Here is a 72,089-nt window from a genome sequence, read left to right as displayed (position 1 = left end):
ATGATGCCATCGTAAAGAACCAATACCTTAGAATCAAGACCTGGCCCTGTTGACAGAAACTCTCAGCCATCACACCTTCCCCACCGAGATTGAGACAACATAGAAAACTGTGAGGAGTGGGTTATCTGCTGAGAGTGGATTAAGCAATAGGTTACCGACATGGCTCTAGAGCCGAGAATCTCACATGTGTGACAGGGTTTTGTCCTTATGGGTATCCATCTGTGTAATTAATTTCCCAAAGCACAACATTACTTGAATTCTGTGCCTCTTCCAACTAGGAGTCAACTATGGGAAAGAACTGAAGTGCCTCTTTAGCTTCCTAATGACTGTCGATCTCTCCAGGAGTAGAGGCCTCATCAAGTCCCTCAGATTGGCTGAGAGCTTTGAACCAGTGACTTGGTGGTAAGCACCCCAGTGGATTACCAAACACGAGACTGCAATTGCATGTCCGTAGAGCACAGTAGGGATTATTAGGTCACACTGGCCGTGCTTCAAGGATTGACTTTTGGAAAGAGCCCTGTACATTCTCTTCTCAAGTGCTCTGATGAGAGAAACATCACCAATTAGGGTTCTTAAAACAACCAACATTAATGGTCCCTCTGTTTAGGTAGCTGGAATCCAAATCTAGGGCATCACCTGCAGGAGAAGACTCTCCCTGTGTGCTCTAGGGTGTCTTCCTTTTCTCTTTGCAACATCTCTGCGCTGGACCTCCCTTGGCGAGCACTGTGTGTTTGGGTCTCAGCCTTAACTAGGGCCTAAGAAGTTCGCCAGGCGGGAACCGCAGGTCCAGAGAAGCTCCCTGGTCTAGGTCTCCTTTCTTCTGCTATTCAGTTAAACACTTATCAAAAGTACGGTCCCGGCTTTCCTCTGGTTGCTCTATGCTTCATATGCATTGGGCTGCCTCTGGTTTTAAGTTGTTCCAGGTCTGGGTGTATGAGGTCAGAGGAAGCATGAGGTAGCATTTGATAGCTTTTTTTTTCTGACCCACCCGCTTCTCTCATTCCTTTAACTTTAGAATTAGTCCATTGATCTTGGGTGAGGTTATTGATATGTATATTCCAGAAATTTTGCCTTATGTTTGCACATGTTGTGTGAGAGTGTGTAAGTGTATTGTGTTAAGCTTCTTTGTTCTTCGTGTATAACATTTTTGCGTGGGGTGTGGCTCTCCATGTGTGTGTTGGTGCTAGTTAGGAAATGATCGCTTCAGACTTGTGTGTGGTTGTCACTGATATTTTTCTCACAGTATATCATTGAGTGCTTTTTGTGGTGGTGGTGTTGTATTTTGATTTCATTTCTTCTTGATTGTGAATTTTATTTCTCCCTCTTATTAGATCAATATATGTTCCAGGAAACAGAACGATAGTCTCATTACAGAGAAAAGTACCAATCACATATGAGGGGAAATACAAGAATTCCCAGACTAGAAGTGCAATTCTTTGCCCCATGGCTTTGCTGGGTTGGAATGGGCTTGACGGCCAAGAGTGAGGTTGGGGACAGTGACCCATCTATGTGTTAAGAGATCAGGCTTCGTCCATCACAATTAGCCTTTGTAATAATCACTTACAACGGAATCCTGTCCGTAGTCCCCTCTACCTTTCCTTTCTCAGAACAGTCGTGATCCTCAGCAGTTTCTCATTAAAAACCCATGGTTTGCTGAGAGATCTCAATTAATTCACTGCAGCACATAGGATTTTAAAGGATTAAGGGTTTTGACTAGGATCCTTAATCATTTCACAGTGATAGAAGCACCACCACCCTGAAGTAATTGTCTTATTATGGTGTGTGAAGCCCAAATTCAGGGCACCTACCTGAGGAGAATGCTCTGTCTTCTTTTGGGTGTGGGACCGTTTCCCAGTATACTGACAGCATATGAGAGTGTGAACTGACCCTGAAATCTGACTGTATTTTAGCATCTGGCTTTGCCTGGGTCTAGGTAGATCACTGGGAAGAGATTGCCAATCCAGAGTCACACCCTGATCCACACCCCTTTCCTGGCTGCAGACAGCTATGTATTCCATCAGCAGGGTGTGCTGTCCTTGAATCCCATGAGAGATGAAAGTTTATTTTAGCCACACCTCAGAGAAACTCGCTTCCTTTCTATTTCCTTGGGGTTGTGAAGGGATGAGTGCTTGGATATGCCAGACACAGCTGCCCCGCGGAACTCCTGACCTCCTCATCTCCTTTCTTTCTGCAGGGAGATCAGGCTTCTCTCTGCTCACTTCCCTAAAATCACTTGGGAGTTAGAAGTTTCAGGATTGACTCCTCAAGAAACTCCCCCGACATCCACGTGACATAAATTGAGGAGATGCTAAGGAGTACTATCCCACCCTGATCCTTCTACTAAGCAATGTCTTCACACCGGATTCCATTATAACAGATCTATTCATGGAAGCCACATTATTTCACAAAACAATAACACAAACCAAACTCAGGTGCGAAGGCAATGAGGACAGAAAGATATAGGGAACGACAAGTCTCCCCGTGTCTCTATACCCTGTTTATGCTGAGTAGAGCAACTGAATGCACTCGGATGAACACATCCTGGAATGCATGCAGCTCCTGCAAAACAGAAAGGCTGATGTTCAAACCGTGATCTTCTGGTTTGGATCCCAATAGATAAACCATTGATACAGTGCAGCATCCCATGATGTGCAAGACCCCTCCATGGTTTCTGAGGGCGTAATTAGTGCCTGGAGCATGGAACATGTACTTCTCTGTGGAGCACCTGGTGGGAGTGCCCTGTAGATCCGTTCCAGGATCCCACGTTGTCTCATAAAAAATAAAATACACCAAACTCAGCGAGATTGCATCTGTTCCCCCTCCTTGCCAACCTGCAGGACACATCAAGCCGGATCCCTAGTTGCCTCCCGGCTGAACTTGACCGGTTCTCAATTGATGAGTCTCGACCCCTTTAGTGGTTGTACGATCCTTTCACAGGGGTTCCCTAAGACTATTGGAAAACACATATTTCTGAAGGTCTTAGCAACAGAGACACCGCTCCTCTATTCGTCCCCTGGGTTGTCTGTCCACATGCACATACACCCACATACTAGTGCCAGGTGTGAAGACAGTTACCCATGCTACACCATGCTTCAAGACCAAATGTCATCTATTTGTAATTAGAAATAATTATTTCACATAGCATGATTACGTATTGTTTTGTGATTAATGGCTATCCTTTAATTATGTTCCATTTGTGAAATGAAATTTCTATGTGTCTGATGTTTACATTATGATTCATACAGTAACAAAATTACCATTATGATGTAGTAAGAAACATTATTTTATGGTTGGGCGTCATCCCAGTAGAAGGAACTGTTTTATATGATCGCGATATTTGGAAGGTAGAGAACCAATGTTATGCATCATAGGCTCCCGGGCTTATTGTTATCACTCCATGCCCCCTTCCCAGGAACACAGAAAGAATATGCATACTCTTGCTGACAACTGAAAACTTATTTCCCGTAGCTTATGATGCAGGTTAAAGTATCACAAAATCTTTCTCCCATTATACAAGGAATAATTGCGAACTATGTAAGGATTCAACAAACATAAATTCATTCTTTCCTACTATCCCTTGGTAGAAAGATAAACTTAGGGGACTGCCTGCAGGTCAGTGGTTCTCAACCTTCTTGATGCCATGACCCTTTAACAGAGTTCCTCGTGTTGTGGTGACACCAACCATCAAATTATTTTCATTGTTACTAACTTAATGTAATCCGCTACTGTTCTGCATCATAATGTGAATATCTGATAGTCGGGATGTATTTTCATTGTTACAAATTGAACACAATGAAGCAGAGTGATTAATCACAAACAATATGTAATTATGTTCTGTGAAATGTTTACGTGTTTTCCGATGGTCTGAGGCCACCCCTGTGAAAGGATTGTTTGACCCCCACAGGGGTCGCGCCCCACAGGTTGAGAACCGCTTCTGTAGGGGATCACATTATCTCTCTGTTGATTTGGATCAAAGTCTTTGTCACCATTCCACATTTGGTGACCTGACATTTCACCTCCTGCTCCCTCAGGAAATGTGTTGAGTCCAAAATATTTCCAGAGTCTAAGACGTCTCACATGAACCGTCAGGTCCAAATAAGAACCAGACGAGTCCAGGCAGAGCAGTGGCAGCTGCAAAACACCACCACACCGTGCACACACTCTTGTTGCACCAGTTTGAAGAAATCCTCCAAAAGAGCAAGTTAAGGTCTTTAGAAAGCATCCAGCTGACCAAGGTGTTTACTAATGGGTGACTATTTAGTCCCCTGAGCCTCTGTGTCTCTGCAGACAAAAGTGTTGCACACTGACTATTTGTGACTTTGCTGCTAAAAAGCATTGAGGGATAACTCAGTTAATTGGGATCTCTTTGAGGCTCTCTTGAATCTTGCATATCCCTGTGATTGTCTTTGAACCTAGCGCTTTTATTATTCTAAGGTTAAGAAACTGTGACTGGTTACATTACATTTGCATAGATAAGAGGTTAGGAATGTTTAAGTGCTTTGATGTTTGCTTTGTAACTAAGTCCCTGTGTAAGAAGAGTATATATACCAAGCTTCCAATATACTGGAGACTTCAGTCCATTGGATTGGAGTCCTCCCTATCCCATGCTTTATACATAACTCTTTCTTTTCCTTTCATCTGCACGCCTTAGTTCGAACCCAGCTTGATGTGGGATAGCTGGTCTAATCCCCCTGCAAATGTCCAGCCCCCAATAGAGTTCAGCTGCCTCCAACAGAGAAACGGTGTGCATCATCACCAATTAGGGATAGCGATGAGAAGATGGGGCATTCCAAAGCACTTCGTCGTTGCACGGTTACGTGGATGAAAAATCATTTGTGATCACAATAAGGAATTAGTGGATGATTTCTAATCAGCGCAGGTGTGCCAAAAGGACAAGCTTATCTATCTTGAAAGAAATGTGACCAGATTGCTGCTTACAGGCTTGGATGATGGGATTTCAATTGACATACTTTGGACAGGTTTTGGGGAGGGATCATTCCCTGGAGAAGCACAGGGAGACTAAAGAAGTCCCTTGACGTGATGAATTGATGGAGTGGCGGCAACAAGGGCCTGAAACTTACAGTCGTGAGGATGGAACAGGAGTGTGCAGTCTTCCCTTCTGTCGTGCATGGGGTCCCTGCGCATCAGAGGTGACTCAGTGACACAGAACAACAGCGACGTCAGCCATCATTGAATTCACACTGTTCTCTGTGAGATAACAGGGCTGTTCGCATCCCTCCATGGTGATTACAGGGCAGTCATGGGGAGTGTAATTTACCTGTGATCAGCGCAAATGGGCTGTGTGCTTTCCCTGTCAGCTCTAGTCTACTACAAAGCAGGTGTGCACAACTGAAGCTGTGATGCGATTCCATCATATAGCACAGGGTTATATTATTTACAATCAATGGATTGAATGGAAGTTGTGGAACGTAATGGGCACTGATTTAGAAGCTTACTTCTTCGGACGTAAAGCTTTAAGAACCCAGACATTGTTCTTTTGAGGTCCAGGCACCCACGAATTACTACGTTATACTATGCTATTGCACTTGTATCTTCAGAGATCTCTTCTCTTGAGGAAGTGGAGCATCAAGCAGGAAGATGTCCTAAAAGCTGACTGTTCTTAGAATGGGGCAAGAATTAAGTGCAAACTCACTCACCATTCATGCATCTAAATTTTATATATATATATGATTCACTTAGAAAAATCATTGTCATTTTACGTTACAGAACGTTATCAGTCATCCGCCTGGGCATCACTTCCATTACCTTAAAGACATTGTTGTCTTAGAGAGACTATATTTGGCAGTGTAGAACTGTCCCTGTGAGTCTCCAAGGGATCTACGGCATAGATATATTTAATTGTATATATACGGTAACATATATATATACTATAACTTTATTGGTAGAGCTCTTACACCTCTTATAAGAATCCATACATCAATTGTATCAAGCACATTTGTACAAATGTCACCACCAACATTTTCAAAACATCGTTTCCGACTTGAGCCCGTCCTATCAACTCCTCTTTATTCCCCTCCTTTCCCCACTCTCCCACCCTCCAGAGTTAATGATAAATAATAAATTATTTACATATCTTACACTGTCTGCTCTCTCCCTTCACCCATTTGTTTTTAGTTTCCTTCACTCGGGGGTGGGGCGGGGGTTCTATATCCATCCTTGTGATCGGTTGCCCATCCCCTCCACTTCTGCCCACACCTCAACTCTACCCTCATAGTATCGCAACACCCATGATTGCTTCTGAAGTTTTATCTGTCCTGGATTCCTTATGCTGAGAACTCTCATCTCTCCCAGTGTCTTAGTAAGAGTACTCAGTCCCATATTTCTCTGGTGGAGAAAGGTCTGGATTTGAACTGTCAGCCTTCTAGATAACAGCCCACATATAAGTCGTTACACCATTAGCGCTCTAAAATATATATACTTACCTCACTACCAAACTACAGAATATCCTGTAACATCCAAGTAGACATAGAGAAATCCCCACCGAAAGTAGATGGGATATGCACAAAAGATAAGACAGACAGCTGCTGCAAGAACCGTGCGTGCAGAAAGATACAGTCCAAACTTTATATCCCATTCATGCTGAGTACAGCAACCAAGTGCACTCTGATGAATGCACCCTGGAATGCACTCAGCCCATGCAACGTAGGAAGACATGTGTTCAAGCCGTGATCTCCTGGTTTGTATATCGATACAAGCACTGGCAACAGCCACCTCTTCCATCATAGGCAACCACGCATCTCTGATATCTGAGGTCATAAATGTTGTTTGAAGCAGATAAATTCGTCCTTCCCTGTGGAGGACCTGGTCGGATAATTCCATAGATCTTGTGCTTATCTGCCCAGAACTTCCTTCACAGCACCACGTGCGATAAGGCACTATGCAACTATGCAATAGGACTCCCCAAATGACATCAGGGAATAACTGAAGTATCCCTTAGGAGCACTGGGAGGGAAGAGGGTGAGTGGGTTGGAAAGGGGGAACTGATTACAAGGATCCACATGTGACCTCCTCCCTTAGGGATGGACAACAGAAAATGGGGTGAAGGGAGACGCCGGATATGGCAAGATATGAAAAAATAATAATTTATAAACTACCAAGGGCTCAAGAGGGAGGGGAGAGCGTGGTGGGAGGGGAAAAAAGAGGACTTGATGCAAAGGGCCTGAGTGGAAAACAAATGCTTTGAAAATGATTAAGGCAAAGAATGTACAGATGTGCTTTATACAACTGATGTATGAATACGATGGATGGTGATAAGAGTTGTATGAGTCCCTAATAAAATGTCTTAAAAATAACAAATAAATAAATACAACTGCAGTGTTTCTCTTCATTGCTAAAAAAAATAAGGAAGGAAAGAGAACGAAAGAGAGGAAGGAACAAGAAACTGTGTCACATCCACACAATGGATCCTGCGCTTTCCTGAACACGGTGGATAAAAGGATGAAACCCCGCGAGACATGGGAGGACCTGGAACCCGTTAGGCTGAGTGAAGTCAGTCCATCACAGAAGGATAGGTATTGTGCGAATCCACCTGTATAAGGAAAGACACCAATTAAACAAATCTTAGAGGCCGATTCAAAACACGCTGGTAGAAAGTCTGCCTACGGTCCCTAATGCAGAGAGCACTGTCCTTATAAGCACTTCGTACCATCCAACTGGAAAGAGACCTCACCTCAGCGAGGGTCATCCTATGGGAAGGAGGAACAGGGTGAAGACCATCCACTTGATGCTGTACAGCATCGAGACAAGGCTGGGACAAAATCAGCAGGCCCTCCACAGGACTGAGAGGGGAACCTTACTGGGCAATCAGATTAAGACCAGGGCAGGGGGCATGTCCATTTCAGAGGAGGCACTGACCATTCTGTTGGTGGGTCAATGGAGAGGAGCATCCTCATACGGGGAAGGTGTGCTAAACAGTAATTATAGGAAATTAAGGGAGGAGTACACCCAGTTCTATGATCCTGAGTAGAAACGTTTGAGTAACATTCTATGAAAAGCTCATTGATCCATGCCACGGACTAAGGACTATGATGACCCCAGGTGCTGACCGTACAGGGAACATGGCTTCACAATAGAAGAACTCGGTGTGGAAGCCTGACTGAAGGCCGGGGAACATCTCAGTCAGACCTTGCTGTGGCTTCTGACTTAGGACTGAGATTCCTTGATGGGAGTGCTAGCAAACAATGGCCACCCCACACGGTGAAAATGGCCTGCTTTGGACTTTGGGTGGGACCCCTGGCTTCTTGGGTGTCCAATCAAATGGCTCCAGAACATCCATATATTTACTACTCAGCTCTCTCCTTGCATTCTTCTGACAGGTATGAATCTGATCGACAAGGTGCCACCCTTGTAAAGAACGTTACAGGAAATGCAACCCTGACTCAATGAAAACAGAGCTTGATCATTTCAGCATCCAATGCATGCAATGAAACCACGCACAGATTGTGGTTCACACCTGCACTGGGCTCACATACACTCTTCTCCATATTACCTCGCTATCTAAGCCAATGGATCAATTAATGCCTCTGTCAGCACAATTGCACAATACCCCAAGGGGATGACGGTTAATGTTTTCATTTTGCTTTGTTTGTTCGTTTTACACTGTGTGTTTTCTTTGTTTGTTTTCCACAAACAAATCAAAACAAGGCCCCCCAGTAAACCGGTCTGGTTTATAATCAGTGGACAAGCTGAAAGAGTGGAAGCATCGAGATAATATCTGACGCAACGGTTTATCAGTGACAGAGGATGGAGAGGGTGAAGGGAATAGGAGAGCAAGTAATGAAAGTAGGAGGGGGGCACAGAGTCGATTGTGAGGATGCATATGCAACCCTTTTTAAAGGCAACCAAACTATGGAGGTGTATGATATGCGATATTTATATCAATAAAACTATCCAGGCAGGCTAGGTTTTGCAATGTCAGAATGGAAATTGTGTCAAATATGAATAGGTAGTGATGTGATACAGGCTACATTCTTCCACTGACGTCTTCCCAAATATTCGTTTGTTTTTAAAAATCATTTTATTGGGAGCTTACACAACTCTTATCAAATTACCCCATAACCACAGTGTGGGTGTCAACCTTTGTGTTAGTGTTTATTCCTACAATAGTGTTCTCATACAGTATTTGTGCTTTTGAGATTGACTGAGCACAACACCAGAAGTTGTAAACGATGACTCACTTCGTGGGGTAAGTGGAGGCTGTGTCAGTCCCGAGGGGCAGTTGCTCCCTGTGGTGTAGGCTCCCTAGGTGTTGGAAGCACCCTGATTGTGGTTGCTCTGGCGTGTGCTATAGGGATTGAGATAGACAGATGTATATCCAACAGGACAAAACTATATGTAGACCTGAGATTGAGCATGATGATTCTGTGTCAGGTGACTAATGTTTAGCCTCCTCCTCCTACACTGCCTTTCACATGTTCCTTTATGTTCTTAAATGAATCCCTTGTCAACACATGCAGTCATGGAGAAGGGTTGAGGTGATGTGTCAGCATGTCCTAGCGTGCTCAGGGATTGGTCTGGTATAATGCACTGGTCTTGGTGGTGAGGTTGATATCACATGATGAAGTCCAGGTGGAGATGTACTGTGAGCCAGGGAACTCGGAGGTAATTTCCTCATGACCATGGTCTCCCCATGTTTAAGGATTCTATGAAACTCTATGGCTTTGAACTGGATCTGGTCATGATCATCTTTGAAAAACATGGGATATATCTAAGGGCCCCAGAGCAGGGAATATACAGGCTACCAGATCTAAGAAAGGGAGCAGACACCATGGAGAACACAAAAGATGAGTGGAACCTGTTAAAAGAAAATATGTGTACATTAAAATATTTCCTCAAAAGATTAAAACAAGAATCCACACACTGGGAAAATATATTTATTGATAAAATAATGGACAATAATGAAATCCCATGTAATAACCAAAACTATATCTCAATTAATAAAAATAAAAATTTAAAAATAAAGAACAACAAATGATTGAAGGGGTAGAGATAGTGGAACACTATCCATTGCTGGTGGGCATTTAAATATGTACAAACACATTTAGGAATCTGGTGATTCCTAAAAGAGCTGGCAATAGAAATAGCATACAACCCAGCAGTGCCATTTGGGGGCATACACCCCAAAAGATATAAGAGACCACTGAGGATCAGATGTATCTTGTCCTATGTTTGTTCCAGCAGTTAAAATCACAAAACCTAGGGATTAAAAGTCAATGTCAAAAAACCCAAAATTGTCATAACTGAACCAGTATGTCACAGCATGATCAATGGAGAAATATTTTAAATTGTCAAGGATTCTTCTCTTGCCTGGATCCACAATCAATGGTATGGAAACAGTATTCAAAATATCAAAAGACATTTTATCCTAAGGAAATCTGTTGCACAACACCTTCTTGAGGTGCAGAACAGCAAGATAGTCCTTTGAGAATTAAGGTATTCCTGACCAAGCCATGGTATTCTCCATGGTCTTCTACACATATGGAAGTTAGACACTGAAGAAGGAAGACCATAGTAAAACCGGTGCACTAGAATTCTGGCGCTGGAGAAGATCATTAAAGGTGCCATGGACAGCTAAAATGACAAACCAAAATGCCTTCATAAAAGTGTGGCCAGTGTGATCCTTAGATGCATGGAGCGCAAGACTTCTCCTGAACGTACTTTGAACATATTGTCAGGAAAACCAGTCCCCGCAGAAGGGCTTCCTGCTTGTCAGAGTGGAGGGTGGATAAAAAGAGGAAAGCCCTCATGGAGATAGATTGACACGGTGGCTGCATCTATGGGCTCAGGAATAGGAACAATTGTGAGGATGGAGACGACTGGTCCGTGTTGGTTCTGTTGTGAAGAGGGTTGCTACGGGTGGGGTGTGATCCTACAGTAACTCACACCAACATCAGTAGTTATGCTCAAGGTTTTTATTATCATGATCATTAAATATTTTGCGACTCTTATCACAATCCACACATCCAACCATTGTGTCAAGCACATTTGTGCATATGTTGCCAACATCATTTTCAAAACATTTTATTTCTACTTGAGCCGTTCATGTCAGCTCCTTATTTTTCCCTCCCTCCTTTTTGAACGCTTTGTTTGTTATAAATTATTATTTTCATGTCTTACATCATCCGCTGTCCCCCTTCACCCACTTTTCTGTTGTTTCTCCCCCTGGGAGGGAGTTACAAGTCGATCCGAGTGATCGATTCCCTTTTCCTCCCCACACTTACACCTTACCCTCTTGGCATCCCGACTCTCATTATTGGTCCTACGTCTTTATCGATCCTGGATTCCCTGTGTTTCCAGCTCTGATCTTTATGAGTGTACATCCTCTGGTCTGGCTGGATTTCTAAGGTAGAAATGGGATCATGATAGTCAGGGGGAGTGGGCAGAAGCCTTAAAGGACTAGAGGAAAGTTGTATGTTTCATTCATACTGCACCCTGAGTGTCTCAACTTCTCCCCGACACACCTTCTGTAAAGGCATGTCCAATTGTCTACAGATGGGCTTGGGGATTCCACACTGTGCTTCCTCCCCACCACCCGCTGCACCCCTATTGAAATTAGTATGATTTTGCTCTGGGTCTCAAATGCCTGTAAAATAATCCCATTGACACCTCATGATCACACAGGCTGGTGTCTTTCCATGTGGACATGTTTGCTTTTCAGCTAGATGGCTGACTGTGTATCTTCAAGCCTTTAAGTCTCCAAATGCTATATCTTTTGATAGACGTGCACCATCAGTTTTCTCCAACACATTTGCTTATGCACCCACTTTGTCTTCAGCGATCCTGTCGGGAAGGTGAGCATCACTGGGTGTTCTTAAGTTCGGCACTCTTGCAGCAGGAGAAATGAATAGCACGGGTGCATGGCTTTGGAACATGCGTTTATTTTCTAGTATTGCAAGTGGTAGGAGACAGAAATGTGGGGCAGGGCTCTCGGCACTTGTTTTCTCCCTGGAAAGGAGTCAGCGGAAAGTCATGTCGCTTTTTAGCATCGGGGACACCTGCAGTCCTGAAGAACTCCATGTGCCTGGGCATCCACGTCACCTAGATCCTGCATATGCCCACGGAAGGGGCCGTGGGTGACAGGGATGTATTTTGCTCCTGGCTTTGATTCGTGATATGGGTGAGCACATCTGCTACCTGCTGCTGAATCTCCTTTTCCATCACTTTCAGAAGATGGATGTGAAGCAATTAAGGCTTGACTTCAGGAAGGCTGATCACGTTAGATGCATCCTCTGACCGATACCTCCAACCTCCTTCGTCATCATGGCAAACATGACCTCAAGCTCAAGAACTCAATCCAAACCGCTCTAATTTAGGAAACACTAGTCTTTCCAAATACGACATTGGGATCCCGAGGTAGAAGTCAGGATTGAGAACAGATGGCAAAGGGTTGTGGCACTAGTTGTCCATACGGATGCAGATTGCATCGCACAGGGTGCGACAGTGCCTGTAAGCAAGGCGTATTCTTTGGGGTCCATGGAGCTGCAAGGTCAGCCTCAGCTGCTCCATCACCTCTGCAAGGGTATGCCAGGGCAGAGTTAACTGAGGGTCCATGTAGCAATTGAGGGGGACAGGAAGCTCTAGAAAGGCAAAGTTGCACCTTGGGAACGTGTGAAACAGCAGGGTCTGTAGGACAGCCATGGACAACAGGTTTCCGCAGAGTTTCAAGGTTCTGAGCTGAGAGCAGTGACCCAGAGCAGGCTGCAAGTAATCGCAGTCCGAGTCCGTGATGCCACAGTCCGCCAAATCCAGGTGGACCAGGGTGGCTGAGACTCTGTTCAGCAGAGCAGGGAGGAACTCGTAATTGGAGCCAGGCCTGCGTACACCACTCAAGTCAAGGGATTTCAGGTGGCTGGTGCAGGGACATGAGGACAGGTATGTCAAGTCCTGGTCCATAAGCAAGGAACGGCGTATGTGCAGGGTCTCCAAGGGCGCCTGCAAGCATCTGAGCAGCTGGTGGAGGTGGTTACCAAAGAAGTTCACAGAGTGCAGCATGAGGGTGTGGAGCTGATGCAGACTGAGGAGCTGAGTGGTGAATTGTTGAAGTAGCTTCTGCACCTCGTCCTCATCGTTCTCCCCGGGGACGATGCAATACAGGGTGCATTCAGAGAGGAGGAGTGTATGCAGTTGGACCATCTGGGCCAGGTAAGGAGCGAACCAGTTGAGGCTTTGCAGGTCCCAGCTACCAAGCAATCTCATCTCCTGGACAGAGTCTAGCTGCACTACATTGAGGATCTCCCCAAGAATGGGAAGCGGGGCAACATTCCGAACAAGCTCGAGCTTCCTGCAGCACAGGTGTGGCAGGTCCTTTGTCTGCTTGACCCTTTCGATGAGGAAGGTGAGCATTTCATTTGGGATGTCTGCCTGAAAGCACAGGTCAGTGAGCACCGTCATGCCAGCCAAGGCTGGATATTTCTCCACTGACCTACATTTGTCTTCTTTGAGGATCTGAGTCTTGGGATGGGTGGACTCTGGATCCTCTGATGACGTTACAGAGGCAGTAGACTGGCGTCCAGCCCACACTTTCCAGAAGTTGGTCCCAGTGTTCATTTGTAAATCCAGCACTTTCAGTTTGCATCTCCTGTGCTTAACCTTCTGGGAAAGCAGTATAGCAAGGCCATCAAGGGCAGCCTTTAAGATGTCAGGGGGAGACTGACAATCTTCCATCAGAGCCCCCAGAGGGAGCTTGAGGAAGGGCCACACCCCAACCATGGCCTTCACTGTCTCTCTGTAATCTCCGACAACAGCTGCCACGAACAGGGGAGGGAAGAGCTCTGTGGGCAGCCACTCCAGAGAGGCAATGGCTGAGGCCTCATTCTGCAACACGCTCTGGATGGCCAGGTCCAGGAGCCTGGGTGGGTTCCTGCTGCTCATGCTGATCAATCAGCTCCAAGAGCGATCCTGACCTGTGAATGAAGAGAAAGGGTCTGCTCAGTGTTCTGGGAGAGCCAATCTGGTTGTCCTAGCCCTCCACACTCTGGACTCCACTGTCATCCCCTTAGCCCCTCAGAGAGGAGCTGGCTGACCATGCTAATCTTTCCAGTAACTCACACTGGTAGAGGCTGGTCCACGTGGGCTTAGATTTCAAACTGGATTCTTCTTCTTCTGACTCAAGTTGACCCAGAGGCTGTGGAATCCAAGATGGGCAGTCAGGAGTCTGATGGCAGACAGTGACCTCAGCAGCTGGGGAGGTGAATGAAGCAAAAATAAGTAGGAAATTTGGGGGACACTACCTCAAGTTTCAAAGACTGAGAGTGAGACGAAAGGGCCCGACATTTCAGAGCTAGGGAACACTTATCCATGGGACTGGAGGTCTCATCCTTTCAGCTCAGGGGCTCTGACAACAGATGGTTTTGCCTCTCTGGATTCATCTGCATCGCTCATTCCCTAGATCATGAATGCAGAATATTCAAACATCACAACAGAGTGAAATCATCTGGAAATAGAAATTCCACTCAAAACTTACTTTCTGAGTAAGAAGCCGGATGTCCGCATTCACTTTTTAAAAATTTCTTTTAATGGAAGACAGATGTTTCTTTCCTTTTATTAAATACGTTTATTGGGGGCTCTTACATCTCTTATCGTAAGCCACACATGCATTCATTGTGTCAAGCACATTTGCAGGGATGCTAATATCATCGGTTTCAAAACATTTTCTTTATACTTGACCCTGTTTATATACAATGAGAGGGAAACCAATCCATGTACTTATATCTATATGTTAAGAATTAAGGTTGCCGATGGACATGGGGCCTAGATTCAAGTACTACCTCAACAAAAGTCACTTGGTCCTAATTATCTGCATTCTGTGATGCTCACCTTCCCGATACCATAACGTAAGATGAAATGTGGGCATAAGCAAAGGTGGGGAAAGCTGCCTGTCTATGAAAAGATATAGCATTTAGGTGTTAAGGGCTTAAAGTTAAATAAGCAGCCATCTAGCTGAAGTGGTTTTCTTGATTTGACTGTTATTGATAACTTATTGAAAATGAAATGTTCTGACTGAAGCCCTTACCTAAAAGACATTTTGTGGGAGTTCATTATCAGCAGGCAAAAGCAAAGCTGGGGCCATGAAGCTGAAGACTTGAATCAGATGCAGGAGAATGCAAATATAACCTCAGACACATTCCACTTGAATGTCAAGAGCATCTCAACAACAGATGTGATCAAGTGAATACGATCGACAGAAAACTGGACCAGCTATAGCATGACATCAATAGTATCATGTATGAAAGAAAAATCCTTCACAAAACAGAAAAGAATGAATGACCTAGCTGGACGCAAAGGAGACTCTGAATCCTGACATTGGTAGAAGCATCGCTAAAGCCAATGGAAGAAACCATCAAGAGCTGAGCATAACATGTAAAACAGAAGACAAATTACACTATTATAGTGAGATATGCTGCTCAAGGTGAAAATCACCAGTGACAATAGGAGGTCAAAGAGGTGGTAAGAGGAGGCCATTCCGTGCATGTAACAGATAAAGGAGAGGTGGGAAGGAGCTGAGACCCAGTTAAAGCTTTGTCTTACATAAAAGCAGGAAAAATAAAGGCAGAGCCAATTAAATACAGATTCGTTTGGGGTTTCCTCCTTTCGACAGAGAAACTAAACATAAATAGTCATTTCTGCCAAGATCTTTGTTAATAGCTTTGGAATAAAAAAGGGACTTTTTTTATCCATCACGTCATCATTGAGGAGGACAAAAGACTAAGCTTTCGCTCATTTACATGTCTTAGTTTACAGGAGACTTCCCTTAAGTCTACACTCTCATTCTGCCCCTGTGCTTCAGCATCATTTACCTGTCTTTCCCAGAGCAATCTGTTCCACCTTGCTTCCAGGACACCGTGAGATTCCGAGCTACTGATCTTCCCCGTGTCCTTTCAAGTTCAACATGAGTATTTGGTGGTCAGAAAATGAGTGTTGGTTCTCAAGAAGGCAGTGGGACTATTCCCTGCATTAGGACAGACTCGGGAGCATTCGCAGGCACTGGTTATGCAATGGGCTGCTGTGACCTGCATGGTCAGCAGTTTGAAACCACCAGCAGCTTCGCAGGAAAAACACTGGGCTTTCTTGTCCCATGAAGAGTTATCGCACCAGCAATTCTAAGGGGTTGCTGAAAGTCAGCAGTGACTCCATGGCAGTGTGCTTCAGTCTGAGAGGCTGTCAGAAAGTGCTCGACATGTAAGGTCAAACACAATGCAGACAGAGCTGAAGAACCTTCCTTAGAATTTTTTAAGCGCAAGGAACTGAAGAAGACCACAAGTGCTAGAAGCAAAACAAAACAAGACAGAACAGAACGAATCGAAAGTGCAAATTTCACAATCAAAATTCTATGGTTCCCAATTTTGAAAGATGCTGTTTTGGTTAGGAGCATTTGTGTCATTCCAGATGCACAGAAATCCTATAACCTACGAAGGAAGCACTGTTCTGTCCTGTCCTCCCAAGCCACCACTGTGAAACAAACTGCCACACAAATATTCGATGAAAAATGCAGGGGCCACAAAAACAAGATGAAGGAACACACAGAGTGGGTTTCCTAAAAGAAGGAGACAGTCAACCATGACAAGAAGTAGCGTATGAAACAGGGATTCTAGGACAAGACCCTTTCCCTCTGTCCATCCATGGATCTGGTCTCCCACGGAGAGGCCGCTGTGTTCTCCCATCTCCTTACACCAGCCCTCCAAGATCTGTGTCCCTCCCCATCAGCTCCTCGCAACCATTCAGGTAGTTTTCATGTAACTCTCATTCAACTCACAGTTGCAGACGCTGACAAGGCTCCAATTTCAGTCTTGGCCACGGTCCTTGTTGAAGTAGATCCGGTGCATGAAGAATCCAAGAAGGCAGGTCGAACGGCAGACTTCTTCGTCAAGAATGTTGAGCCTGAAAACTTCCAGAGAAGCCAGGAAAATGTTGGCAAGGTTCCGTCTCAAGTCCAGACACCTTCAGGTCAGGTGAAGGGTCCAGGTGCAGAACAAAGCTACAGAGCATTCAGAGAGTCCTTTTAAAGGATAAGACCACACCCACCAGGAAGCTATTGCTTCCCCCTCATTGGCTGTTGACAGTAGGTCTCATCATGGAAGTGATGGCATTTCGTGAGATCTCATCAGCCGGGCTGATGCCATCAGAACGGACCAACTCCTGAGAATCCAGACCCAGCCCTGTTCACACAAGTCCTCGGCCATCAGCCCTTATGCACGGGGAGGGAGAGGACACAGAAGATGGTGAGGGTTGTGTTGGAGGGTGAAAAAGGATTAAGTGGGTGTTTATAGAAATAGCTTTATTGGCCCGTTTCTCATACATGCAATATAGTTTTGTCATTATGGGTGCTCCTCTTTGTAGTGCATTTCCTGAAGCACAAACTTTCGTCCACTGTAGCTCATCCGACTTATGAACAAACTTATGAAAAGGAGTAGAAATGCCTCCTTGGCTTCCTACTGACTGTCAATCTCTCCAGGAGTAGATGGCTTCATTAAAGCACATGGACTGGCTGACAGATTTGAACCAGTGACCTGGTGGTGTGCTGACCAATGTTTGAAGGACTGACCTCTGCAGAAGGATCCCACACACTGTCTTAAATCTCAAGTGCTCTCAGAATACAAGCATCAACCTAAGAGTTTCCATGAGTAACTCTGTGTGGGAGTAGAAAGCCCCATCTTTCTCCCATATATAAAGTGTTCTTGTGTGCTTTTGCCCCATGGGATTCTTTCCCCTTTCTCTCAAGGGCTGTATGAGCTTTGTTGGTAAACAATGCTGCGTGTCTTTGAGGTGGCAGACTCTCATCTTTCTCCATTGTAGAAGCTAGTGGTTTTGGAAGCCTCCAACTATTGATTAATAGACAAGCACAGCCCACTACCTAGGCACAACTCCAAAACTGACATCCTTCCGTGCCCATTTCTGTTAGGTCGAGGGAACAGAGCCCAAAATTGAATGCACATATTTAATAGTGTTGCTCCAGGAGAAGTAAATACCACAAGAGGATAGCTTTACAAAGAGACATTTATTTTATCTTAGGCAAAATATGTTAGTGTCAGAAGCTTAGACATGGATATGAGAGGTTGGATGTTGATTGTCTTGTACTGGGATGGACTGGTAACTTTCAGCATCTGTGTGCATTCCATGGGGATTCCACGAGTGTTGGCATCCAGGTTCTTCTGAATCTATAAGTTTCCCCTGCAGGGACCCTGGGTTCCAAGGACATGCTCTGCTCCTGTCTGTTGGCCTCTCTTTTCATGTCTTGTAGATGAGAGATGTGAAGCCAGCAAGGAATGACTGGGCTAAGGGCGTAAATGTCAGATGCTTCTTGTAATCTTCAACTCCAATCACCACATTGTTAGAGCAAAGATAGCCTAATCCTCTTGAACCTAACTCCAAATAATATCATTTGCATAGTGAACATGAGGGTTTTCCAAGTGGTACAGTAAACCAGAAGCATAAGTTAGGATTAGTAAGGAAGGCAACCACATTAGCTTTCCACATGCATGATGATTTCATCCCAACTTCCCTTACTGGGAGAAAATCTAAAGTGAGGAATCTGTAGCCTGCAGGGTCGTCTTGGGATCCTCCATTGCCTCTAAAAGAGTATCCCAAGACAGAGAACTTTCCGTGTCCTCATAGCAATCCTGAGGCACAAGGAGCCTCAGAAGGGAGAACTTACACAGAGCTTGTGTGCTGAAGCAGGTCCTGCAGGACAGCCATGGAGACTGGGTTTCCACCCAACTCTAAGGTGGTGAGCGCGGAGTACTGGCACAGAGCAGGCTGCAAGGCAGTGAGCTCAGAGTCATCGATGTCACAGTCAGCTAAATTCAGGTGGTTCACGGTGTCTGAGACCCTCTCTAGCAGACTCGGGAGGAATTCAGGTCTTAAGGAATCCCTGAACATACCACTCATATGCGGGGACCTTAGTTGGCTGGTTCGGGGACAAAAGCACAGGCTGTCAGGCCAGAATCCAACGCAATGCAGTGCTTTTAAAGAGAGAAACTGTGAATGTGTAGGCCAACAATTGAGCAGCTGATAGACGTGCTCATTGAGGAAGAAGACTGCTTCCAGAACGAGGTGCTGGAGTAATGCAGACTGAGGATATGAGAGGCCACTTTTGCAAGACACTTCTCCACTTTGTCCATGGTACATGACACCAGGGGATCTGGACTTATGTGGGACTTACTTGGGAAACATGGAGTGTGCTCTGGTGACCCATCTGGGACAGGTAAGCAGTAAACCAGTTGAGCCTCTGCAGGTCCCTTCTGCAGTGGATTCCCACCTCTTGCACAGAATCCATCTGTACCCCATTTAAGATCTCCTCAATAATCAGAAGCTGTGACAGATCTCCTTCAAATGCTAACTCCTGACAGCAGAGGGGTGGCAGGGTCTTTCCACAGTTGACTCTTGTAATGAAAATAGTGAGCAATTCATCTGGTACTGATTCAAGAAGGCAAATGCTTGTGAGCAAATACATAGAGGCCAAACACTGAGGCTTCTCTCCTGCTACGGGATCCTTCCCTTTGAGTGTCACAGTCCTGGGCTGCGTTGTCACTGGACACAATGGATTGGGTTTCAGACCACACTCTCCAAAACTTGGTGTCAGTGTTCAGGCATATATCCACAACTCAGAGTTCACATCCCCTGCGTGGAATCATCTGGGAAGCAGGATATCAAAATATCCTGTTGAGAATGCCAAGACTTCATGAGAGCCCCTACGGGAGCAGGATAAAAAGCCAAGACCCTACCGTTGCCTTTGCTGCGTCTCTGTGTCCACCGACCACAGCTGCATGGCAGTGGTGGGAAGAGTTCGTGAGTAGCGACTCCAGGACAGCCATGGCTGAGACATCATTGTGCCACACACTCTGTATGGCCAGGTCCAGCAGCCTGGGTGGGTTCCTGCTGCTTATGCTGATCAATCTGCTCCAAGAGCAATCCTGACTTGTGAATGGTACGAGACGTCTTCTCAGACTTCTGGGAGAGCTACACTGGTTGTCCTTGCCCTCCAAAACTGGATCATGGCACCCAGAGCTCCTCAGAAGGGAGCTTTCTGGCTTTGTTACTCCTCTTATCAACTCACAGTGGGAGAGGCTCGCAAGATTCATGTGAGGCTTACATTTCAGTCTAGATACTTCCTCTGTCTACGTTGGCCCTAAGGTTTTCGAACCCAATATGGGCAGGCCGATGGTGGACCTCAGCAGCTGGTGAGGTGGATAAATCAAAGATCAGTAGGAAATGTGGTCATTGCATATTGAATCAAACCATCCCAAGGCTAAATCTACAGGAAAGGCAAACTCAAGAGGCATAATGGTGCGTTCATCAAACTGAACTTGGAGATCTGTATTGAACTACAACGCTCTGGGTGATGGGGTATGTATGGGAGTACAAGAAAGTCTTGTCAATACAATGATGAGTAAAATTTCCTCAAGAATCACTAATGAAGAAGCTGAAGTAGTTTTCCAATCTCTTCAGTATGAAATTGACCCAACATGTAGTCAAGCCACATAGATAATTATTGGTAATTGGAGTGAGAAATTAGGAAACAATGAGGTAGGGAAAACAGTTGGAAAATTTGGTCTTGGTGATAGAAGGATTCGGGAAATCACAAGGTAAATTTTGCAAGTATACTTTAGAGAAACATTGGTCACATTAAGGCAATCTTGTTGACTGATGAATAACCTGACTCCTTCCCCCATTTCATGTCAGAGAGTCCCAGTAGTCATTTATTTTAAAATATGCTCCTATGTAATCAAAATTAGAACATTTTAATTAATATCATTGTTCCCTTTAATGTTTTAGCCATGATGGTACTATTTTTATTTTTTTTAACCAGGATGTTGTTATCAATGCTATACCCTGCAATATTCACTAACTCTAAAGAATAACAGCATTAATTTTGCTGGCTGATTTGCTGCAGCTGGTGCCTTGTGTACTCTCGCTGGGTGGTCTGCAGACCAGCGGCACCATGTAAGGCCATAGCCAGCCCACCAGGGGGATGCTGCCCGGGATGTAGTGGATCTTCTTGTGGTAGAAGAGGAGCCCGTCCACCTCAAAAGGGAAGCCTGTGGCCAGCACCTCACACAACCTCTTGGGGTGCACTGGAACTTCTTGGCCACACAAAGTAAAAAGGATTGAGCTTTGTTTGCTCTCCCAGGTCGCCTTCCTCGGCTAACTTCGCATGTGTCCAGTAGAACCAGAAATCAGTGGGGCAGTCATAAACGGGATGTCCCTGCTAACACATCAGGTCCAGAACGTAGTAGGTCTGGTAAGCCTCGCTGTGAATGCAGTGCACAATGGTGTCCATGAGCTCTGTTTGCTGCCTCCTGGCAGGAGGGAAGGAAACCTGTCCACGCAGTAACCGCTCTTGGTGTAGGCGCTGGTGCAACCCCTGGAGGCCACGATGAGCGCTCTTTTTCCAATGGGGCACAAGACGGCTATCCACTCCTGCCCCAAGTCCGCGGGGACATCAATCAGCCACTCAGAGAGCATCAACTGATTGGCAAAGCACTAGGGGAGTTTCTCCTCAATGTCAACATCCATGTCTTCGTCATCTTTCCTGTGTTCCTCCTCCTCACTCTGCACTCCGGTCCAGTCATCTTCAGCCAGCATTCTGGCCTGGTTCACAGAGGCCAGTCGCTTGCATTTCTGCAGTTCAAATAACGACGGTGCAGCTCATCCTGCTCCAAGGAACTGCACTTGGGCTTGTACTGGGACAGGCAGGGGTGTGAGGCTGCACGGCCGTTCAAATCTCGGGACACAGAGAATCTGCTAGCCAGGGCTGGAATCAGCTCTTCCATCGTTCCATCAAACTCTTTGAACAAAATAAATGGCAGCTATGCAGGACTGACTTCTGCCTGTGCAATCCACGGAAATCAAATCCACTACAGAAGTTGGACAAGTGGTTCAGTACAAAAGAGACCCTAACACCAAAGATAAGTTAAGGACAAAGTGCCTTCATTTATGAAAGACACAAAGACGCAGACACATTAGGGAAGCCAACCCATGAAGTCTTGGTACCTCAGACCATTCAAAGACAGGATTTTACTTCACTAAGTCCTGGAATACAGGCAGCTGTACAAATTCATGAGTAATTGTAAGACCATTAATCACAATAAGAGGGGGATTATGGAAGCCAGAGGAGGACCAAGATTGGGACGCATAGTTTATGTTCTAAAGACTTTGGCACTTTCAAATGAAGCATTTGAGCAAGATGCTAGGGTAGGACTCCTGATTATGCAACCTACAGTCCTGTCCATCAAGGACACGCCCAGGAAAGCCCTAAAACACTGCTCCTCCCTGGACCATATTTAGAATCATGCAAGTAATGCAATTTCCAATGCACCCTACCTGAGTGCAGGATGAACTACTTCATTCTTACATGATCTCAAGGCATTTCCGGAAGTGGTTTTTGGTTTGTTTTGTTTTTGACATTGGAAAGTTATGTGTAACATCCAAAAAACTTAGTGCTGAGACATAAGCCCTAACTTAAGAGATTTTGGAGGAGGTCATTATGTGCAGTCAAAAATGAAGCTGGGGCCATGAAGCTGAAGAAATGAATCAACTACATGAGAGCACAAATATAACCTGAGATCCACCCCACATGAATGGCAAGGCCATCTCAAGAACAGATAGGATTGAGTGAACACTAGCAACAGGAAACTGGACCAGCTGTGTGATGACATCAATAACATCTTGTATGAAGAAAGAAAAGTCCTCCACAAGACACAAAAGGTAGAATGACCAAAGTGGACATCTAAGAGACTCTGAATCCTGCCATTGGTAGAAATATAACTAAAGCAAATGGAAGAAATGATGAAATAATGCTGAACAGAACATTTCAAAGAGCAACTTCAGGAGAAAAATTAAAATATTAACATGAAACATGATGCCCAAGGGGGAATACTTCAAGTTATAGTAGTGAGAACATCGAGAATGTCATTCGGTAGATGTGGCACAGAAAAGAGAGGTGGGAATAGGTTCACACCCCAAGAAAGCTTGGCCTGATTTTATCCAAAGAAACATAGTCAGACAGGCATTTTCTGCACAGCTTTCAGTTAATAGCTTTGTAATCAAGAGGGTCTTATTCATCCACCAGGTGAAAATTGAACACAGAAGTCTAAGCTATCTCTGGTTTACATGTCTAGGACATGTTTGTCTACCCTCCTTAAATTTTCTGTTTTTAGGGTTTGTGGTGGGGTTGTGAGAGGGTTGAATAGTAAGGCATCAACTTACTCTTCAGACACGAGAGTCTCGGCAGCAGTGCTGTGGGTCCACAAAAAAGACAGCGACTGAAACGCCTTGATAATTTAGAAGAGTTGTTATTCAGTTGTCACCCGACATCGAGAATCTAAAAACAATTCTAGGATTGAAGTCTTGAGTGGATATTTAAGTCCATCATTAAAAGCAAACACTCACTTAGAATCTGTCTATAATTATTAAGCAAGCACAAGGTTTGCACTAAAGTGCATTCTCTCAAACAAAGAGTAAAAGGAGCTTCTTGTCACTGTCAATGCAGATGAATGGAAACCACACAGGACAGAGTAAACCACCCCTGTGGGATTCCATGACTGTAATTCTGAATGGGAGAAGAAAGCCCCATCTTTTGCCGCTATTTAAAATACAGGTATCACTGAATGGGTCATTCCATTTCACCTCAGTGGACGGGATCAGCTACTTGGGGACCACTATTATATGTCTTTATGGGAGCAGGCTCTCATCACTCTGAACTGGAAACAGCGGTGGTTCTGAAACCTCCAACAGTTGATTAATAGATGAATAACTCCACACTGGAGCCCATCCCCCAAACTGACACTCTTCTTTACTTGCCACACTACTGAGATTCATGATCTCAGCAAGATGATATTTTTAAAGAAGCATTGCACAACAGCAAGCTATTAAGATGCATCAAGTCCCTGAATAGGTACTGAGGTGTGAAGGAGATAGAGGGTAAGCACAACACCCTGATTAGACTGGGTAGAGCAAATATATTTATATGTTCATAATGCAATATTGAATGTACTCAATTCACACAGGCCTCAAAGAAAGACAAGTTTGGAATGCCACACCTCAACCTCTAGGACCTTCCCCACTTAGCACCTCAGAACTATTTAGAGAATTTTCCTGTTACTCCCTATTTCAAATCACCATTGGAAAGGTTAAAAAGGCTCAGCTTTTAATCTTGACTCTTATCTTTGATCAAGTATTTCCATTGGGTGATGAATCCAAGATTGCAGGTCAAAGGACAAACTTCTTCCCAAGGGTGTTGAGACCAACAATTTCCATAGATACAGAGATAATGGCAGGATTCTCTCCCAAGTCTCCAAACCTTCAGGACAGAGGAAGGGTCCAGGTCCAGAACAAAGCTAGAGAGCTTTCAGAGTCATTTTAATTCAAAAACCACACCCACAAGATAGCTAGCTTCCCCATCATTGGCTGTACACAGTAGGTCTCAGTAGGGAAGTGATGGCAGTTTTGGTTATCTTATCCACCAGGCTGATGCCATCCTAACAGAACACACCCTTAGCGTCCAGACCCAACCCTGTTGAGATAAATTGTCAGCCATCAAACCTCACCCACTGTGACTGATAGAACATAGAACATTTTGAGGAGGTGTGTCAGCAGATGAGAGTGGATTAAGCAATTGGTTACAGAAATGGCTCTAGTCCACAGATTGTTACACATGCAAAATAATACCCTTATGAATATTCATTGGTGTAACTCATTTCCCATAGCACAAACACACTTGTACTCTGTCTCTTCCAACATAGAGCCAACTTATGGGAAAGAGTAAAAGTGCCTCCTTGGCTGTCTACAGACTGTTGATCTCTCCAGGGGTAGATGACCTCATCAGGCCCCACAGACTGCCTGGTAGGTTGGAATGAGTACCCTGGTTACCAAGCATGCCACATCAATTGCATTTATCTGGAGCACTGCAGGGATGATTGGATCACATTGGGCATGTTTAAAGGATTGACCTCTTGAGAAGAGCACAGTATATTCTCTTCTCAACGGCTCTTATGTCAGAAGCATTACCAATTATGGTTTATAAAACAAGGAAACATCATTGTCTTACTGTTTAGGTAGGTGGAATCCAACTTCAGGACCTCACCTGGAAGATAAGGTTCTCTCCCCGTGGGTTCTGAGGTACCTTCCTTATATCCTTGCAACATCTGTGGGATGCTAGATCCTGGCCAGAGTTTGTCTCCCATCTGCATCAGGAAGTGCTTCAAGTTTGGCTGCCTTCCAGCTAGTTGGGTTGCATCATTTGCATTTGGCAGGATGTGTGCTTGTTCTTCCAATCCTAAACTTCCACTCCAAACAGAGATGCTTACATACTTTCCACACTGATGAAATTCGTGACCTCAGCAAGTTGACACAGATCTTGTACCCTTGCACATAGGCAAGTTATAAAGACATATCAAGGACCCTCAATAGGTATGGAGGTGTGAAAGATGTAGGGCAGTGGTTCTCAACCGTCCTAATGCGCGACCCTTTAATAGAGTTCCTCATGTTGTGGTGACCAGCCCAACCATAAGATTATTTCCCTTGCTACTTGATAACTGTCATTTTGCTATTGATATGAATCGGACGACATTTACAAAAGGATCCTTTGAGACCCCCAAAGGGGTCAAGACACACAGGTTGAGAACCTATGAATTATAGAAGGTAAGCAATACACTCTAATTTTTTGTACTGTTTCTATTGAGCAGAGCAAGTAAATACATAGGTGAATAATACAACATAGAACACATTCACTTCACCCAAAAAGTAAACATGCCCGTGTTGTGTTTCACAGGCCCATTATTCAAGCAATAATTGCAATACATGTAAGGTTTTCACAAACATAAACCCATTCTTTCCTAATATCCCTTGTAGAAGGATAAACTTAGGGGAATCCCTGTAGGAGATGACTGTATCTCTTTGTCACCATTGTACACTTGGAGTCCTGGCTCTCCACCTCCTATGTGTTGAGCCCAAGATGTGTCCAGACAGTCTGAGACTTCTCACATGAACCATCTGGTCCAAACAAGGGGCAAATCAGTTCAGACTGAGCAGTTCCAGCTGCAAAACACTGCCACACTGTGGACACTGTCTTGTTGCACCCGTTTGAAGATATCCTCAAAAAGAGCAAGTTAAGGTGAAGCGTCAATAGACCCTGCTGCCTCCAACGCAGAAACTGTGCATGATAACAAAGTAGGGATAGCCATGAGAAGGGGCATTCCCAAATACTTCGTCATTGAATGGTTAAGTGGATCAAGAGAAAGTTGTGGCAACAAAACAAGGAAACAGTGCTCAATTTCTATTGAGGAAGGGTATGCCAAACGGACAAGTATATATGCTTTTATTTGTGTTTTTAATATTATAACATAATATTATCTATATATAAAGTATAACCAGATTGCTCCTTACAGATGTGGATGATGGGATGTCAAGCTACATATTTTGGACCTGTTTTGTGGAGAGATCAGTTCCTGGAAAAGGACAGAGAGACAAAAGCAGGCCATTGACGTGATGGATTCACAGAGCAGCTGCAACGAAGGCCTCACACTTACACACGGTTGTGAGGATGGCGCAGAGTGTGCAGTCTTTCCCTCTCTCCTGCGCGGGTCCCTGTGCTTCGGAGCCGACTGAATGACGCTGAAGAAAACAATGTCTGCCATAATCGAATTCACGTGGTTTCCTGTGAGATAACAGGACTGTTCACATCACGCTCTTTTTCAGCGGGAAATCTTGGAATGGGAAAGGCTAGATTAGCTGCTTCCTTGTCTTCTGATCCCAAGGAATTCAGTCGGGCGTGGCTAATCTGCAGATGATTTCAGTCTTTCTTTTTTATTCTCTGAAAGTGTCCTCCAGACTGTGTGCTCAGGATCTAGGCTCTAACAAATATAAGATGTTGGAGAAGATTCTTATCAACAGTCAAACTTTTTTAGGATTATTGGTTTTACCAGTTTCATTTTCACTGCATCGAAAATGTAATACGATTCAATAAGATCAAGGAAGAGCTGTACCTCTGCCTTCAAATTCAATTCTAGAACATTTTCTCCAGACCCTGTAGTAGTTGCTCTTGTACTTTTCTTGTTGGTTTCTCCAATTGAAGTAATTATATACAAAACAGAATACTCCCATTCCACAACTTCAGCGCCGGGCCCCTGGGTCACAGAATATGGGAGGTGGGGCACCAGGTCCTGCTGCTTGCTAGGTCCCAATTCTGGGAGCTCTGGCCCAGCTAGCATGGTTGGACTTGTAGTGGAGGTTCAGGGATGGGCCTCTGGCGCAAATGTCCTCAATCTCGGGATAGCTGCCTACCCGCTCCAAGCAGGGACGGGAATTGGCCCCCTCAGGCCCTGTGGTAGGCGGCTATCCTCACCGGCCCTTGTTAAAACTACCAGGCGTGGCAGCTGACACCTTGTGCTGTCCAGACTCCACAGGCTCAGCTCATAGATCTCTTACCTCTTAGCATTTGGCAGCTGGTTCAGAATGGCGGGAGGCCCGGCCCGGTGACTGCCCCTAGTCGATGCTTCTTTACTTCCTCCATCAGGGCCGCCACCTCCTTCTGGTCTCCCTCCTGCTTCTGCCTCTGCTGCTCCTCTGTCAGGCTGCTGCATCACGACCTCGAAATCCACGTGGGCCTGCCGCTGGTCCAGCCTCTGCAGGTTCTCCCGCACCTCCATCTCCAATTGGGAGTCCTCGGTGCGCCTCCCCATCACCTTCACGGGGTGCTCCGGCTCCTTTGGCACCCTCTCTTCCTGATGCGTCTCAGTCTGCAAGTTACAAGAGCCTCCAGCTGCAGGGCGTCGTCTGTGCTCTCGGGGTCTGTCTTCAAGGTCAACTCCTCCCCACAGTGCTTGCACTTGATGTAGAAGCAGGAGATGGTCAGGCCCGCGTAGTCCTCATGGTTCACCGTCTCTTTGCGCGCACTGACCTTCGTGCCCTTGTAGACATACTCTCCGCACGTCTTACATTTCATGTGGAAGGGGATCCTCAGTTGCACCTTATACAGCTGGTACTTGGGCATCATGACCTTGGGGATCTTCTTGGGGTGCAAGTCTGGTCGGCAGTATTTGCTCAAAACTCTTCACTCCTGACAATTCAGCCTCTTTCTCTGCTCACAAGCACTGGAGAACTCGGAAGGCTCGGGTTTTATTCTCAATTCCACAAGGCTCAGAGTACTTCCGGTGACGCACTTCCGGTGACGCAAAGGCGTTGGCGTATTCATTTTTTCAACTGCTTTATGTGGATTTAGGAATTCCCCGCTGAGATGGATTATGAACGGTGTAGGATGCAACAATTGGGGGGGGGGTTCCGCGGGAAGATATGGATGATAGTTTCCTGCATCGAAGAAGGCATAATACTGAATGGAAGAGTTATCTATGGAACTAGGTTTTGAAGGACAAGTAGGAGTTTTCCAAGTTAGAGAGGACAAATATATTTGGACCACAGTAACAAAAATCTAGAGATGATTAACCAGCAAGTGTTTCTTCCATTATGCACTGCCTGAGGTCTCTCTCTGTGATCGGAAGCTATTTGCTGAACTGTGGGGGCTTCTGTGTGTCTATGATTCTGGAAGCTATGTCACCAGCATTTGAAAATACAGCGATGAATTCCAAGTGAACGGGTTTCAGCTGATCTTAGAGACTAAGAACAGACAAGAAGGCAGGAGGAAATCCCTTCTGAGGGATTAGACACTGAAGAGTAGCAGACATTTGTCTGATATAGAGCCACGGATACGATGAGATGCTGCCACTGAAAAGTAGCTGAAGTGTGACTGGGGTGCGGTTGACGCTAATGAGGAGGATCGAGCAGTTTGCTGGGCTTTCAATTACTGAGGGTACTGGACTCCGCAGGAGGAGAATCACCTCAAGGGATGCTGAGTGGTGTTCAATCAGGAAAGGTGAGCATTATCCTATTCAGAATCTGAATTCTGATCAAATGTGTAATAAAGTTGATTACATGAGGAGCAATGTGGCCTGAGGATTGGGAGAAGACACACTATAAACCTATGAAATGGAGACCATACAAGCCAGCTCGATGGAAAAGGAAGAATCGCTTGCAGTACTTTCTGAGGCAGATTAAATAGTGCAGCTTTCACTACGGAGGATAATTCATGAAGAAAGCAAAAATTCCCATAACTAGATCAGAAACAGGATGATAAACAAGGGAAAGATTGAAGTTATCCAGAGTTCCAATTCACAGAAATCTATACTCAATGCTCAGAGACGCAACTGTTAAGAAATATGGTGATCTACTACATTGGTCTCTAGGCTATCTACCCACCACTGCTCTCTGACCACCTGTCGTCTCCATCACTTGCTCCACCTCCAACCCCTGTATTCATCAGTTTCCATCGCTCTTGTTCGGTGCTACGTAATCCTTTCTGAGTCATACGGAGCAATGGGCAACAGAAGGAAGCACTGGCTGGTCCTGCACCACCGTCAATGTGTTCTGAAGTTCAGTTCATTGTTTCACGCCATGTGGCAGCCTATCTGGTTGATGGTCTTCTTATCCACTGCCCCTCTACTTTACCAAGCGTGGTGTCTTTTTCCAGGGATGGCTCTCTGCAGATAACTTCGCAACAGAATGTAATATAAAGTATCTTCATTGCTGCGCCTAAGGAATATTCTCTTTGTCCGTCTTGCAAGTGAAATTTGTTGATTGGCCAACCACACTACTTTTGATATTCTTGGCCACCACAGTCATTTATGTGCATGCATATTTCTTTGGTTTGCCATATTCGATGTTCAACTTACCACCACTAGCTTTTCTATCTCTGCCTCTCTCCATGTCTAACGCTACATAATAGCACTAAACAACAAAACAAAAAAAATAGCACTAAACACATCAAAAGGGCAGAGATAAATTAGGTTCAAATATGCCTTTCTTTCAGTGGTTTATATTTGTGTAATCCATGTCAAACATAGTTTACAAAGGGAGAGGACAAGTACTTTTGTATAGAATATGCAGACACAGCCTCACGCAAAGGGGTCCTGGGAGGAGGAATTTCCTGGGAGCACAGCTCTGACCCCATTGGCAGTTCTTGGCAGGAAGCTGGACAGCCAAGCACTCCCGCATCCAGGTGTACTGCCAGCCTTGGCTTCAGCTCAGTGCCCATTACCTGCCCCCAGCTCTGAAACTGAGCCCCATGAGCTAAGACTAAGGAGAGGACCATGTCCCAGGCAGTGTGTGCACCATGTCCAGGAGGAGAAATATACACCACTGAACACCTAGCATATGGATTAGGTAGGGGCACCATGCTGGGGATGGGGAGACAGGCACCCCAAGAGGCCTGTGGGCTGAGCCCCTAGCCAGCCATGAGGGAGACACAGCTTCAGATATTCTTTTAAAAAACAAAAATAAATCATACAACAAAGAGGTTTGGAGGGCTGTCCCATTTATACACCACATTGTAAATATACAGGGTATATAGTACATGTGCTTCAGTCTGGAGTTTGCATGTCTGTCTGTACATCTGGTCACTCTTGGGGCTGGATCTCAGGAGCCTTTTTAAAAAATCATTCTACTGGGGGCTCTTACACTCTTATAACATTCCATACATCAATTGTACCAGGCATATTTCTGTATATGCTGCCTTCATCATTTCCAAAACATTTTATACTTAAGATCCTCTTTTTGCACCCCCTTCCAGCACTCACACCCTCAAGGAGATTTGAATTTGTCTTCCACAAAAATTTATTACAGAATATACCTTAACAAAATCTTGTTTTCAAATAGAAGGGATTTTTATGGTTATCTCTTATTTTAACAGTCACATGGAGAAGCTGGGGCATTAGTGAAGAGAAGGATTAGTGAACGGATTTAAGGAGATAAAAATAGAAATATTATTAATTAATCCTTAATGTTACTAACAAAAAGTGTGGAATTAAGTGACTAACAGTAATAAAATGTTAAGTAAATGGAGTGTAGTGATACATATTTCTGAGGGTCATGTGGTTCATTCATGGCCATTCTGTATATTTAACTATTGCATGGCTCTCTAGGCCATCTACCCACCTCTTTCTTCTCTAGCCAGCTCTGGCGTCTCTATCCACCTCTGTGCCCTCATTGGATTAGGGACCTCACTGACAACATTCTTCCCTTTCACCAGAGTATCATTGCTGAGAGCCTTACCTTTAAACATCTTTGCACTGTAGGAGTAGGGTCTACTCATTTAGGACTATGCCCATTAGACATTACTCCATGTGATTACTGTCATAGAAACAGCCAAGACCCATCTGTTTTGTTTACATTTTACTGTGGCATTCAAATTAACAACCATCTAAAAGCGGCACCAACTAAGTCCACATGGAAGAAGCACAGCTGTCTGTGAGACGTCCCAAGAGAATGGAGAACAAAATGCAAGTATGGAGAAGGGGAAGGTATCAGAACTGAGGTTGTGAGCCCCTCTTTGTAGAAGGCATTGGAAGAGAGAGCACCTGACGTCCAGCTGCAGAGCACCTGACGTCCAGCTGCAGAGCACCTAGTCAGGCTCTGCCTCTGGCAGATCTCCTCTGGCCACAGTTGAGGGAAGTGAAACGCGTCTCTGTCAGAAGGAGATTGCTGTAAACTTTCCTGTAGTCGATGGGATTGTGGTATTATGGAAGACCTGCTCAGGTGACCTCCCTCTGGGCTCCTCAGAAAGTTCTCTCGCTTTTTCCATGACAGAAATCTTCCCTCTCATTATTTTAATATTTAAGGTGGTCTTTTCGTTCATACCCTTTATTTATTTGAATTCAGTTGAATGCTTCCACGATGCTTCTGAATGTATCAGTTATCCCTTTCTACCCCCACCTACCCCTTGCCCTCCTTGTGTCCCTACTCTCATTATAGGTCCTGAAGGGGTTATCTGTCCTGGATTCCTTGTGTTTCCAGTTCCTGTCTGTGAATGAGGGGGAGAGCGGAGTGGAGACCCAAACCCATCTGTAGGCAAATGGACATCCCCTTACAGAATTATTGCAGGGAGGAAAGGAGCCAGTCAGGGTGCAGTGTAGCACCGATGAAACTTACACCTTTCCTCTAATTCTTTAATGATCCCCCGCCCCCTTCCACAATATCATGATCCCAAATCTACCTTACAAGTCTGACTAGACCAGAGTCTGTACACTGGTACAGATAACTGATCACAAGGATCTATATTTAACCCCCTCAAAGGGGGATGGACAAGAAAAAAGTGGGTGAAGGGAAACATCGGACACTTTAATACATGACAAATAATACTACTTTATAAGTGTCCATGAACAAGTGAGTGGTGGGGAGGGAGAGGAAAAAATGAGGAGCTGATACCAAGGGCTCAAGTAGAAAGCAAATGTTAAGAGAATGATGATGGCAAGAAATGTACAAAAATGCTTGACACAATGGATGGGTATATGGATTGTGATAAGAGTTGTATTAGCACCCAATAAACTTATTTTAAAAAGAAAAATAAAGAGTATTTCAATAAAGTATGGAACACAGGAAATTATCAAAAATTCAATCCAGGTCAGATGATCCCTTCAGGGCCAGTGGTGAGAGTGGCGATACCTGGAGGGTGGAGGGAAGGTGGGTACAAAGGGGGAACCGTTTATAAGGATCTACATATAACCTCCTCCCTTGGGGTTGAACAATAGAAAAGTTGGTGAAGGGAGCCGTCTGGGAGTGTAAGATATGACAAATTAATAACTATTTATGAATTAGAAGGGTTCATGAGAGAGGGGGAAGTGGTGAGGAAGGGGGGAAATTAGGAGCTGATAGTAAAGGCTCAAATCAAAAGCAACGGTTTTGAGAATGATGATGGCAACAAATGCACAAATGTGCTGGAAACAGTGGATGTATGCATTGTGATAAGAATTGTATGCACCCCCCAAAAATGATTAAAACACTAAGGGGAAACCACAACAGGGTCATGAATGAGACATGCATATTTTAGTAGAGATTACAAGATAGGTACTTGTAACCAATGCAGTCAGTGTATATCTGCTAGGGTCTGACTCCTGACCAGGGGTTAGCAAACTTGGGCTTGAGAGCCTTAAGAGTAGCGGTTCTCAACCTGTGGGTCTCGAGCCCTCTGGGGGTGGAACGAACCTTTCACAGGGGTCGGTTGCCAAAGGCCATTGGAAAACACGTTTCTGATGGTCTTAGAAGCCTAGACACCACTCCTCTATCCGTCTCCAGGTAAGTCCACCCACATGCAGATAAGTTCATATACCAGTACCCGGTATGAAGACTGTTCCCCATGCGACACCATGCTTCAAGACAACATTTCACTTATTAGTCATTAGAAATAAATATTTCACAATTTAGGGTTACATATTGTTTTTGTGGTTCATCAATATGCTTTAATTATGTGCAACTTGCAACCATGACAATGCCTCCGGCATATCAGATCATTACATTATGATTCACAAAAAGGGCAAAACTACAGTTATGAAGTAGCAACGAAAATAATTTTACAGGTGGAGGCGACCACCACATGAGAAGCTGAATTAAAGGGTTGACGCACTGCGAAAGTTGAGAACCACTGCTTAAGAGGATCTTTCAGTACATACATGTGTCTCTAAAATAAAATTGTAAATTAACTTATCATAGTTGTATTTGAAGGGTATTATTTCCATCATGGAGATTTCATTTGTTTGTAAGACTAGCTTCAAGACACTGGAATCCTTTTTATATTGTTGCTCTTCCAGCTCTAAAGTTTGCTAGCCTCTGCTTCCTGACTATGGAACCTTCATCAAGCCCATCAACGACACACCCAGATAAGAGACCCTAAGAGACCACTTTCCCCGAGGCTGCTGGAGAAAGAGGGAAGTAATCCAATTCTGATTCACTTTGCCTGAGGGGGAGATGATCTGCTTCTTTGGACATTGATCCCAAAGGAATTCCGGGAAGCTGAATTAGTGTGGGGACTCTGCACCTACATCTCTGGCTATAACTCTCAATAGCCGGGCACCATCAGCTTTCTTCACCACGTTTGCTTACGCACACGTCTGTCTTCAGTGATATCAACAGTAATTGTAATGACCACAGGATCATTATGATTTGGAATAAACTCCATGACCAGTGAGTTTGGTTTATTTCATATTTTTAATGGCAGACTTTGGCATCTAATGATCTCCTACATGGTCAGCCTAGGTGATAAATAAGCCAGGTGTGACACGATGCAGGGTGGGACACTAAGAACTTGATATCTTCAGAGCAAAGATTAGATTCTTGGGAGAGAATTTTCTGTGGAGGCGGCTACAGAATTTGTCATTTGACAAGAGGCGATCAGTTATAACAGCCAGCAGAGACAGAGAAATTCACGGCAACCGAGAGAGCTGACCTGGATACACGTGCTCCGGTGAACCTAAAAATCCAGCCCACTTCCAGACCCAGGTCCTAGACTCAAGGTAAGTTGATGGGAAGACACACGGCCTCTTCAAGGGAGGTCAGACCCATGGATATTGAACAGCTAAAAAGACCCATCCCCAGACACAATGGCTGCAAAGGTTTTCTCTTGGTACCACTGTTTCTTGGTCACATGCTTTCTCTTGAAATGGTTGATGGTCTAGCTCTCTTTGGTTTGGCGACTTTGTGTCCTTACATCTTCTACTTATGGTGCCTCCATCTTTCAACAACCACTTTTCTGCCAGCTTGTTGTACCCTGGTCCCTTGTGAGGATGGCACAGGACTGGGAAGTGTTTCCTTTTGTTGGGCAGAGTGTTGCTTTATGGGTCAGGAAGCACACAGTGGCTCATAAAATTAACATTTCAAACTTGTGACCGTGTATTTTTAGTTGTGTTTAATTTTTTTTCCTCCACTTCTACCAGCTAAAGGTCTTCAGTTTGTTCCGCTTAAAGAAATTCTCAGGGGCTTCTTCAGTTTCCCCATAGGGTGAGTGCTTATACCATACAGGCATTTTGACAATCCTCTTGAAATAAAACCTACTGGCAGGGGGTCAATGCTCACTCAAATAGACCACCTGTGGATTGCTGACACTGTAGCTGTTTATGGAAGTAGAAAGCTCAGTCTATCTCCTGGGAAGCTGCTGGTGGTTTCAAACTGCTGACTATGTGAACTAGTAGCCCAACATATAACGATTTCCATGTCAGGGCTCCTCAGTTTTTCCTAAGGCCTGGAATAATCATACTGCCTTCTTGAGAACACCACACTCACTTTCTGACCAACAAACTCTAGCATTGAATTTTCAGGGATACAGGTAAAAGCAGTAGCTCTGAATCTCCCTGGTAGTCCTGGAAACCAGTAGGAGCAGTTTTCTATGAGAAAGACAGGTAAATGAATGAAGGTACCCCAAAAACAAAGGGTAGACCTAAGAAGGTTCCCCTGTAGTCTAAGACATGTAAATGAGAGAGCTCAGTCTTTTGTCCTCAATTCTGACCTGATGGATCCAAAAAGTGCCCTCTTGATTACAAAGCTATTAGCAAAGATCTTGGCAGAAGTGTCTGTGTATGTTTAGTTTGTTGAAAAGAAAAAATCACAAACAGATATGTCTGTAAATGGCTTTGCCTACATTTTCCTTTGGTCTATGTCAGGCAAAGCTTTGTTGGGGTATCTGCCCTTTCCCACCTCTGTTTTCTGTAGTACATATATGGATTCAAATTCCCTTTGTCCTCATTTTATCGATTTGATGATTTTCCCCTTGGACAGCAAGCTTTTGCCATGATTCTTTGTCTTCTTAAGTTGCCCTTTGAAATGTTATGCTCAGTCTTGCTCCTTCATCATTTCTCGCATTTCCTTTAACGACGTCCCCACGAATGGCAGACTCTGAGTCTCTGATTTCCACCTTGATCGTTCTGTTCTGTCTGGTGAATGATTTTGCTTCCTTCATGCATGATGTCAGTGATGGCATCCTACAGCCGGCCCAGGTCCCTGTCCCTAGTGATCAATTAGTCAAATCTGCTTTTGAGATAATTTGGACATTAATGCATGATGCTTATAAGGTTATATTTTGCTGAAGTTGCATGTCAAGGCTGTGGGCCAGAATTCTCACAGGTATTTCTGTTATGTTGTGGGCATTCCCTCTAATTCCATCACCACTGTGATGAGATCTGTTGTGATCAGACAACCATGGAGAAGTAGTATCTGCGAGGCTGTGACTCACAAAGCTCTCTGACTCTTGGCTGGATCTCCATGTCTCTGGAACTGAGAGAGTAAGGAGCCTTATTACCCACTTCTCTAGGATTTGTCAGCTTCCACAGCTTTCAAGGAAGCAGCCTGCTACTTACCTGCCCATCTTGGATTCATCAACTGGTAGTCACTGGAGTCAGTAGAAGTGTCGATTCTGATATCCCAACTTATATTGAGGGCTTGCCGGCACTACATTTTTGAGTTGAAATGAGGACTACTGGGACGAGAGAGGCCCATAGAGTCTCTAGGAAATCAGGGGGGAGGACCTAGAGTTTGGAGTGTGGGACTCAGTAGCGTGGCTCTCACTGAGGCTTTGGCACAGGTCCGTATCAAACAACGTGTGAGCAGGAGTGGAGAGATTTGAGGCAGGCTTGACATCAGTTCACTCATAGACACAACGGGAAAAAAATCCCATACCTAAAAAAGTACACCGACCACCACCCACACCCATGGAGCCCTGATGGCTTAGCTGCTAAGCATTGGGCTGTTCACTGCAAGGTCAGTGGTTTGAAATCACCAGCACGCCTTGACTGAACTATGAGGCTTTATACTCCTGTAAAGACTGACAGGCTCAGGAGCCCAAAGGGGTTGTTCTACTCATCCTACAGGGTTGTGATGACTCAGAGTGGATATGAAGGTAGTGAATTGGGCTTGGAGTGTCTTACTTGTGTGTCAGACGGAGACTGGAGGATGAACCCCTGCAACGTCTGCTGAGTAAAGATGACTCTTTGTTACTGTGAAAGTCGGCAGCCTTGGAATCCCTAGTGATTTGGAAGAGACTCAAAGAGAGTGAACTTTGTGTGTTATTATTTTGGACGATGTAGTTCTGCTTTGTGTCCATTTCCAGCATAGTGAACTATGAAATGATAAGGCAATGTTTGGTAAAGGGACTAAAGGCAGAATTCAAACATTTAATGCCTTTAACAGTGCTGACAGAAGCCTGGGTGTTTTCCCTGTTGTTGATTCCAGCACATTTAAACATGAAATGAACTATCACTACGGGAATACAGTCCACAGAGACTTGGGGTAAAAATTACTATCTGGAGGATAGAACGAGGTGCATTCAGTGTGGCGTTTGGACCCCCAGTTCCTGCACTGTCGTCCTCATACACCTGGAAACATGATTGCTACAAGAAACGCGCCCACAGCACCGAATGATTCCAATGAGCGGCAACCCTTCCTGTGCATTGCCTCCAGGAACAGCTGCAAGGCAGAGTTAAATGATCCCCATATGTTTGTAAAGTTGAGTGTGAGGCTACAAGCAGATCCATCCAAAGTTGACGTAGTCACTAGGGGCACATGACTGATGGAGTTATTTTTAACAAGAAGTGTCGTCTCACAACACTGGACCAATTAATGTGTCTAATGTCTGCTCTGAAACTCTCTACTCTCAATGGACTTTATTAAACTTTGGGAATGATTTAACACTGTTCTCATATTTGAAGGGGAATAAATATGACTGTTTGTCTAAGGGGAATCTGTTTCATAAATCCCAGCAGACTTAATCATTTTTGCATATGTGAAGTTCACGGTGATGAGGCCATCTCTGGAACTATGGCTTCTCAACACTCCCTTTTCTACATGTCTTATGTTTTCTACAACACAGGTGTTGGTTGCTAGTGAGTATTGTGTGACTGGGTAGATTCTGTGTCAGGTTTATGGGCTAGAATTCTCAGAGAGTTTTCCTTATGATGTTGTAATTGGCCCTGATGTTGTCTGTTGTGGTGCAATCACCTCTGTGCTGAGATCACTCTGTATGCATGTGTGGACTCTCTCTCAAAACTGTCTACGTTGTTGGTCAGCTTGCACAGCCTGTGCGGGAGCAGTGTGCCACGTGAATTGCCCATCTTGGATTGATCAACTTGAGTCAAGAATAGCCATCATCTGGCATCTGAACTTCCATTTAGGCCTTGGCAAAGTCTACCTGGTGAGGTCAAAAAAGTATTGTATGCCTTCTCTACATACATGTTAAAAACTGCTCTGACAGAGGAGACCTCACCTGAGCTGGGGTCAGTGTTTCCAGAATGAGGGGGAAGGATGCATTTGTTGATGTACCGAACTGCGCACACAGGTGAATCCAAGTCACCAGAGAAGAATGATGTTTCCTAGAAACATTAGTCCCACAGGCTGGGTCATGGATCTCAGTGGTTTAGCAACACTCTCATGATGAAGTCGCCCCCGAACTTGCAGTTGGCTATAACAACATCGTTTTGTTGATGAAATCTCATATGCTACAATCCCCTCTGTGGTGGGATTCTATAGGAAACACAATCGATAGGGAATTCCCTGGTGCTGTGTTTGACTCAGCAGAAATGAGACCTTTCTGAGCGCATTCTTTGCTTTTCTTTCCATGGTTAGGATACTACAACTAGATTGGCATCACCTGACTGACAGCTTGGACCCCACAGGCCTTCTGACCTGGCATAAGATTGTGAAACGACAGTAGTCAGAAGAGCCCAAACTTACACCCAACCTAAAACCTTGAGACGCTTCAGCACCTTGGCTGTCTTCGAGTTGAGAGAAGTTCCTGGACACTTCTCTGGTCAACAAGGATTCACATTCCTGCTGGAGCACCTGAATCAGCATGAAGAGGTACAGCCCACCCAGTCTTGTGGACCTTGCAAGCCAGAGCTTCCTGAAGGACGAGGCCTCAGCCATTGCCAAGCTGCGCTGCCTGCCCAGTCCTCTCTTCCTGCCTCTGTTCAAAGCAGCTGTTACTGGAAGGCACCTTGCAACATTGAAGGTGATGGTGGCTACCTGGCCTTTCACACGCATGCCCCTGGGGACTCTGATAGGAGCTCAGAAGCTCCCCCAGGACATTTTAAAAGCTGTGTTGGATGGACTAGATGTCCTGCTTGCCCAGAAGGTTCACCTTGGGAGATGTCAGCTGAAAGTTTTAGATTTTTGCACACACGCGCACAGCAATTCCTGGAACCTGTGGTCTGATCCAGGTGCCCATGGTTCATCAGACGACTTACAGGCAGCTCAGCCCCCTAGAAAGAGGGCCAGAAGGTCTAAATCAATGTCTAACAGGCCTTCTGTGGAGTTGGTCCTAGACCTTTGCTTCTTCGAAGCCACTTTGGATAAAGTGCTCACATTCCTCCTAAAAAGGGTCAGTCAGAGACAGGGCCAGCTCCTTCTCTGTTGTAGGAAGCTGGACATTTTTAATATGTCAACTAGAATGGAAATTATTGAGAAGGTCCTGAAAATGACGCAGTTGAACCGTGTCCAGGAGGTGGCAGTGAATTGCACGTGGGAACTCTCTACCCTGGCCAGGCTAGCTCCTCTCCTGGGCCAGATGGTTCATCTGAGAAGACTGATTCTCTCTGGAATCGTCTTGAACTCCTGGAGGGAGGAGGATGAAGTGAAGAATCTAGTCTCCCTATTGGCTTCACAGTTACACCATCTACACCAGCTCCAGGAGCTGTATCTGGACCCTGCTCAGTTCCTGGTAGGTCACGTGGACCAGGTGTTTGCATGCTTGGAGGCCCCCTTGAAGACGCTCTGGATAACGGAGTGCTCACTTTCTGAGTCTGACTTCATAGATCTGTCCTTGTGTCTGAGCACCAAGTCCCTAAGATACCTGAATTTGAGTAGAATCAAGTTGACTGGCTTCAATCCTCAGTCGCTGCAAGTTCTGTTGGAGAGCGTCTCAGACACTCTCCAGATGCTGAACTTGGGTGGCTGTGGGATCACAGACTCCCAGCTCAAAGCCATCCTGCCTGCCCTTGGACACTGCTCCCAGCTCCAGTTCTTCAGGTTCTATGGAATCCCAGTCCCAGTGGCTACCCTGGAGGGTTTGCTGCGGCACACCCTCCCTCTGTGCAAGCTGCAACTCTTGCAGTTTTCTATCCCTCTTGAGTGTTACCTGGACCTCCAGGGCCCTCTCCAACAGGAGAAGCTTCCCGTGTATATGGCCAAGCTGAAACGGACACTCCAGGACTTGGGAAAGTGGAACAGCTTGCTGGTCTGCCAACGTGATACTGCTATAGACGATCATTCAATCACCTGCATTTTCCAGGACTGATGTGACTATCCTCTAATTCAAATGCATTTATGTAAAAATTGTAAAATTAAAAACATAGACTACACTGTGTAACTTTATTAAAACATGTTTACTTGGATATCATTAAAAATTAGTTCACAAACAAAAAAAAAAAACAAAACAAAAAAAAATTAGTTCACAATGCAAGGGTATCCTTAGCTGAAACAAGATGTGCTTCATGTCTTATTTTTATGTACATTATGATGATGGTGTTGAAGAATTCTCAGTCACCAGGACACTCAAATAACACACAAGGCATTTTTGCAAATCATTCTCTAGGGGAAAGCAATGCTATAGCTGCTGTTTTAAACATGGACACAGTCAAACCATAAAAATTTGAATCCAGTTCAGTAGCATGTTTCCTGAGCAGATTGCATGCACCGTTTTGTCCCTTGCCTGAACTTGTACTTGTTGAAAGCAGAGTGTTCTTTAGAAACGAGGCTGGTGCCGCTATGTTTTGAGCTCTTTGAAGGTGTGATCAGGAGAGTGGTCTCTGGGGAGGGACATCATACTTGGCAATCTGGAGAGGCAGTGAAACGAGGAAGGCCCTCAAGGGGATGGATTGACACAGGGGCTGCAGTGCTGTGCTAAAACAAAAAGTTTGTAAGAATGGCCCGAGTCTGGGACGTGTTTCCTTCTCGGTCTCTGGTACATAGATTCCAGATGTTTGTAATCCAACTCTAGAACCACTAAAAACAGGATTTATACTCTCAGAAACCCACGAGGACAGTTCTGCTCTGCCCTACAGGCTCACTAGGCCTGGGAAAGATCTGATTCCTTTAATCGGAATAAAAAATTTAATGATTACAGATATAAAAGTTTCAGAACTGCTAAAATAGTAGTGCATAATTTATCAAGGTGTCACGACGGTCAGGGGAGGGAGGAAAAAAGAGTAGCCAATATCAAGGGCTCAATACAAAGTATATGTTTAATCATTGTAAATGAGGGTGATTGCAGACTGCAGACCCAAAGCCCATTTGTAGGCAACTGAACACCCCTTCACAGAAAGGTTGTGGGGAGTAGACCAGTTACACAGAGCAGGGAATCAGCGATGAAACATACAACTTTCCTCTGCCAGGAATGTAAAGTTGAGAAAGATTTTATTCAGGTAGGGAAAGAACTCCTGGGAAGGAAGGGAGAGCATGGAAGGACGGGCATCTTCAGCCCCCGGGCAGATTCTGAGACATACGAGTTAGATCAGGGAAATCGCTGCTAGCAGTGAATCGTGGGACATATATAGGGCTTGAGCCAAGGATGTATGTGCTCATGAGGGGAAGGAAGGCCTTCTGGGGCTGCAGGTGCAGGGTCTGAGTCAGGATGTGGTCTGTGAGTAAATAGTCCCGGAACACTGAGGGAAGGGGCTGTACAGACCCGGCCTGGAGAGATGAGCTCCTTAATATGCTGGAGGCAGGGACTGCACAGTCCAGCTCTGGCCTTGAGAGCTGGGGGGAAGGGGCCCCAGAGAACAGCAGGCCATCTTCAGGGAGAGTTAGAGGAAGAGGCTGCATGGTTCGGACCTGGCCCAAACATCAAAACTCTTAATAGTGGAAATAGGTGTGGTGTTCTATGGTTCACTACTTCCTGCTGTGATAGGACAAAGAAGGGGGGATTAAGAGCTGGAAAGTTCGGGCCCGGTTTAGTTGGCAGCAGACTATAAGGGCGAAGCAAGAGTTGGCTGAAGGGCAGGTTGGAGATGGCTTTCATTTGGTCCTGGAAAAATTTAAACAGAGGGAGGCAACAGTAACAGTACACAAATTATTCCCAAAGGTCCCTCGAGGGGCATAATCCAGGACGTGGTTTTACAGAACTCTGTGAGGAGGGGTTGATGGTGCCCCACTGAGGTTTCCTTATTTCCCTGACCATGTTATAGAGTCCTTTAACATTTTATTTAACAGCTTTTGACTCATTGATAGAGTGTGTGTACTTTTTTGTCAGCTGTTAGCGGATTTAATGCATGGTGGTTCTGAAGGGTTACCTGAGCCAGGGATGCAATTTGTTGCTTCAAGGAGGTGAGAGACTCTGAGGAAGAGTTTATGACCAGCCGGAGTTGAGAGAGGGAGCCTGGCACAGGGTTCTATTAGGGTTTTCAATAAACTTAAGGTGGATTTTTTGTAGGTTGTTGGGAGACAGCAAAGACAGGACTTGGTGTGAGGGAAGGTTTTGCAGTTTGTGGGTAGATAACGTCTGGATAGGCTCTTTTAGTGTTAGTTGACACCTTCTTTTGTAAGGGCGGCAGCTTCTGCCAGGTCCCAACGCACGGCTGCCCGCCTCTGACTGTCATATCTGTCTGTATAGACTTGTAAGTTACTGGAGAGTGGGTGGGTCCCAGGACCTGAGTCAAGACTTTAACTGCTATTTCCTTGGTTTGCGTTCGTGTAAAGTAAAAAAGGTTTACTGGGTTTGGTAAATGTAAAGGCGGAGATTGGAGGAGAGTTTGTTAAAAAGTTGCTTTGAGTAAATGGGGAGGACTCTGCAGGTTTAGCAGAGGTGGCTGGTTTGAATGAGTGACCTTGTCTGTTTTGTTGCTTTCCTGTGTTCCCGAGGAACTGTCCACTTGATATCCTTTACATCTTTTTATTAACTAAGTGTCAGCAAGGAGTTACCGGTCTGCTGGGAATCATTTGGGTTGTAGCACAGGAAGTCTGCTGCTTGGAGGGAGAGAGAAGTTAAGGGAGTTGGGCTGTGTCTGCTTTAGAACTGTTTTAGGAGAGGCTGCAGGTAACGGCAAATGAATGCTGGTAAGCTGGGTTAAGGGGGATGGTAATACAAAGGCATCATTAAAGGTGGGGTGACTAAAGGCTTGGAGAGATGACCATCAGCTCCCATAACTGAGACCTGGCAAGGGGAAGTCGGGCTCGAGAAGGAGGGGAGGACTGAAAAGACCGTGTCCACCAAAAGGAAACCGGCTTACCTGCTGCCCTGGTCACTACCCTGAGCACGGAGAAGGAGGGGTCACTGAGGATGCTGAGTGAGGGGCTTCTTCATCAGTCATTGGAGGCCAGGTCAAGCAGTGTTAATGGTGGTTCAAGGTTTGGAGGGACTGACTCTCCATGACTAGGCACTGAAGGACAGTCACTTCTCCAGTGGCCCTGCTGACTGCACGATGGGAATGGCTAGGTGGGTGCCCGGGGATGTGGGCAATGCTTAGTCCAGTGCCCTTTCTGGCCGCCTGTGAAGTGACTGCTGAAGTTGCTGTTTCCTGAATTCTTCTGACCCCTCCCTCCAGACGACCTCAAGACTTGGGCTTGCCATCTTGCCTCAGAATTCGCAAGTTGCCTCAGCCTGGTCTTCTCAGGTGCTAAAAATTTTAAATGCGACATTGACTAAGTCACGTATTGGCATCTGAGGTCCATCCTCAGTTTTCTTACGTTTCTTTTGAGTATTGGTGACTGACTATGTTATGAGTGGCTAGCACCGGAGGCCTCGTTCGAGAGGGAGGGTCTAGCCTGGTGTACTCAGGTAAGGCTCCAGCTAGGCGAGTGAGGAAAGCTGCCGGATTCTCACTCGGTTGCTGGATAATTTCCTGCAGCTTGCCCGAGTTTACTGCTTTATGAGCGATGGCTTGTAAGCCTGAGTAAGGGCGGGCGACTGTGGGGTTTGGGAGGCTGTGGGTGTCGCCACTGAGAGCTGAGGGAGGTGGTGCTGAGGGGCACCCAGAATATGGAGGAGGCCTTGCTAGGGGTGCAGACAAGGAGACAGGGGGGTTAGGGAAAGATCAACGGGAGTAATGTCAGGGGCCTGATTAAGAGAGTGTTTGGTTAAGAGAACTTGAGCCGGGTGACAGGCAGTACATAGAGAGGGAAGGGAGTGAAGAAAGAAAAGGGCCTGAACATTGGGAACCTCAGATCATTTTGGAGTCTAGTGACAAAAATTGTGAGGTCTCAGAGAATGTTGGAATCGAAAGTCCTGGACAGTGTGACTCATTGTCCAATTGGGATTGTGGCCACACTTGCTTACAAAAAAAGACCGGGTGCTTAGGGTGAATATCCGGAGCCAGGCCCCGATCAGTGAGGTTGGTCAGGAGGCTTCCCAAGGGACTGGTCTTGGGAGGCTTAGAGAGCGAGCTCCCCATGATGTCTTAAGCTGCAAGGGGTAGGATCAGAGAAGGGCGTCTACTGGTCCCTGTCCACACCCGTCAGTCAGGGGGTGACCTGGTATCCTTGAGAGGCGTCCCGGTCAGAGCTAGGGGTCCGGTGGGAGAGTACTGGACTCCCCGTACAGGAAGGTTCCCTGGCACATTTTTCGGCTTTAACCAGCACACAGGGACTTTGGGTCAGTGACAATGAAAGACACTGCAGGAAGCGAGGGAGGGGAGTGGCCTGGCTTTGGGCCAGATGTATGCAGAGTGGTCAGAGGAGTTGTTCAGGAGGGAGTTGATTTTAGATAAGGTCTGAGAGCAGGCACTGCAGAACTGGTAGAGAGAAGGAGGAAGTAGATTTTAGAATAAATCTGAGAGCAGGCACCACAGAACTGCCAGCACAAGATACACAAACAGGTAGAAAGAGCTCAGACAGACTCTGAACTCTAGTCCAGTCAGAGGTGCACGGACTGCTAGGTACTCACTTGTAGATGTGGAGGGTGGCAGCTGAGAGGTCCTGGTTCAAGGGAAGTTGGGAAGGGTGGGTGGGGCGCGTCAGCAGACCTCTTACTCCAGCAGCATTCATGCACCAAGTTGAGAGGTTGAAAACGGAGGACGGGACTGTGCACTCCCCAGAGGATGGACAGGGTCCCCCCCGTCAGTCCTGCGTCTGTCAGCACCAAGATGAGAGGTTGTAGATGGAGGCATGGAACAGAAAGAATTTAGCCAGGAATGTGAAGTTGAGAAAGATTTTATTGAGGCAGGGAAAGAGTTCCCTGGAGGGAAGGGAGGGCAGGGGAGCATCTTGAGCCCTTGGGCCGGTTGTGAGAAACAAGGAATTAGGTCAGGGAAATCGCTCCTGGCAGTGAGGCAGCGCTGGAGCCAAGGACTGATTAGGGGAAGGGAGGCATTCTGACGATGCAGTTGCAAGGTCTGAGTCAGGACGTGGTCTGAGTAAATCATCTTGGAACAATGAGGGAAGGGGCTACAGAGAGATACGCTCCTTGGAAAGTTGGAGGTAGGGACTGCACAATCCAGTTCTGGCCTTGAGAGGCAAGGAGAAGGGGCCGCACGGTCCAGCAGGCCATCTTTGGGGGGGAGCTAGGGGAAGGTGAAGCATGGTCTGGACCCAGCTGGAACAAGTCGAAGAGCCTCTTTGGCTTCCTAAGGACGGCCAATCTCTCCAGGAGTACACGGCCAGACCGAGCCCCATAGATTGGCTGAGCTGGTGCTCTATGTCTCTGTGGAGGCAGACTCTCATCGCTTTGCATTGTAGAAGTTACTTGTTTAGAAGCCTCCAACTAGTGATTCATAGACCAACACTACCCACTACCCAGGCACAGCACCCTAATGGGCATCCTTTCATGCCTACTTCTGCTGGAAAGACGGAACACCTCCCAGGTCATGAATGCTTGATTTTTGTATTTAGTCTGGAGGAGAAGTGAACACGATAGTTAGTAGCTTTACAAAGAGATGTTTATTTTATTGTAGGCATGGAGAATGGGTTTGGAGAAATTTGAGCATCTGTAGTAGGAGGGAGTGGTCTCTTTTCAACATCTGGAGCGCCCCTCTCCCTTGGCAATCTCCATGAGTCTTGTTATCCACATTCCAGAGTCCAGGAGGTTCCCAAGGCAGGAAGGGACCTTGTGTCCACAAAACAGGCTGTGCTCTGTCTCCTATCTGCACCTATCTGTGTGCTGGCCTCTCTGTTCATGGCTTCAGAAGAGAGATGGGATGTCAGCAAGGGTGGTCTCGGGTGAAGCTGCTGATGTGAGACGCCTGCCGTAATCGTCACCTCCACGTAGTCACATCATCATAGCACATATGTCATGATCACGAACCTAGTCCCAAATGATCCCGTATACATCAGAAACATGAACATTCGACAAATGGGGTAGAAACTCAGAATCAATGGTGAGGATTGAGAAGACGAGGTACGTAAGGTGAGCTGTCTTTGTGAATGATGATTGCATCCCATTCTCTGTCAGGAGTGCTGCCAGCAAAGCTTACATAGAGAGGCTCATAGGCTTGCAGGGTCTCCCTGAGCGCCTGCATTGCCTCTATAAGAGAATCCTGGCACAGAGTCACTTGGAAATCCTCATAGCAATCCTGAGGGACAGGCAGCTCCAGAAGGGAGAACTTGCACAGTGGCCAAGTGTGACGAAGGAAGTCCTGCAGGGCAGCCAGGGAGACAGGGTTTCCACCCAACACCAAGGTGCTCAGCAGGGAACAGTGGCCCAGAGCAGGCTGCAAGGCACGGAGCTGAGAGTCATCGATTTCGCAGTCAGCTAAGTTCAGGTGGGTCAGGGTGGCTGAGACCCTCCCTAGCAGACTTGGGAGGAATCTACGGCTAAAGCCTGCACTGAGCGCACCACTCAGATTGAGGTAGCTGAGGAGGCTGGTGCAGGGACACGAGCACAGACTTCTCATGTCCGAGTCCACAGGCACACAGTACGAGAGGGTGAGGGACTCTAAGGGGGCTGACAGACTTCTGAGCAGCTGGCCGAGCTGCTCATCCCTGAAGAAGACCGATTCCAGGATGAGGTGCTGGAGCTGATGCAGACCGAGGAGCTGAGAGGTCAGTTTTTCAAGTAGCTCCTCCACCTTAGCCATGCGATCTGGCACCGGGGGTTCCAGGATTATTCCCGTGAGGTGAAGTATGTGAAGCTGACCCATCTGGGCCAGGTAAGGAAGAAACCATTCGAGGGTGTGCAAGTCCCATCTGCAATGCAACACCACTTCCTGCACATCGCCCAGCTGCACCGCCTTCAGGATCTCCTCCATAATGGGAAGTGGTGGGAGACCAACAAACTCTAGCTCCCTACAACACAGATTGGGCAGGTCCTTATCCTGTTGGGCCCTTTCCATGAGGAAGGTAAGCACTTCATCTGGGCCTGTTTCTAGGACACGCAGGTCTGTGAGGAACATGGCGGAGGCCAAGGGCTGAGGCTTCTCCCCTGTTCTGGAATCCTTCCTGGTGTGGGTCAGAGTCCAGGGACGGGTGGCCACTGGATCCTCTGATGAGGTCACAGAGGCAATGGATTCGGTTCCAGACCACACTTTCCAGAAGTTGGTGTCAGTGTCCAGGCATAGATCCAGCACTCTCAGCTTGCATCTCCTGGGGGGAACCTTTGGGGAAAGCAGGATGTCAAAAGCATCCAGGGCAGCCTTTAAGATGTCCTGGTGAGAATGCGAAGACTTCATGAGAGCCCCTAGTGGGAGCCGGATAAAAGGCCAGGACCCCACCATGGCCTTCACTGTCTCTCCGTGTCCCCCAATGACAGCTGCCATGGACAGCGGGGGGAAGAGCTCTGTTGGCAGCCACTCCAGGGCAGCAATGGCTGAGGCCTCATCCTGCAACACACTCTGGATGGACAGGTCCAGGAGCCTGGGTGGGTTCTTGCTGCTCATGTTGACCAATCAGCTCCACAGAGCGTCCAGACCTGTGAATAAAAAGAGGGGTGTGCTCAGACTTTTGGGACAGCCACACGGATTGTCCCAGCACTTTAAAACCCGGAACCTGCCCGCCTTAGCTCCTCAGAGGGAAGCTTCCTGGCTATGCCACTCCTGTTATGAACTCACAGTGGTAGAGGCTGGCAAGGTAGGGGCTGGAAAGTTTTCAAAGTGGATACTTTCGCAGACTCAAGTGGGTCCTCGAGTTGTAGAATCCAAGATAGGCAGGGCCGATGGTGTGCAGTGACCTCAGCAGCTGTGGAAATGCATAAATCAAAGATCAGTAGGAAGTATGGTGGTTGCATATAGAATCCAACAATCCTATGGCTTACTGTGCAGGAGAGATAAATTCAGAAGGAATGACTGGGCATTCCTCAAATGGAAATTTTACATCTATATTGAACTACTATGCTCTCTGTTTCGGGATATTATCTATGGGAGGACATGAAAGTCTCATCAATACAGTGTGCAGTCAAATTTGCTCACCAATCGCTAAACGAAAGAACTGAAGGATTCTTCAAACCATCTCAGTATGAAATTGATCACCCGTGTAGTCAAGAGGCAGAGATGAAGATAGGTGATTGCAATAGTAAATTAGGAAACAGAGAGGAAGGAAAAGAGGACAGGAAATATGATCTTGGTGACTGAAAGAAACCTGGAAATAAAGGGTAAATTTTTCAAGGCCAATGACTTCTTCCCCAAGCACACCTGCTTTAACAACACAAATGGCAGCTACACATGTTGACTCTATATGCAGATATGACGGACAGAACTCTAACAGACTTAATCTGAGGAAAATGTTTTAGGGTACAGAAGAGACCCCAATGCAAAATGTCAATTAAGCAAAGCAAGCACTGTCATAAACGATATTAAGGCAAAATGAAACCAAACATACATGATCTCAATGAAGAATGCTATTAGCATGAAGCCATGGTAGAGACCAAAGATTCAGTCAGGATATTCTGTCACTAAGTCATGGAATATAGGAAACTGTCAAGTTCAGGAATCATTGGAAGCTCATTAATCACAATAGGAGGAGGGATTATGGAATCCCAAAGATGGCCAAGACTAAAAAAAGATACCTTAGCCTTCATATAGCTTAGAAGATTGATCTTTCCAAAGAAGGCCACCTAAGCAACAGAGCTAGGGTATGCCTTTTGACTGAAACTTCCAATACTGGAATATCCATCAAGCACACACCCAATCTGGTAAGAGACTGCTGCTCCCAGGATGGCCTGTAGGAGGGTGGAGGTAACCCACTCTCCAATGCACTCTCCCTGTGGGCAAGATGATCTGCTTTATTGTTCCATGATCTCAAGGAATTTAATAAAGGATTTATAGGTGTTTTGGGGTTTTTGGTTGTTTTTTTTGCATTTCAATGTTATGTTTACCTTCCCCAAAAGGAAATGTTCAGACTTAACCACTAACATAAAGGAGATTTTGGAGGAGCTCGTTATGTGCCGTCAAAAATGAAGCTGAGACCATGAATCTGAAGAAATGAATCCAATACACAAATTATCAAATATAATCTGAGGCATATCCCGCATGAATGTCAAGACCATCTCAAGAACAGGTATGAGTAACGGAGCACTAACTACAGGAAACTGGACCAGCTGTGGAATGACATCAATAATATCACTATGAAGAAAACATCCTTCACAAGGCAGAAAAGGAAGAATGACCAAGGTGGACATCAAGAGACTCTGAATGTTGCCACTGGGAAAATCATAGCTAAAGCAAATGGAAGAATTGGTGAAAGAAAGAGCTAACAGAACATTTCAAAGACAAACTGAAGTATTAGAGGGAAACATGCTGCCCGGGGTTTTAATCGTGCTCTACAGACATGAGCATTTTGGCAGAAGTTTTGTTGGTTCCAATAGATGACAGCCATGAGCATGTCTTGATGATTTAAAGACTCTTTATGAAGTTATCTACTAAAGGTGACTCTGGTTGCAGTCTGAAGTGGACATTTGAGTCTATCTTTAAAGGCAAAACACTCATACATCATTTGTCTAAGACTCAAGCAACAGTGGACAGAACCACAAAGGAAAATGAATGTTATTTTTCTACATTGTTAGTGAGCCTTACATGGTACAACATTGATATAACATCGCGGTTAATAAAATAAAAATAGCAATATCCTGGTTATGCATCAAAATCCACATTATTGAGAACAATGTTCTGATCTGTAGAACATAAGAGCGCACTTTAAAACCAATCACTGTCCGTCCTCTCCACCCCAACCCAGAACTATCAGACAAATTGTTTTCTCCTCCACACTGTTCATCTAGCCAATCTCATCTAGAGAGAGCTGAAAAGATAATAATACTTACCAAAAGTACAATCATAGCAAGACAAAGTGACAAAAGAGAACACAGCGATGACAACAGAAGGGTTGTAGCGAGGAGACGAGCCAGTAAGGGTGCGATGTAGCAAGGATGGAATATACAACTTTCCTCTAGTTCTTAAATGCTTCTTCTCTGCCACTATCATGGCCCCAATTCTACCTTACAAATCTGGCTGGACCATAGTATCTGTAGAAGGGTACAGATAGGAATTGGAAACACAGGGAATCCAGGGAAGATGACCACTTCAGGACCAGTGCTGAGAGTGGTGATACTGGGAGGGGGGGGGGGGAAAGTGGGGTAGAGAAGGGGAACCGATTACAAGGATCCACATATAACCTCCTCCCTGGGCGAATGACAACAGAAAATAGGTGAAGGGAGACATCAGACTATCTACGATACGACAAAATAATAATATTGTATAAATTATCAAGGGGTCATGAGAGCGGGGGGTGGGGATGGAGAGAGAAAAATGAGGAACTGACATTAAGTGCTCAGGTAGAATGCAAATGTTTTAGAATGATGATGGCAACAAATATAACAAATGTGCTTTACCCAATTGATGGTTGTATGGGTTATGAGAAGAGTTGTAAGAGCCCCCAGAGAAATTATTTTAAAAAAAACAAACCAAAACCAAAAACCAATCACTAGGTGGACTATCCATGATGGGAGGGTGAAGTTGGCAGGTCACTCAGCAGTCCACAAGATGGCATATAGTGGCGACTGCTAGTCTGTCTCGGAACACATAATAGAAATAATTCTGTTTTACTTTCTGTTGTCAATTGATTCTTGATTGTGAATCAGTGGGCATTTATGCTGGAAATCACCAGTTTCCGATTCAGTGATTTAAGCTATGTGTCAATTCTGTAATGCTAACGATCTATCCATCCCCTGTAGTCCCTCTTGAGATGTACCGTGCTAGCACACACGGACAAAGCGCTCTTTAGAGGCAAGAATGGCAACACGTTCGAGGCACTCACTTCACAGAGGGCTCCAGAGAGACAAGCTTGGAACCCGGCCATCAAATCTAGGCCCCTCCGCACGTAGATTCTCAGAACCACTTTAGACAGTTTTCATGCTACTCCCTAGTCCAACTCACCGTTGCAGAGGCAGACAAGGCTCCGATTTCAGTCTTGACTCTTATCGTTGATCAAGTAGATCCAGTGGTTGATGAATCCCAGATGGCAGGTCCAATGGCAGCCTTCTTCCTCAAGGGTGTTGAGACTGACAACGTCCAGAGAAGCAGGAACAATGGCAAGATTCTGTCCCATGTCCCAAAACCTTCAGGTCAGAGGAAGGGTCCAGGTCCAGAACAAAGCTACCCAGCTCTCAGAGAGACCATTTAAATCATGAGGCCACACCCACAAGGTAGCTTTCTTCCCCCTCATTGGCTGTTCACAGTAAGTCTCAGCTTGGAATTGAGGGCATTTTATGAAATTCCATCAACAAGGCTGATGCTATTGAAAAGAACCAACCCCTTAGAACCTGGACCCGGCCCTGGTGACTCAAACTCTCAGCCATCACACCTTCCCAACCTTAATTGAAACAACATAGAAAACTTTGAGGAGTGGGTTAGCTGCTGAGAGTGGATTAAGCAATTGGATTAAGCAGAAATGGCTCTAGAGCCCAGAATCTCACATTTGCGACAGGTTTTTGTCCTTACGGATATCCATCTGTGTAATTAATTTCCCAAAGCACAAAATTACTTGTATTCTGTGCCTCTTCCAACTAGGAATCAACTATGGGAAAGAACTGAAGTGCCTCTTTAGCTTCCTAATGACTGTCGGACTCTCCAGGAGTAGAGGCCTCATCACGTCCCTCAGATTGGCTGAGAGCTTTGAACCAGTGACTTGGTGGTAAGCACCCCAGTGGATTACCAAACACGAGACCTCAATTGCATGTCCGTAGAGCACAGTAGGGATTATTAGGTCACACTGGCCATGCTTCAAGGATTGACTTCTGGAAAGAGCCCTCTGCATTCTCGTGTCAAGTGCTCTGATGGGAGAAACATCACCAATTAGGGTTCTTAAAACAACCAACGTTAATGGTCCCTCTTTTTAGGTAGCTGGAATCCAAATCTAGGGCATCACCTGCAGGAGAAGACTCTCCCTGTGTGCTCTGGGGTGTCTGTCTTTTCTCTTTGCAACATCTCTGCGCTGGACCTCCGTTGGCGAGCACTGTGTGTCTGGGTCTCAGCCTTACCTTGGGTCAAGGATGTTCACGAGGAAGGAAACGCAGGTCCGGAGAAGCTCCCTGGTCTAGGTCTCCTTTCTTCCACTTTTCAGTTAAACACTTATCAATAGTGCTGTCCCTGATTTCCTCTGGTTCCTCTATGCTTAATATGCTTTTGGGGGGCCTCTGGTTTTAAGTAGTTTCAGGTCTGGGTGTATGAGTTATGAGGAAGCATGAGGTAGCATTTAATAGATTGTTTTCTGACCCATACACTTCTCTCATTCTGTTAACTTTAGAATTAGTCCATTGACCTTGGGTGAGGTTATTGATATATATATATTCCAGAAATTTTGCTTTATATTTGTGCATGTTGTGTAAGAGTGTGTAAGTATATGTGTTAAGTTTCTTTGTTCTTCATGTATTACATTACTGCACGGGGTGTGGCTCTGTGTGTGTGTGTGTGTTGGTGTTTGTGAGCAGATTTGTGCGTGGTTGTCATTGATATTTCTCTCACAGTACATCATTGAGTGCTTTTTTTGGTGGTGGTGTTGTATTTTGATTTCAGTTCTTCTTGTTTGAGAATTTTATTTCTCCCTCTTATTTGATCCATATATTTTCCAGGGAACAGAACTATAATCTCAGTCCTGACAAAAATTCCAATCACATATGATGATGAAATAAAAGAATTCCCCGACTAGAGGTTTACTTCTTTGCCCCATGGCGTTGCTGGGTTGGAATGGACTTGATGGGTGTGAGTGAACTTGGTGACATTGACCGATCTTTGTCTTGACACATCAAGGCTTTGTCCATCACAATTAACCTTTGTAATAATCACTTACAACTGAATCCTGTCCGGAATTCCCTCTTCCTTTCCTTTCTCAGAACAATCGTGATACTCATCAGTTTCTCTTTAAAAACCTATTGTTCTCTGCGATCCCAAGTAATTCACTGCACCACATACGATTTTTAGGGATTAAGGGTTTTGCCTAAAAACCTTAATACTTTCAGTAGTGAAAGAAGCACCACCAACCAGAAATAATTGTCTTATTAAGCTGTGTGAAGTCCAAATTCAGGGCATCAACCAGAGGAGAATGCTCTGTGTTTCTGTTGGGGCTGGGGCCATTTCCTAGTCAACTGGTAATATATGAGAGTGTGACCTGCCTGGGAAATCTGACGGTATTTTAGCATCTGCCTTAACTTGGATCTACGAAGCTCGCTGCAAAAGGGTCCCGATCCAGAGACACACCCTGACCCTCACTCCTTTCCTGGCTGTAGAAAGCTATGTGTTCTATCATCAGGCTGTGTTGTCCTTGAATCCCATGAGAGACGAAAGTTCTGTTCAGCCACATCTCAGAGAAACTCACTTTCCTTCCATTTCCTTGGGGTTGTGAAGGGATGAGAGCTTGGATGTGCCAGCAGAGCAGCCCTGGACAGATCGTGACCTCCCCACCTCCTTTCTTGCTGGAGAAAGATCATGCTTCTCTCTGCTCACTTCCCTAAAATCTCTTGGGACGTGAAATGATCTGGATCGACACCTCTGGAAATTCCCCGGACATCCAGGTGACAAAAATCGAGGAGGGACTAAGGAGTACTATCCCACCCTGAATTCTTTTACTAAGGAATGTCTTCACACAGGATTCCATTCCAACAGATCTATTCATGGGAGCCACTCTATTTTACAAGACAATAACACAAAACAAACTGAGTTGCAAAGGCCAAGAGGACAGAAAGATTTACGGAACAGCAAGCCTCCCCATATCTCTATACCCTCTTTATGCTGAGTAGAGCAACTGAATGCACTCGGATGAACACAACCTGGAACACATGCAGCTCCTGCAAAACAGAAAGGCTGATGTTCAAACCGTGATCTTCTGGTTTGGATCCCAATAGATAAACTATTGATACAGTGCAGCATCCCATGATGTACACGACCTTTCCATGGTTTCTGAGGGCGTATTAGTGCCGGGAGCATGGAACATGTACTTCTCTGTGGAGCACCTTGTGGGAGTGCCCTGTAGATCCGTTCCAGGATCCCACGTTGTCTCATAAAAAATAAAATGCACGAAACTCGGCGCGATTGCATCCCTTCCTCCCACCTCCTTGCCAACCTGCAGTACACACTAAGACGGATCCCTATTTTCCTCCCCGTTGAACATGACAGGTTCACAACCTATGGGTTGCTACCCTTTAGTGGTTGAGCGATGCTTTCACAGGTGTCGACTAAGACCATTGGAAAACACATATTTCGGAAGGTCTTAGAAACAGAGACACCGTTCCTCTATTCGTCCCCTGTGGTGTCTGCCTGATGCATACACGCCCACATACTAGTGCCCGGTGTGAAGACCCATGCTACACCATGTTACAAGACCAAATGTCATCTATTTGTTATTAGAAATAAATATTTCACATAGCATGATTACATATTATTTTGTGATTAATGGCTATCCTTTAATTATGTTCCATTTGTAAAATGAGAAACCTGCATAGTGGATGATTTCTTATCAGCAGAGGTGTGTCAAACGGACAAGCATATCTATCTTGAAAGAAATGTGACCACATTGCTGCTTACAGGCCTGGATGATGGGACTTCAATTGACATACTTTGGACAGGTTTTGGGGAGAGATCAGTCCCTGGAGAAGCACAGGGAGTCTAAAGATGTCCCTTGATGTGATGTATTGATGGAGTGGCTGCAACAAGGTCGTGAAACTTACAGTCGTGAGGATGGAACATCACTGTGCAGGCTTTCCTTTTGTCGTGCATGGGGTCCCTGTGCATCGGAGTCGACTCAATGACACGGAACAACAGCGATGTTGCAATCACTGAATTCACACTGTTCTCTGTGAGATAACAGGTCTGTGCACATCCCTCCACGGTGATCAGAGGGCAGTCGTGGGGAGTGTAATCCACCTGTGATGAACGCAAATGGGCTGTGTGCTTCCCCTGTCAGCTCTAGTCTCCTACAAAGCAGGTGTGCACAACTGAAGCTGTGATGCGATTCCAAAATTTAGAAAGAGATTATATTATTGACAAGCACTGGATTGATCGAGAAGGTGTGGAAAGTTAATGGGCGCCGACTTAGGTGCTTGCTTCTTGGGATGTAAACTTTAAGAACCCTGACATTGTTCTTTTGAGAGCCAGGCACCCACGAGTTCCTTCGTTAGACTTGGCTGTTGCACTTGTATCTTCAGAGCCCTGTTCTCTTGAGGAAGTGGTGCATCAAGCAGGAAGTTTTCCTGAGAGCTGATTGGTGTTACATTGGGGCGAGAATTAAGTGCAAACTCCCTCAACATTCACGCATCTAAAGTTTATCTATGTCTCTGATTCACCTTAGAAAAATCGTTGTCATTTCGTCTCAGAGAAGGGTATCAGTCATCCTCCAGGGCATCACTTCCGTTACCCTAAAGACTTTGCTGTCTTAGAGAGACTATATTCGACATCGTAGAACTACAGCATTGGGATGTACAGCATAGGTATATTTGATTGCATATATACAGTAATATTATTTTATATATAATTTTATTGGTAGAGCTCTTACACCTCTTATAAAAATCCATACACATTTGTACATATGTTGCCACCATCATTTTCAAAACATTGTTTCCTACTTGAGCGCGTGCTGTCAGCTCCTCTTTAACCCTCTCCTTACCCCACTCTCCCACTCTCGTGACTTAATGATAAATTATAAATTATTTTCACATCTTACACTATCTGCTCTCTTCCTTCACTCACTTTTGTGTTGTTCGTCTCACTCAGGGGTGGGGTGGTTTCTACATCCATCCTTGTGATCGGTTGCCCATGTCCTCCACTTCTGTGCACACCAAAACTCTACCCCCATGGTATTGCAATACCCATGATTGCTTCTGAAGTTTTATCTGTCCTGGATTCCTTGTGCGGAGAGCTCTCATCTGTCCCTGTGTCTTCATGAAAAGAGTCAATCCCATATTTCCCTGGGGGAGAAAATTGTGGTTTTGAACTCTCAACCTTCTCAACCTTCTAGATGACAGCCCAACACAAAACTCTCTAGACCATTAGAGCTCTAAAATATATATAATTACATCACTTCCAAACTACAGAAAATCCTGTCTGTCCAACTGGGTCATGGCACCCAGAGCTCCTCAGAAGAGAGCTTTCTGGCTTTGTTACTCCTCTTATCAACTCACAGTGGGAGAGGCTCGCAAGATCCATGTGAGGCTGACATTTCCGTCTAGATACTTCCTCTGTCTATGTTGGCCCTAAGGTTTTGGAATCCAATATGGGCAGGCCGATGGTGGACAGTGACCTCAGCAGCTGGCGAGGTGGATAAATCAAAGATCAGTAGGAAATGTGATCACTGCATATTGAATCGAACCATCCCAAGGCTTACTCTACAGGAAAGGTAAACTCAAGAGGCGTAATGGTGCGTTCATCAAACGGAAAGTTGGAGATCTGTATTGAACTACAATGCTCTCTGTAATGGATATCTATGGGAGTACAAGAAAGTCTAGTCAACACAATGATGAGTAAAATTTCCTCACGAATCACTAATGAAGACGCTGAAGTAGTTTTCCAATCACTTCAGTATGAAATTGACCCAACATGTAGTCAAGAGGCATAGATAATTATTGGTAATTGGAGTGAGAAATTAGGAAACAATGAGGTAGGGAAAACAGTTGGAAAATATGGTCTTGGTGATAGAAGGATTTGGGAAATCACAAGGTAAAATTTGCAAGTATACTTTGGACATACAAATATTAGCCACATTAAGGCCATCTTGTTGACTAATGAATAACCTGCCTCCTTCCCCCTCCCATGTCAGAGAGTCCCAGTAGTCATTTATTTTAAAATATGCTCCTATATAATCAAAATCAGAACATTTTAATTAATATCATTGTTCCCTTTAATGTTTTAACCATGATGGTTCTATTTTTATTTTATTAACCAGGATGTTGTTATCAATGCTATACCCTGCAACATTCACTAACTCTAAAGAATAACAGCATTAATTTTGCTGGCTGATTTGCTGCAGCTGGTGCCTTGCGTACTCTTGCTGGGTGGTCTGCAGGCCAGCAGCACCATGTAAGGCCCTAGCCAGCCCACCAGGGGGATTCTGCTCGGGTTGTAGTGCATCTGCTTGTAGTAGAGGAGGAGTCCATCCACCGCAAAAGGGAAGCCTGTGGCCAGCACCTCACACTGCCTCTTGGGGTGCACTGGAACTTCTGGGCCCCAAAAACTAAAAAGGAATGAGCTTTGTTTACTCTCCCAGGTCGCCTTCCTCGACTAACTTCGCATGCATCCGGTAGAACCAGAAATAAGTGGGGCTGTCATAAACGGGATGTCCCTGCTAACACATCAGGTCCAGAACGTAGTAGGTCTGGTGCACCTTGCTGTGAATGCACTGCACAATGGTGTCGTCGGTGGCTGTCCATGAGCTCTGCCTGCTGCCTCCCGGCAGGAGGGAAGAAAACCTGTCCAAGTAGTAACTGCTCTTGGTGTAGGCGCTGGTGCAACCCCTGGAGGCCACAATGAGCGCTCTTTTTCCAACGGGGCACAAGACCGCAATCCACTCCTGCCCCATGTCCACGGGGACATCAATCAGCCACTCAGAGATCATCAACTGATTGGCATAGCGCTTGGGGAGTTTCTCGTCAATGTCAACATCCATGTCTTCATCATCTTTTCCTGTGTTCCTCCTCCTCACTCTCCACTCTGGTCCAGTCATCTTCAGCCAGCCTTCTGGTGTGGTTCACAGAGGCCAGTCGCTCGCATTTCCGCAATTCCAATAACGATGGTGCAGCTCATCCTGCTCCAAGGAACTGCACTTGGGCTTGTACTGGGACAGGCGGGGTGTGAGGCTGCACGGCCTTTCAAAGCTCGGGACACAGAGAATCTGCTAGCCAGGGCTGGACTCAGCTCTTCCATCGTTCCATGAAACTTTTCTGAAGAAAATAAATGGCAGCTATGCATGACTGACTTCTGCCTATACAATCCACGGAAATCAAATCCACTACAGAAGCTGCACAAGTGTTTCACTACAAAAGGGACCCTAACACCAAAGATAAGTTAAGGACAAAGTACCTTCGTTTATGAAGGACACAAAGATGCAGACACATTAGGGTCGCCATTCCCATGAAGTCTTCATACCATCAGACCATTCAAAGACGGGATTTTACTTCACTAAGTCCTATGTTCTAAAGAGTTTAGAACATTGGCACTTTCAAATGAGGCATCTGAGCAAGATGCTAGGGTAGGACTCCTGATTATACAACCTACAGTACTGTCCATCAAGGACACACCCAGGAAATCCCTAAAACACTGCTCCTCCCTGGACCATCTTTAGACGCATGCAGGTAATGCAATTTCCAATGTACCCTACCTGAGGGCAAGAAGAACTACTTCATTGTTACATGATCTCAAGGCATTTCCGGAAGTGGTTTTTGGTTTGGGGTTTGTTTTTGGCATTTGAAAGTTACGTATAACATCCAAAAAGTTAATGTTGAGACTTAAGCCCTAACTTAAGGGATTTTGGAGGAGGTCATTATGTGCATTGAAAAATGAAGCTGGGGCCATGAAGCTGAAGAAATGAATCAACTGCATGAGAGTACAAATATAACCTGAGAACCATCCCACATGAATGTCAAAGCCATCTCAAGAACAGATATGATTGAGTGAACACTAGCAACAGGAAACTGGACCAGCTGTGTGATCACATCAATAACATCATGTATGAAGAAAGCAAAGTCCTCCACAAGACACAAAAGGTAGAATGACCAAAGTGGACATCTAAGAGACTCTGAATCCCGCCATTGGTAGAAATATAACTAAAGTAAATGGAAGAAATGATGAAAGAAATGGAACAGAATATTTCAAAGAGCAAGTTCAAGGGAAAAATTAAAATGTTAATATGAAACATGATGCCCAAGGGGAAATCCTTCAAGTTATAATAGTGAGAACATCGAGAATGTCATTCGGTAGATGTGGCACAGAAAAGAGAGGTGGGAATAGGCTCACACCCCAAGAAAGCTTGGCCTGATTTTATCCAAAGAAGCATAGTCAGAAAGGCATTTTCTGCACAGCTTTCAGTTAATAGCTTTGTAATCAAGAGGGTCTTATTCATCCACCAAGTGAGAATTGACCACAGAAGACTAAGCTATCTCTGGTTTACATGTCTAGCACATGTTTGTCTACCCTCCTTAAATTTTCTGTTTTAAGGGTTTGTGGTGGGGGTGTGAGAGGGTTGAATAGTAAGGCTTCAACTGACTCTTCAGACACGAGAGTCTCGGCAGCAGTGCTGTGGGTCCACAAAAATGACAGCCACTGAAACGCCTTGATAATTTAGAAGAGTTGTTATTCAGTTTTCACCCGACATCGAGAATCTAAAAGCAATTTTAGGATTGAAGTCTTGAGTGGATATTTAAGTCCATCATTAAAAGCAAACACTCACTTAGAAGCTGTCTATAATTATTAAGCAAGCACAAGGTTTGCTCTAAAGTGCATTCTCTCAAAGAAAGAGTAAAAGGAGCTTCTTGCCACTGTCCATGCAGATGAATGGAAACCACAAAGGACAGAGTAAGCCACCCCTGTGGGATTCCACGACTGTAATTCTGAATGGGAGAAGAAAGCCCCATCTTTCTCCCCTATTTAAAATACAGGTTATCACTGAATGGGCCATTCCATTTCACCTCAGTGGACGGGATCACCTACTTGGGGACCACTATTAAATGTCTTTATGGGAGCAGGCTCTCATCACTCTGAACTGGAAACAGCGGTGGTTCTGAAACCTCCATCAGTTGATTAATAGATGAATAACTCCACACTGGAGCCCATCCCCCAAACTGACACCCTTCTTTACCTGCCACACTACAGAGAATCATGATCTCAGCAAGATGTTACATTTAAAAAGAGGACCTGATGCAAAGGGCTTAATGGAGAGCAAATGCTGTGAAAATTATTAGGGCAAAGAATGTACAGATGTGCTTTATACACTTGATTTATGTATATGTATGGATTGTGATAAGAGTTGTATGAGCCCCTAATAAAATGTAAAAAAATGAAAAGAAAAAAAAAGAAAATGATTACGGCAAAGAATGTACAGATGTGCTTTATACAATTGTTGTATGTATATGTATTGTTTGTGATAAGAGTTGTATGAGCCCCTAATAAAATGTATTTTAAAAAGATGATACATTTAATGAACCATTGCACCAAAGTACGCTATTAAGATGCATCAAGTCCCTGAATAGGTACTGTGGTGTGAAGGAGATAGAGGGCAAGCACAACACCCTGATTAGACTGGGTAGAGCAAATATATTTATATGTTCATAATGCAATATGGAATGCACTCAATTCACATAGGCCTCAAAGAAAGACAAGTTTGGAATGCCACACCTCAACCTCTAGGACCTTCCCCACTTAGCACCTCAGAACTATTTAGAGAATTTTCCTGTTACTCCCTATTTCAAATCACCATTGGAAAGGTTGACAAGGCTAAGATTTTAATCTTGACTCTTATCTTTGATCAAGTATTTCCAGTGGGTGATGAATCCAAGATGGCAGGTCAAAGGACAAAATTCTTCCCAAGGGTGTTGAGACCAACAATTTCCAGAGATACAGAGATAATGGCAGGATTCTGTCTCAAGTCTCCAAACCTTCAAGACAGAGGAAGGGTCCAGGTCCAGAACAAAGCTAGAGAGCTTTCAGAGTCATTTTAATTCATAAAACCACACCCACAAGATAGCTATCTTCCCCATCATTGGCTGTTCACAGTAGGTCTCAGCAGGGAAGTGATGGTATTTTTGGTCATTTTATCCACCAGGCTGATGCCATCCTAACAGAACACACCCTTAGCGTCCAGACCCAACCCTGTTGAGATAAACTTTCAGCCATCAAACCTCACCCATTGTGATTGATAGAACATAGAACATTTTGAGGAGGTGAGTTAGCAGATGAGAGAGGATTAAGCAATTGGTTACAGAAATGGCTTTAGTACAAAGATTGTCACATATGCAAAATAGTACCCTTATGAATATTCATTGATGTAACTCATTTCCCATAGCACAAACACACTTGTACTCTGTCTCTTCCAACATAGAGCCAACTTATAGGAAAGAGTAAAAGTGCCTCCTTGGCTGCCTACAGACTGTTGATCTCTCCAGGGGTAGATGACCTCATCAAGCCCCACAGATTGCCAGGTAGGTTGGATTGAGTGCCCTGGTTACCAAGTATGCCACATAAATTGCATTTATCTGGAGCACTGCAGGGATGATTGGATCACATTGGGCATGTTTAAAGGATTGACCTCTGGAGAAGGGCCCAGTATATTCTCTTCTCAACGGCTCTTATGTAAGAAGTGTTACCAATTAGTGTTTATAAAACAAACAAACATCATTGTCTTACTGTTTAGGTGGGTGTGGGGGGGCTTCTGCCGCACACAGCTGTATGGAGCCAAGAAAGCACAGAGATGGCATTCGAACAAGCCCAGGGGACATTGCTCTGCCTCCCACCTTTCTGGACCCTGCAAGACAAGGAGGCTTCTCAGGGCGCACGCGCACGCGCAGTGTGACGAGGGGCTGTGCTTTGCCCAAGTTGGATTCACACGGAAGTCCTGAAGAGGGCGGAACTTCGTCATTGCCACGCGCCTGGGCTCAGGTGTCCTGCGCATGCGCGCAGCGGGCTTCCTGGCTGGTACCTCCGTGACTACCCATCCGGGGCTCGGGCGCGCGACCGGGGGGCGGGGCTCCCTGGAGGGATCCGCCCCCTTACCGCCAATCCCTGGCCCAGGCGCGTGGAGCGTGGGGCGGGGCTTCGTTCCGGTTCCACTTTCTTTGCGTTTTCACAGGTCCAGAGTCAAGGCGATGTTTTTTTATATTCTGGGTAGATGAGAACTAAATACCACAGTGGATGGTTTTACAAAGCGACATTTATTTCATCTCAGGAAAGAGCTGTTGGCGTGCAGAAGCTTAGGTGTGGGTGTGCAAGGCTGTCAGCTGATTGTCTTGCTGTAGGAGGGACTGGCCTCTTTTCAACATGGGGGTCAATTCCTTGGAGATTCGTGGAGTGTTGGCGTCCACGTTCCTCGGAGTCTATGAGGTTCCCAGGGCAGGAAGCTTGGGTTTCAAGGACGTATAATGCTCCTTTCTGTCATTTCCAGGCTGTGGGAATCTATTTTCATGTCTTGTGAAAGAGATGTGAAGGCGGCAAGGAATGACTGGGTAAGGCTGTTAATGGCAGATGCTTCCTGTAGTCTTCTAGTCAAACGGACCACACTGTGCTAGCAAAGATAGCCCAATCCTCTTGAACCGAACTCGAAATTATCTTATTAGCGTAGTAAATAGGAATGTCTTAAAAGTGAGAGGGTAAACCAAGAGCAGAGCTGAGAATTGGTAAAGAGGGTCATCACATTCACTTTACACATGTATGATGATATCATCCCAATTACTCTTACCTGTGCTGGGAGAGAATTTTACAGAGAGGGGCCCATAGGCCTGCAGGGTCATCTCGAGCTCCCGCAAAGCCTCCGAAAGAGTACTCAGATACACTGGACCTCCATGATCCCGATAGCAATGCTGAGGAACAGGGAGCGCCACAAAGCAGAAATTGCACAGTGGCCACATGTGCTCAAGCAGGTCCTGCAGCACAGCCATGGAGACTGAGTTTCCACCCAGCAGCAAGGTAGTGAGCTGGGAGCACTGGCCCAGAGCAGGCTGCAAGGCAGTGAGCTCAGAGTCATTGATGCCACAGTCAGCTAAGTTGAGGTAGGTCAGGGTGGCTGAGACCCTCTCGAGCAGACTTGGGAGGAATTCATATCTCAAGGCCGCCTTGAACACTCCGCTCAAATCCAGGAATCTGAGGCTCCTGGTGCTGGGACTCGTGCACAGACTAAACATGTCAGAGTCCACTGGCACGCAGTACTTTAAGGTGAGGGTCTTCAAGGGAGCCGGCAAACACCTGAGCATCTGGTCAAGTTGTTCGTCGATGAAATAGACAGATTCCAGAATGAGGTGCCTGAGTTGATGCAGACTGAGCAGCTGAGAGGTCAACTCTTCAAGTAACTTCTCCACTTCCTCCCTGCTACATGACCCAAGGGGGTCCAGGATGATTCCAGAAAGATGGAGTGTGCTCAGCTGAGTGAAGTAGGCCAGGTAAGGTACAAACCACTTGAGGGTTTTCAGGTCCCATCTGCAGTGCAATACCACCTCCTGGACAGAGTCCAGCTGCACCTCATGCAGTACCCCTTCAATAACTGGGAGTTCTGGGAGACCTATAAATTCTAACTTCCTACAGCCCAGGGGGGGCAGACCCCTTCCCTGCTGAACTCTTTCAATGAGGCAGGTGAGCAATTCATCCTGGCCTGTTTCAAGAAAACACAGGTCTGTGATTAACACCATAGAGGCCAAGGGCTGAGACGTCTCCCCTGCTCTGAAATCCTTCCCTTGGTGAGTCATAGCTCTCGGCTGGGTGGACAGCGTATCATCTGATGAGGGCACAGAGCACACTTTCCAGACGTTGGTGTCAGGGTTCAGGGTTAGGTCCAGCACTCTCAATTTGGATCTCCTTGGTGGAACATTCCGTGCCCGCAGACTATCAAAACCATCCATGGCAGCCATTAAGATGTCTTGCTGAGTATAAGGATACTTCAGGAGAGCCCCTAGTGGGAGCCAGATGAAAGGCCAACACCACATCATGGCTTTCACTATCTCTGTGTGTCCCCCAACCGCAGCTGCTAGGAACAAGGAAGGGAAGAGGTCTGTAGGCAGCCAGTCCGGAGGAGCCATGGCTGAGGCCTCATTCTGCAACTCACGCTGCAGGTCAAGATCCTGGAGCTTGGGTGGCTTCCTGCTGCCCATGCTGATCAATCTGCCTCAAAGGGAGTCCTGACCTGTAAATAAAAGGAGGGGTCTGCTCAGACTTCTGGGATAGCCAAGGTAGTTGTGCTACAACTCCTAAATCTGACTCTGACCTACTTTTCTCCTAAGAGGGGAATGTAGGACACTCCTCTTATCAACTCACCGTGGTAGAGGCTGGTGACACTTCCACGTGACACTTCGATTGCAAACTAGATACTTCCTGTGGCTCAAGTGGGTGCTGAGGCTGTGGAATCCAGGATGGGCAGCCAAGGGTGGCAAGTGACCTCAACAGCTGAGGAGGTGCATAAATCAAAGATCAGTAGGAATATCGTGCTTGCATATTGAATCAAGCTATCCTATGGCTTAATATACAGGAGAGTCAAATTCAAGAGGAATGACGGAGCATTCCTCAAATGGAAATTATGAGATCTATATTGAACTATAATGATCTGTGTTATCAAATAACGTCTATGAGACTACAAGAAAGTCTTCTAATGCAGTGAAATGTCAAATGTGCTCACTAATCACTAACAAAGAAACTGAAGAAATCTTCCAAACATTTTAGTATGAAATTGATCAACCATGTAGTCAGAAGACATAGATGATTATTGGTAATTGTAATAATAAATTAGGAAAGAGAAAGGAAGGAATTGTAGTTGGAAAAATATGGTCTTGGTGATAGAAACAAATCTGGAAATCACAGGGCATATCTTGTAAGAACAAGGACTTCTTCGCCACACACCTTCCTTGACAATGCAAATGGAAGCTGTACCTATAGCCTTATGCCGATGTGACTCACAGAAATCGAATCGACAGCATCTGGGGCAAATGTTTTAGAGTACAGAAGAAACCCCAATCCCAAATATAAATTGAGGACAATATTTATTCAGACATAAAGGACATAAAGACAAACCCAAACTAAAGATATATGATCTGGATGAGGAATGCTATTAGCATGAAGTCATGATAGCATCCAAAGATTCTCAGTCAGGATATACCCTCCTTAGGGCATGGAATACAAGAAAAGGTCAAATTCATGAGTAGTTTTATGTCCTTCATCACAGGAGGGGGGATTATGGAAACCCAAAGAAGGCCTAGATTGAGACACATACTTTACGTTCCTTGTCGTTTAGAAGATTGATCCTTACAAACAAGGCAGCGTGAGCACGATGGACAGGGTACGATTTTTGACTCTGCAACCTCTGGCTCAGAACTAACCATCAAGGACACACCAGTCAATCCGATAAGGAACTGCTCCTCCCTGAACTGACTGGAGGAGGGTGGAGGTAATCCACTCTCCAAGGTACCTTACCTGAGGGCAAGATGATCTCTTTAATTGTTACATGATCCCAAGTAATTTAATGGAGGGGTTTGGTTGGTTCTTTTTGCATTTGTCAGCTATGTATACCTTCCCCCAAATGAAATGTTCACCTATAAGCCCTGACATGAAAGAGATTTTAGAGGAGCTGGTTATCTGCAGGCAAAAATGAAGCTGAGACCACGAAGCTGAAGAAATGAATCAAATATATGAGAGCACAAATAGAACCTGAGAACCATCCCACTTCCATGGCAAGACCATCTCAAGAACAGATATGGCTTGTTGAGCACCAACAACAGGAAATGGTACCAGCTGTGGGACGACATAAGTAGCATCATGTATGAAGAATGCAACATTATCCACAAGACAAAGAAGGAAGAATGATCAAGGGGGATAAAAAGGAGACTCTGAATTTTGCCATTGGGAGAAATGCAACTAAAGAAAATGGAGGAAATGATGAGAGAACGGAACAGAACGTTTCAAAGAGCAACTACAGACGACAAATTGGAGTAGGAAAGTTTAACTTGCACCCCAAGGGGGAAGTCATCAAAGTGATAAGAGTGAGAACAAAGAGAGTGTCATTCTGTCGATGAGGTAGAGAAAAGGGAGATGGGAATAGGCTCACACCACAAAACAGCTTGGCCTGACTTCATCCAAAGAAACGTAGAGAAAGAGCCATTTATATGGAGTCTGCTCTCTTTAAAACTCTTCTTTTGCGGGGTGAGGAGTGAGAGGTTGGGGAGGAAGGTTTAAACTTGCTCTTCAGACATGAGAGGTTTGGCATAAATATTGTGAGTTCCAATAAAAGACAGCCATAATCATGCCTTGATGATTTAAAAGAGTCCTTGGTCCGTTATCACCCGGTGCTAGATTTTGAATATGACTCTTTGGATGCAATCACAAGTGGATTTTTCAGTCTCTCTTTAAAGGTCTGCACTCATTTATCATTTGTCCAGGACTGAAACAAGAGTGGACAGAAGTAGAAAGCCAAAATAACATTATGATTCTTCAGAGTCAGTGAGCAATTGAGGGCACAGCATTGATTGTAATAGCTATGTTAATAAAATTAAAATATTAATATCCAGGCTACATCAAAGGGGACATTGTTGATAAGCATGTTCTCACCTCCAGGCCATAGGATCCATGTTAAAAACAGTCACTAGTAGGACTTCACGTGATGGAAGGTGATCAACAGTCAACAAGATGGCCTTTTTGTGGCTCTCGCTCGTCTGTGGCAGAACACATAATAGAAGTAATTAATCATTTAATGCTGTTGTGAAATAATTATTTATGTTGAATTAGGTGGTGATTCAGCCTTGAAATCATCCATTTCAGATTGGGTAATTTAAGTCATTTATCAAATTTGTAATTGCTTCAAAATATAATTGCTTCTGAGCATCGCCTGTAACCCCTCCTGAGAAATAACATGAAAACCCACTTGGCCTAAGCTCCCTTTAGACACAAAATGGCAACACTTTGTCTGACAGACTTTGCACATATGGTCAAGAAAGACCAGTCCGTGAGCAGGAGAGCATGGTGAAGAAGAGGGAAGCCCTCACAGAGGCGGATAGACACAGCGATGGAAAAATAGTCACGTCTTGGGGAGAATGCTGAGGATGGCCCAAAGTGTGCAAGGTTTCTTTCTGTCATGCGGGGTGTGCCTAAGGGTTGGCCCCTATTGGCGGCACCTAACAGACAAAACCACCACCAATAAGAATTCCATCACATCTGGAATCCAATGCTTGTCCTAAAGCCCGTAATCCCAGACAAAGTATTAAAAGAGCTCACTGCCATCATCAATGTCGATGAATGGAAACCACACAGGACACAGAAAACCACCCCTGTGGGATTCGAGGACTGTAAATCTCAGTGGGTGCACAAAGCCCCATCTTTCTCCCCAATATAAATACCGGAATCACTGAAGGGGATCATTCCTTTTCTGGTCAGTGGGCAGGATCACCTCCTTTGGGAACCACTGTTATATATCTTGCTGGGAGCAGACTCTCTATCTCTGAATTGGAAACATGGTGGTTGTGAAGCCCCCAGGAGTTGACTAGTACACACATAAACCCACACTGGAGCCTGGCTCCCAAACAGACATCCTTACATCCCTGCCACAATGTGGACAAGCATGACCTTAGCTAGTTGATACACATAATGAATGGTTGCACAAGGGAAGATAGGAAGACACATCAAATCCCTGGAGAGGTTACTAATGATGGAGGGTAAGCAGGACCCCCTACTCTGTTTACTCTGATTATACTGCATAGAGAACATACATCCACATGTTCATAATGGAATACAGAATACACTCACTTCACATAGGTCTCCAAGAGAGCCAAGCTGGGAACGCAGCCTTCCCACCTCTAGGTCTGCCCCCACTTAGCTCCTGAGAACCATTTAGAATGTTTTCATCTTACTTCCTATTTCAACTCACAGTTGCAGAGGCTGACAAAGCTCAGATTTCAGTCTTGACTCTTCTCCTTCATCAAATAGTTCCAGTGACTGATGAATCCAAGATGGTAGATCAAATGGCAGACTTCTTCCTCAACGGTGTTGAGACCGACAACATCCAGAGAAGCAGGAATGATGGCAGGATTCTGTCTCAAGTCCCCAAACCTTCAGGTCAGATGAAGAGTCCAGGTGCAGAACAAAGCTACAGAGCTTTCAGAGAGTCCTTTTAAACAAGAGACCACACCCACAAGATAGCTATGCTCCCCCTCATTGGCTGTTCACAGTAGATCTCAGCTTGGAATTGATGGCATTTTTATAAAATCTCATCAACCAGGCTGATGTCATCATAACCAACCCTTCCCTGAGAATCCCTACCCAGCCCCATGGACACAAACTCCCAGCCATCACACCTTCCCCACTGGGATTGAGACAACATAGAAAACTTTGAGGAGTGTGTTTGCTGCTGAGAGTGGATTAAGCAGTTGCTTACAGGAATGGCTCTAGAGCCCAGATTCTCACATGTGCAACAGAGTTTTGTCCATATGGATTTTCATCTGTGTAATTAATTTCCAATAGCACAAATTTACTTGTAACCTGTGCCCCTTCCAACTTAGAGCCAACTTTGGGAAAGAGTAGACGGGCCTCTTTGGCTTCCGAAGGACTGTCGATCTCTCCAGGTTTAAAAGTTCTCATCGAGCCTCACAGATTGGATGAGTGGTTTGAACCATTGCCCTGGTGGTAAGCACCCCAGTGGATTACCAAACATGCGACCTTAATTGCGTCTCCCTAGAGCACAGTAGGGATTATTAGATCACATTGGGCGAGCTTAGAGTTTTGACCTCTTGAGAAGAGCCCTGTACATTCTCTTCTCAAGCGCTCTGATGAGAGAAACATCACCAATTAGGGTTCTTAAAACAACCAACGTTAATGGTCCCTCTGTTTAGGCAGCTGGAATCCAAATCTAGGGCATCACCTGCAGGAGAAGACTCTCCCTGTGTGCTCTGGGGTGTCTGTCTTTTCTCGTTGCAACATCTCTGCGCCGGACCTCCCTTGGAGAGCACTATGTTTGGGCCTCAGCCTCACTTTGGGCCTCGGAGGTTCACCAGGCAGGGACTTCACATCCAGAGAAGCTCTCTGGTCTCGGTCAACTTTCTTCTGCTATTCAGCTAAACACTTATCAATAGTGCTGTCCCGGCTTTCCTTTGGTTGCTTTATGCTTCATATGCTTTTGGGCAGCCTCTGATTTTAAATATTTTCAGGTCTGTGTGTACGAGGTCTGAGGTAAAATGAGGTAGCATTTGATAGATTTTGTTTTCTGGCCCATCAGCTTCTGTCCATCTGTTTAATTTAGAATAGTCCATTGACCTTGGGTGAGGTGATTGATGTGTATGTATTCATTCTAGCAGTTTTGCTTTATATTTGTGCATGTTGTGTGTGATTGTGTATGTGTATTGTGTTCAGTTTCTTCGTTCTTCCTGTGTTACATCATTGCCTGGGGTGTGGCTCTGGTGTGTGTTGGTGTTTGAGAGGAAATGCTGGTTTTAGATTTGTGTGTGGTTGTCACCGACATTTTTGTCACAGTACCTCATGAAGGGCTTTTTGTGGTGGTGGTGGTGTTGAATTGTGATTTCATTTTTTCTTGTTTGTGAATTTTTTAATTCTGCATCATATCTGATTGATATTTTTCCCAGGGAAAAGAATTATAACTTTGTAACTGACAAAAATATCAATCACATATGATCGGTAAATAAAGAATCCCCCGACTAGAAGTTTAGTTCTTTGACCTCTGGGGTTGCTGTGTTGGAATGGACTTGATGGCTGTGAGGGAGGATGGTGACGTTGACCAACATTTCTGTTGAAGTTCAAGGCTTTGTCCATCACAATTAACCTTTGTAATAATCATTTACAACTGAATCCTGCCAGTAATCCTCTCTACCTTTCCTCTCTCAGAACAATCATGATAGGCATTAGTTTCTCATTAGAGAACTATGGTTTGCTGAGAGATCCCAAGTAATTCACTGCACCACGTGGGATTTTAAGGGATTAAGAGTATTGATTATGATCCTTAATCCTTTTACCAGTGATAGAAGCACCACCAACCAGAAGTAACTATCTCATCATTAAAGTGGGTGAAGCCCAAATCCAAGGCATCAACCAGAGGAGAATGCTCTGTCTTCTTTTGGGTCTAGGGCCGGTTCCTCATCACCTGGTAACATGTGAGAGCGTGTCCTGCCTTAGAAATCTGCCTGTATCTTAGCATCTGCCTTACATTGTGTGTAGGAAGCTCCCTGGTAAGAGACTACAGGTCCAGGGATTCAACCTGACCCATACTTCTATCCTGGATGTAGTCAACTTTGTAGTATATCTCCAGGTTGCTCTCACCTAGAATCCCTTGAGAAATGAAAGTTCTGTTCAGCCACACCTCAGAGAAACTCCCTTTATATCTATTTCCTTGGGGTTGTGAAGGGATGAGTGCTTGGATGTGCCAGACACAGCTGCCTCAGAGAGCTCCTGACCTCTCTATCTCCTTTCTTTATGCAGAGACATCAGACTTCTCTCTGCTCACATCTCTAAAATCCCTTGGTAGATGATAGGATCTGGATCCACACCTCAGAAAACTCCCCGGACATCAATCTGACAAAGATTGAGAAGGGATTGAACAGTACTACCCACACCCTGATCCTTTTACTAAGGAATGTCTTCACACAAGATTCCATTATAGCAGATCCACTCATGGAAGCCACATTATATCATCAAACAATAAAATTAATCAAACTCAGGTGCAAAGGCAATGATGACAGAAAGATATAGGGGATGACAAGCCTCCCCATATCTCTATACCCTGTTTATGCTGAGTAGCGCAGCTGAATGCACTCGGATGAACACACCCTGGAATGCATGCAGCTCCTGCAAAACAGAAAGGCTGATGTTCAAACCGTGATCTTCTGGTTTGCATCCCAAAAGATAAACTACTGAAACAGTCCAGCATCCCATCATGTGCACCACCCCGCCATGGTTTCTGAAGGGGTGAATAGTGCCTGGAGCATGTAACTTGTTCTTCTCTGTGGAGCACCTGGTGGGAATGGCCTGTACATCCATTCTAGGATCCCGCGTAGTCTCATAAAAAAGTAAAATAAACCAAACTCTGCACTATTGCATCCCTTTCACCTCATTGCCAACCTGCAGGACACATTAGGACGGATCCCAATTTCCCTCCAAGCTAATCACCGGTTCTCAACCTATGGGTCACCACCCCTTTAGTGGTTGAACGATTCTTTCACAGGGTCTCCTAAGACTATCGAAAAACACATATTTCTGAAGGTCTTAGGAAAAGACTCTGCTCCTCTATGCATCTTCTAGGGGCTCTGTGCACATGCATATACCCCCACACACAAGTACCCGGCGTGAGGACAGTTACCCATGCTACACCATGCTTCAAGACCAAATGTCATCTATTTGTAATTAGAAATAAATGTTCCACAAAGTGTGATTATGTATTGTTTTGTGATTAATCACTATCCTTTAATTATGTTCCATTTCTAAAATGAAATACCTGTATGTCTGATATTTACATTACGATTCAGAACAGTAGCAAAATTACCGTTATGAATGAAGTAGCAACAAAAATAATTTTATGGTTGGGGGTAATCACAGGAGAAGGAACTGCATTAAAGGATCGCGACATTTGGAAGGTTGAGAACCAGTGCTATGCATCATAGGCTCCCAGGCTTATTGGTATCACTCCATGCCCAATTCCCAGGAACACAGAAAGAATATGCACACTCTTGCTGACAAATGGAAATTTATTTCCTGTAGCTTATGATGCAGGTTAAAGTATTACAAAATCTTTCTCCCATTATACAAGGAATAATTGCAAACTATGTAAGGATTCATCAAGCATAAATTCATTCTTCCCTACTATCCCTTGGTAGAAAGATAAACTTAGGGGACTACCTGCTGGTCAGTGGTTCTCAACCTTCCTGATGTTACGACCCTGTAATAGAGTTCCTCATGTTGTGGTGACCTGACCCCCCAACCATCAAATTATTTTCATTGTTACTTCCTAAATGTAATATGCTACTGTTATGCATCATAATGTAAATAGCTGATACTCGGGATGTATTTTCATTGTTACAAATTGAACATAATTAAACACACTTAAAGCACAGTGATTAATCACAAACAATATGTAATTATGTATTGTGAAATATTTACGTGTTTTCCGATGGTCTGAGGCCACCCCTGTGAAAGGATTGTTTGACCCCCACAGGGATTGCGCCCCACAGGTTGAGAACCGCTTCTGTAGGGGATGAC

General features: G+C 45.2%; 2 protein-coding genes and 1 pseudogene across 2 annotated transcripts; all 3 read right to left on the bottom strand.

The window, feature by feature from the left end:
- Positions 1 to 12,414: 12,414 nt before the first annotated feature.
- LOC142434756 (PRAME family member 12-like) lies at positions 12,415 to 13,410 on the bottom strand. The gene has a single exon (XM_075539372.1). The coding sequence runs from the start codon at positions 13,408 to 13,410 to the stop codon at positions 12,415 to 12,417; it is 996 nt and encodes a 331-aa protein (XP_075395487.1).
- A 7,455-nt stretch (positions 13,411 to 20,865) lies between these two features.
- LOC142434755 (snurportin-1 pseudogene) lies at positions 20,866 to 21,788 on the bottom strand (annotated as a pseudogene).
- Positions 21,789 to 27,700: 5,912 nt separating this feature from the next.
- LOC142434754 (melanoma antigen preferentially expressed in tumors-like) lies at positions 27,701 to 47,621 on the bottom strand. Its single transcript, XM_075539371.1, has 2 exons — positions 46,583 to 47,621; positions 27,701 to 28,038 (listed from the first exon to the last, which is right to left on the bottom strand). Exons 1-2 carry the CDS (start codon positions 47,619 to 47,621, stop codon positions 27,701 to 27,703), a joined length of 1,377 nt encoding a protein of 458 aa, XP_075395486.1.
- Positions 47,622 to 72,089: the final 24,468 nt, after the last annotated feature.

The sequence above is a fragment of the Tenrec ecaudatus genome, chromosome X, assembly GCF_050624435.1.
Source record: "Tenrec ecaudatus isolate mTenEca1 chromosome X, mTenEca1.hap1, whole genome shotgun sequence".
Lineage (NCBI taxonomy): Eukaryota > Metazoa > Chordata > Mammalia > Afrosoricida > Tenrecidae > Tenrec > Tenrec ecaudatus.
The sequence above is the reverse complement of the archived record's forward strand: the minus strand, read 5'-3'. Positions and strand labels throughout refer to the sequence as shown.

Excerpts from the sequence above, each read along its gene's own strand:
- LOC142434756 (XM_075539372.1), bottom strand. The coding sequence starts at position 13,410 with ATGACGGTGCTCACTGACCTGTGCTTTCAGGCAGACATCCCAAATGAA.
- LOC142434754 (XM_075539371.1), bottom strand. The coding sequence starts at position 47,621 with ATGAGCAGCAAGAACCCACCCAGGCTCCTGGACCTGTCCATCCAGAGT. Across the intron at positions 28,039-46,582 it reads CAGCTACCTCAATCTGAGTG|ACTTGCACCCCAAGAAGATC; the intron begins GTGCGCTCAGTG and ends ACTGCCGACCAG.